This window comes from Schistocerca serialis, chromosome 1 (assembly GCF_023864345.2).
Source record: "Schistocerca serialis cubense isolate TAMUIC-IGC-003099 chromosome 1, iqSchSeri2.2, whole genome shotgun sequence".
NCBI lineage: Eukaryota > Metazoa > Arthropoda > Insecta > Orthoptera > Acrididae > Schistocerca > Schistocerca serialis.
This window is the reverse complement of record NC_064638.1, coordinates 1,023,849,436-1,023,921,524: the sequence shown is the minus strand read 5'-3', so window position 1 is coordinate 1,023,921,524 and position 72,089 is coordinate 1,023,849,436. Positions and strand designations below refer to the sequence as shown.

The 72,089-nt window shown below is 41.7% G+C and overlaps 1 protein-coding gene and 1 pseudogene across 1 annotated transcript; one reads left to right on the top strand and one right to left on the bottom strand.

Moving 5' to 3' along the window:
- Positions 1-29,537: 29,537 nt before the first annotated feature.
- On the bottom strand, positions 29,538-49,803 carry LOC126458724 (protein N-lysine methyltransferase METTL21D-like). Its single transcript, XM_050095816.1, has 3 exons — positions 49,455-49,803; positions 47,933-48,122; positions 29,538-29,869 (listed from the first exon to the last, which is right to left on the bottom strand). Exons 1-3 carry the CDS (start codon positions 49,709-49,711, stop codon positions 29,636-29,638), a joined length of 681 nt encoding a protein of 226 aa, XP_049951773.1. The 5' UTR covers positions 49,712-49,803; the 3' UTR covers positions 29,538-29,635.
- A 16,064-nt stretch (positions 49,804-65,867) lies between these two features.
- On the top strand, positions 65,868-65,985 carry LOC126428530 (5S ribosomal RNA; annotated as a pseudogene).
- The last annotated feature ends 6,104 nt before the right edge of the window (positions 65,986-72,089 follow it).

The following is a 72,089-nucleotide window of genomic DNA, read 5'->3' as shown; positions in this document are numbered from 1 at the left end:
CACCACCTATTTTTAAAATTTCTTGCTCCAAACCTTTAGCAACAACTGCCAGCTCCTTGCTGTTTTTCAGAGAGCAGCTGAAGATATTTCTAACTTTATCCATGAACATTTTAAAGTGATTAATTCCCACCATTTCTTCTATCGTGTCGTGTACGGTGAGTTCTAAAACGATGATTCAAACAATGCTAGATGAATAAGTTTGGGAACATTTCCATCACCTGCTCTGCGAGGTCAGACTTTTTTCCTTACATGCCAGAAGCTCCATCGCAAGTCAAAGCGATTAAATGGTCTTTCAAAAAGTCATAGCCTAGACCTAGTGATTCTAACTGCTTTAAAAGTTCTTTCAAGATACAAGATGCTGTTGTGTCATTTAGCTCAAAAAGCATCAAAACATTGTCATGGGGTTTTCCAATCCTTTTCACAAGGTTCTAAAGTATACAATCAAAGCGTTTTTGTTTGAAAGAGAAGTGGCTTCATCCAAAAGACGTGAAAATTTGGAGTCACTCTTTAATAAATTGTTTATTAGATCTGATGTCATGTGGTCAGAAATATGAAGCACTATATCAGAGCAAGCAACATTTGAATGTAGTATTCGGCTCATATCCAAACCATTTTTAATTTGGAGACCAATTTCTGTCTCAAACTCATAAAACGGTCTATTTAACTTTGCTTGCTTATAAGCTGTGCCAAATACACGCTCAGTAACAACTTCTTGTTCCTTTACCATGGAAGCAACTGAGTTCTGAAGGTGATGTTTTTCTGCGTTACTCTGGATTTTGTTCGCTAAACCGTGAGCTTGAGATGTGCGGTGATCAAATAGTTTTTTCCTAAGAGACGTTAGTCGATCTTTTTTGTTTGCCCCATATGAACTTACAGTTCCTAAAACCTATTGCTCACTCAGTTTTAACCCTTTCATTTTTTTCAGCACCTAGTGTAGATACACTTCTACAATGTTGGCAACCTAGCTTTTTTAAAAATAATTAACCACAGGTTTTTAGCCGTATAATCTGTACATTGTTCGATAGACCAACTATCTGGCTTTTCATCATCATTACAATTATCATTATTGTCTATAGATGTTTTATCCATATCCATATCCACCAACTTACAGAAATTTTCATTTAGCGACGACGACATAGGAGAAGGATCGTCTGCTTTGTTGTTTGCATCTTCTTCTACAGCCACGGTTGAAGTCGTGGATTCTACATCTAAACTGCAGTTTTCAGTGCTGTCACTAACTTTTTGTCTTGTAGATTTAAAGAAGTCACTAATTTTTGTAGAGGTATACATAACTATTAAACTCTCGTGTCCACTCAGTCACAATGTGTAAATAAACACTACGAACAAACCGAAACAATGCTGTCTGAGCAGAACAACAACTGAACTGCGAACGACTGACGTTGAATGTGAATTCCGAAAGTGCCTGTTGGATTGTTTGTTGGCTTCTCTGTGATGCAGCGATGGCTAACAAGGTAAACTGATTCAAACTGAAAAAGCCGTAGACACGACCTGTCTGAATCGTGGACTACAAAGACTTCGAGAACCACTTATGCGATTTACATGTTTCTTTCTTTAACTCACAGATATATTCATTTACTATCTATTAGTATGTATTTAGCTACTTTAGGTAGCACAAGAAATAAGCTGTGGCTATAATTGTAAGTCAAGTCGCAAGAAAGTGGGCTGCTGTTGCGCTCTCTTACAGTACGCTGCTTAAACTATTGGAGCAAAATCATTTGATTTCGTAATGAATTGTAGACCTCCAAAGAACCACAAAAGTCGGCGAGAGGATATGTTTGTCTTTCACAGTTGAGTCACAATCACACTCTTTCTGCTTTGTAGGTGCTGAAACAGGCGACTTCAGAACACAAAAATCATCATTATCGTTCAACCGTAATCTTTTATTTAGGACCGAGCGAGGTGGCGCAGTTGTTAGCACACTGGACTCGCATTCGGGAGGACGATGGATCAATTCCACGTCCGGCCATCCTGATTTAGGTTTTCCGTGATTTCCCTAAATCACTCCAGGCAAATGCCGGGATGGTTCCTTTGAAAGGGCACGGCCGACTTCCTTCCCCGTCCTTCCCTAATCCGATGAGACCGATGACCTCGCTGTTTGGTCTCTTCCCCCAAACAATCCAATCCAATCCAATCCTTTTATTTAGGTACATCTTTCTGAGCTCTACAGTCTGGTACTACACAACGTAATGTAGTTCTTATGGACTATGTAACGTATTTCAAGAGAGCACGCTAGCGGAAAAAATTTTTACTTCATATAGCTGATGAAATTTAAACAGCTGAACAGACTTTCAGAAATATAGCTGAGAACTGTCCCCCTTAAACCAGCTTTCAAATAAAAAAAACGGCTTTAAAATTGGAACTTTCGTTTGAGAACTATGTTGGGGCAGACAGAAAGACTGACTTACGGGTCAAACATATACACCTCCGTTCTGCATTGGGAGTTCAAATTTGCCCCCTGTGGGGGCTCCCCTCTACTGTATAGCGTCAACCATGTTCTAACCAGGGTGCGGGCAGACAAAGACTGAAAGGTCAAGAGTGCCGTGGACAAAGGGCGTATCGGCTTGAAAGGCTGCCAACTTGACATGCGTGCTCCACACGCACATTTGATTAGTAGCTATGACATAAATTACAACACGGAATAAAATGATTTTGTGAAAGCACATTATACAGACGTTCACATTCAAACAAGGCTTACGTTATTTATTTCACACTGACACACAGAACATGAGATGTCGCCTTGCTACTACATCACTGAGGTTGTCGACAGTCGTAAACAAAAGGCGATATGTGTGTACACACACACACACACACACACACACACACAGTACCTCCTGCCCGTCACATCACATTGGCGACCCTTTGTTACGATCACTTGTGCTAGTTATGTGGTGATTTAATACACGTGTACTATTTGAAATCTCCAATACTGAGCTGTAAAAATTGCCGGAACGTGTTCCGGCCGAAATTAAGCCCTGGACCTCGCAGGATACTTCAATTTCGCAAGATAAATTACTTCTAACAGCAACAAACAAGCCACTGCCAACTGTGTTTAGCCTATCCTTTAAGAGCACCATTAGGTTCTTCACAAAAATTTTGGCTGAACTTATCCCCAGCTTTACCCAGCTTCCAGTGGGGTTGGTTTGGGTTGTTTAGGGGGAAGAGACCAAACAGCGAGGTCATCGGTCTCATTGGATTAGGGAAGGACGGGGAAGGCAGTAGGCCGTGCCCTTTCACAGGAATCATCCCGGCATTTGCCTGGAGCGATTCAGGGAAATCACGTAAAACCTAAATCAGGATGGCCGGACGTAGGATTGAACAGTCGTCCTCCTGAATGCGAGTTCAGTGTGCTAACTACTGTGCCACCTTGCTTGGTAGCTTCCAGTGCCTGTAACGGTTTGAATGTCAGTGCTTTCTATTAGCACTTGGAGCTTTGATACTTTCCCAACACAGCTACGACAATTTAAACCTGTTATACCAATGGTTCCTGTGCCTATGTTCTTCCCATGTTCGGCCTGCACCCTTTGTGACTGGAGCCTTTTTTGGGTTTTCACAAGACCCTCAACCTAAAAAACCATCACTCCACACAGCCCGGCCACCTCCTGCATGTAGTGGACTCCTGACCCATTCAGCAGAACCTGAAACCCAACCACCCTATGGCATAAGTCAAGGAATCTGCAGCCTACATGGTCGTAGAATCATCTGCACCTCCGATTCAGACATTCCACTTGGCTCTGTACCAGAGGTCTGCAATCGATCCTGTCGACTATGCTGCAAATGGTCAGCTCTGCTTTCATCTCGCAAGCAAGACTGGCAGCCTTTACCACGTCTGTTAACTGCTCGAAACCAAAGAGAATCTTTCAGATCCAAAGTGACACACATCATTGGTAATGACGGGAGCCACCACCTGCTGCTCTCTGCACCCTGTGGTTTTCATAGTATCCGGAGGGACCCATCCCATGTCTGGAATGACTCCATGCACTCGGATTGCAGATTGGCTTTCTTCCCCTTCTTGGCAACCATGTCCCTAAGGAGCTCCATAATGCACCTAACATTGGAGCTCCCAACTAACAATAATCCCAACCTCTGTGGTTTCCAGGATCTTGCAGGCTGAGTGGTTTCCTCTGAAACAGGACAGGCAATGTCATCTGGCTGAGTGGGAGTGTCAGCCACAGACATCACCTGGAACCTTTTTGACAGACTAACCGGGGAGGCCTTACATGCAACTCCCTGGGAAGTCTTTCACCACCTGCTATGCCCCGGGATGACCTACCAGTTGACCACAGGTGAGGGGTCAGCCTCAGTGCATGTAGTAACTGGGCTGGCCACCGATGAGGACTGATCGGAAGACTTGGATGTGCTGGATGTCCTTTGGATCCCCACAGCCAGCCCACAGCAGTGGTGCTCATCTACTGCAGCTTCAAGCTGTGTAACCGAAGCCATCACAGCCTGGAGTTGAGAGCAAAGTGTCACCAACTCGGCTCGCATCCACACACAGCAATCACAGTCCCTGTCAATACTAAAGACTGTAGAAAACTAAACTACTCAGATAAACGGACTATCAGCACGTGTTGCGGAACCCTACTGTAGATGGAGACAAAACCACAGGAACTCTGTCTAATAAATTATATTAATACACAGAGATTCAGAAACCTAACTACTGAAGCACTCAGGTGAAACTAAATAATTCACCCCTGATTAGGAACTTGTAATATGTCAAAAATCGATTTTTTTCCGACATTTACTTTCTGACACAAATGAAAACATGAGAACTGCGGCTGTTAGATAATATGCAGAAACTCAAGAAACTAAACTATCTAAGCACACAGATGAAATTATACAATTTGCTCATGGTTAGGAACTCATTAAAAACACAAAATTGGTTACTTCTATGTTGCTGTGTCTGTCTCGGCCGCCTGCTGCTACCTGACTTCTAGCAGTAACACTCCTCCTTCCCTTACTTGCATAAATTTCCCAACTTCACCAGATAAGTGTGCACTGTGTAACTCCTAAATATTGCGTGTTTCTCAGCTACCGGTATTTTTACTGATATGTACAGCCACATGCTATCTGTTACTACATCCACTGCAGCACTATGGTAGTAAAATGGTACATTCCGACTACTAATTGTTGTTCCAGTGGCAACTCTTCTTGCACCTTTCTCAACCCCTCCAGAAATTGGTCGCCTGACATCAAGACAGGACTTAACTAACCAAGTAGCACCTGATGGACTGCCTCCTGCAAATGTTTTAGCTCAACCCTTGCATCGCAAATTCTATCTTCTAACGACTGCAATAACCTTGACGAGGTTAACCTTGCATCTTAACCCTGCATATGAGTCTATCAGTGCTATAGTGACCTAACCCACAGCACACTGGTTTGTGGGAATGGCCACTGGAAGATATTGACATGTGCAGAATTGATGTGTAAGGTAGTGATTGCAGTGTGTAGCAATGATTGGTGGTATACATAATGTGGTATGCTGTCCGGTAATTGGCTATACATGGAGTTAACAGTAGTGGTGTTTTTAGACCATTTTGTGTGTATGTTAGGCCACTATTGTTTCGGCACACTTGGCCGTAGTACATGAAACATGTGGGATAGGCCATTATTGCTGTACACACTATAGTCAAACATTGGACAAGATAAACATGAAGCGTTAATGTTCATCATCCATATCATCATTTACAGGGATGGTGTGGCCGCATGGCTGTGCAGATGTCTTCAAGTTACAGTAATAACCATGGTACATCAGAGGGTATGAACTCCAACAAGGTCATTAAATCTGTCTTTTTCAACACACTAATAGCGTGTCCATTGGGATATATTATGTCCAGGGCCTCAATGACTTTCGACCCTCGTTTAGCGAAACTGACTTCGATAAATGGGACAACTGGCTCATTGGAGTACTTATAAAACATGATATGGGGAGATGATGCTTTATACTGAAGCCACTAATATGGAACCATTGCACTCTAGTATTTTGTGTCGACACTTTATGGTTACACATCTTTCTCTCTAAACGTACTGTGGACATGAAATCATTCCTTGTCATCGGTATAGTGGTGAAGGGCTGCTATTTTCGTGCAGTGACAATGACATTCATCCAGTCAGAGGGTGTGTATATGTTCGGGTGAAATTTCCTGTCCTTCGTGAGGACACCGAAGTCCTGGTCACATGGTAGGTATGAATGCGCACTGACTAGGAATTTATGGTGGATTACTACCGGTGTGGAGTCTGCATGAACAACCATGAATTGACACAGTAAGGCCATTTTTACATTTTGATTTTGCCTGCCACATTGATCCGAGTACATAATCAGTCGCTTTGTTTGGACGTTATGTTTAATGTAATGCATGAGACGATCTTATTTCTTGTGGTCCTCGGGATGCTTTGCCCTCACTCAATACATACGCAGTAGCTTTCTTGGTACATAGGCCGTGTATTCCAAGGCAGTATGTCCACAATTGCTGCTTGTAGTAACAGATACCTGTCATAAGTACCGGTGCCAGTAAAGTCCTCATCATATCAAAGGCAATCATGGTCGTATTGTTGTCCTGACGCCTTCCTTCTGCTGCATCGCGACGCGTTCTCGTCCACGTGCTCTTGGACTTTCATTGATGTAACTCTCTTTCGTGTTCCCATTTAAACTTCTCTCCTGCGATGTGTCTGCTGCAGCATGTTTGATGTTATAGAAGTCTCATTTACAACAGGAATCACTTACAGGGGGATGAAAGGACAAATTAAATCTTGTATTAAATATCTGACCAAACATTTAGTACAAGAATGGATCATCATGCTCGGCTTTATATATATGGTATAACTTCCTCATGCTCAGGTCTGATGACAAATACTTCTGATCCACTGTTTCATTCATTCGTGCACAATGGCTCACATATGCTGGAAACGGTTTTATGAAGTTCTCTACCACAACCGTCCTTGCTACTGGTGTTTTGCTTATAGCAAGGCATGCACCTCGCTTATCGATGGGTGGGGTCTGGTGCTGCAGATTGTGTGAAAGAACCCTTGTAACCCTACCATCTGATATCAGCAAAATGTTCTTAAAGAACGTTTTGCACACCTTCACGTCCACTTCCTCTTCATTCTGGAAATGGTATAGGCATGTTGTTACTCGGCGCATCTCTGTAGTACCAGAGGCATTCTCGCGTGCTGTAAGGACTGCCTTCATCATAGCAGAAATGTATGCAGACTGCAAGTGGAAACTACCCAATGCATAGAACGAGTCAAATAGATGTTGCTGGTGTTCAGGTGAAAAAATGTTGACCACACTCCTTCTGACACATGCATCTAGTCTTCCCCTTTCGATTGCTTTTCTTTTTGAATGTTCAGTGCCCACAGGTGAGCATTCCAGGCCTGTTTTCTTTCTTGTTGCAGTGCAATTACGGTACCAGTACTACGATCCCCCCCTGATACGTCCGTGGTTGATGTAGTGGGTATGGTGGCCTTCATTGTACCGCTTAGATTGGACTCTGCTAACATGACAGGTAACTCATCCGCTGTAACACTTGCGCGCTGGTTGAATCGGCTAGGTGCACATTCCACATCTGAGGCATCGATAGTAGTGTCCAATCCAAATAGGTCTGAAATGGAAATGTTCCTTCATTCTGTAGTGCGTCTCTCTCTCTCTCTCTCTCTCTCTCTCTCTCTCTCTCTCTCTCACACACACACACACACACACACACACACACACACACACACTAATGACCGCTCAGTGGTGTATTGAGCACAACACTGTGAGTCTATGCTGCAGCTGTGTCCTCCACCAGCTGTCACGTGCTGTATGACATATGGTACACTGCCCCACTGGCCTACTCGCTATGCATATATGGTGCAATAGTGGCCTACGTGGCGTAGGCCGCTATTGCGCCCCATTGTGTACGGCACTGCACATTGCATAAACAACATCTGGTGCTGCCACATTGTCCATGGTGTCCGAATACATGTCTGACGATTATAGGACGTAATGGTAGGGCGTAAAGTCATGTTCTGTGTGAATATATCATTTTTTCCAAAAATGTGGGTTAGGCCACTATTGTGCTGATAGCCTCATATGTGCTTCCACTGCCTCCATATCCCTGTTCAGGATACTAGCCATGGTCCTGGCATAATCTGTGACTAAGGAAGTCAGCTGGCAGAGCATGCATACGTTGTTTAGCAGGCCACTCACCAAGTTCATAATTTGCATGCAATGCCACTCTACAGTCACCTTATTTGCTTCTGCAAACCCTCTTGTGGTTTCTGCCATTTCATTCAATTTGCTCACATTGCTCCCGTCTGCTGTCCCAAAGGTTGTTTTCAATATTCTACCCCAGCATCTGTCCATCCCCTTTTTACTCTCCTAAGCTTTTGTGGAACTACTTCAATCACCTCATGCATCTGAGCCTTTAATTGTGCATACTCCACGAGCAAGTTCCTGTATTCCTTTGAGACCTCTCTGTGCTTCCCACTACCAATTGCCAATTTATTTATTTACTCATCTAGTTCTGTAGGACCAAATTCCTGGGGCCATGGAATGTGTTAGTATATTAAATTACAGAATAAAAGTAATAACATATAAAATGAAATGTTTTTGAACCCAAAAAAAGTCCAGCCAAAAGTTTAAGTAAACACAATCAACAATGTAACACAAGTATCAGCTTAATTTTTCAAGGAACTCTTCAACAGAATATAAGGAGTGAGCCATGAGGAAACTCTTCAGTTTCAATTTAAAAGCACGTGGATTACTGCTATGATTTTTGAATTCCTGTGGTAGCTTACAAAAATGGATGCAGCAGTATACTGCACACCCTGCTGATCCAAATGCAGACTGGATTTTTGCCAAGTATTACCTGAGTGAAAGCTGCCAATTCTTGGGAATAAGCTGATACTGTTAACAAGAAACGACAGTACAGAATTTATATATTTAGAGGGCAATGTCAAAATAACCAGACTAGTTGACAGGAGGTTCGCGAACTTACACCACTTATTGCCTGAACTACCTATTTCTGAGCCAAAAATATCCATTCAGAATGGGAAGAGTTATCTCAAAATATAATATCATACGACATAAGCAAAAGAAAATAAGCAAAGCAGACTAATTTTCATGTCAAATGATCACTTATTTCAGATACTGTTTGAATAGCAAAAATGGCAGCATTAAGTCTTTCAGCAAGATCCTAAACATGGGCTTTCCACAACAGTTTACTATCTATCTGAACACCTAGAAATTTGAACTGTTCAGTTTCACTAATCATATGCCCATTCTGTGAAATTAAAATGTCAAGTTTTGTTGAATTGTGTGTTAGAACCTGAAAAACTGAGTCTTACTGTGATTTAGTGTTAGTTTATTTTCTACAAGCCATGAATTTGTGTCATGAACTGCACTATTTGAAACAGAGCCAATGTTGCACACCACATCCTTTACTACCAAGCTAGTGTCATCAGCAAACAGAAATATTTTAGAATGCTAGAGGGCATATCATTTATATAAATAAGGAACAGGAGTGCCCCTACACTGATCCCTGGGGCAACCCCTATTTGACCATATCCCACTCATATCCCACATCACAGCCATTCTCAACACTGAATAATGACCTTTTGCTGTCTGTTGTTGAAGTAAGAGGTCAACCAATTGTGAGCTACTCCCCATATTCATAACAGCCCAACTTCTGGGGCAATATTTTGTGATCAACACAATCAAACGCCTTAGTTAAATCAAAAAATATTCATAGCATTCGAAACAGTCTGTTTAATCCATCCAGTACCTCACGAGAAAAGAGAATATAGCATTTTCAGTTGTTAAACGACTTCTAAAGCTTAACTGTACAATTGATAGCAAATTATGTGATGTAAAATGATCAATTATCCTTACATACAGCCTTTTCAATAACTGATGGCATAGAAATAGGTCTAAAATTGCCTACAGTATCCCTTTCTCCCTTTTTATAAAGTGTCTTTATTACTGAATATTTTAATAGTTGAGGAAACTGATCATTCTCAAGGTAAAAATTACAAATATGGCTAAGTACAGGACTAACATGTGCAGCACAGTACTTTAATATTCTGCTAGGAACTCCATCATAACCACAAGAGTCCTTAGTCTTCAGTGATTTAATTATTGACTCAGTCTCCCCCATGTCAGTATCGCAGTATTTCAGACATCGATCTCGGAAAAGCATTTTCCAAGAGAGTTATACGATTCCCTGTCAAAACTAAGTTTTTATTCCCTGTCGAAACTAAGTTTATATTTAATTCAACAGCAACACCCAGAAAATGATTGTTAAATACTGTACACATATCTGATTTATCAGTAACATAAATATTTTTACAATGAACTGACCTTATGTCGTCGACCTTGTGCTGCTGACCAGACACATCTTTCACAACTGACCATATGGTTTTAATTTTATCCTGTGAATCAGCTATTCTATTTGCATATCACATATTCTTTGCCGTCCTAATAAGATTTTTATGCTCCTTACAGTACTCTTTGTAATTGGCTACTGTAGCTTGATTGTGACTACTTCTGACATTTTGATATAATTCCCACTTTGTTCTATGTGATATCCTTATCCCACTAGTCAGCCATTTAGAACATTCTAATGGAAAGCAACTCTCAAAGAGCATGAGAAATGTGTTAAGGAAAGCATTATATTCGCCATGTACGTTATCGGCACGATAAAAATCCTGCCACTCTTGTTCTGTAACGAGGTTTAAAAAACTCCCTATTGTCATTAGATTAGCTTTCCTACATAGTTTGTAATTATATGTGACATTTGTTTGAGTACAAAAACCTTTTAATGTTAAAATTTGTGCATCATGGTCTGAAAGGCCATGCACCCTTTTACTAATACAGTCACCATCTAGTAATGAAGAATGAATAAAAATATTGTCTATGGCTGTGCTACTGTTCCCTTGCACCCTAGTTGGAGAAAACACAGTCCGCGTCGGATCATGTGAGTTTAGGGGATCTACCAACGTCCTTTTTCTTGCACCACCACATAGCAAAATTAATACTGAAGTTACCACATATAACTCATTTCTGGTTCTTCCTATGAAATGAACCAAAAACCCTCTGTAGCTTGAGCAGAAATGCTCTGAAGTCAAAGTTAGAGGACTTATAAACAACAACAACTAGAAGTTTAGTTTCACTAAATTCAACTGCCCCTGCACCACAACATTCAAATATCTGATCAGTGCACTGCAGTGATAACTGTATGGACTCAAACGGAATACTGTATTTTACGTACATGGCCAATTGGCCACTTCACAAGGAACTCCTTGACAAACAGCCAGCTAATCTGTATCCTGGTAAAGGAAGCCTCTGAAGTGTCAAATTATTTATGTGGTGCTCCGATATACCAACAATGTCAAGAGTCAACATCTATAAGCAGTTCACTAACTTTATCTCTAATACCTCTTATATTTTGATGAAATATACTAATTCCTTCTCTACTTGGATACCTGACCTCCTCTGAAGGTGATTGCTTAGTTAGATGGCTTTCTTTAAGCAGGTATACCTATCAGCTAACTTCAATCTAAAAAAGGTACAGCTCTAACACCAACTACTAAATAATTTTTTCCATGAGTGATACCACCACCACCACCACCACCACCACCACCACCACCACCCACTACTCTGTCACCTGTAAGCTGTGCCCCTTCCCATACCGACTGAGGTTCAGGCCATGCCGTAATGAAACTCGATCTATTGATAGACTCAACTGGCACCACTGCAATGTGACCCAAGCCCTCTGTCATCAGTGCCTTCTCCAGTCCCATGTTAACACGCGTAACAGACGTATTAAGATGAGGCTGATCATGACGCTGACACAGCTGCACGAAACGTACATTAGTGCCACCAGTCTGAGAAACTTATTCTTGCACCCATGAAAATACTTCTTCTAGCCTCCTGATTTCATAACTGTCACACATTAATTACTAAACTTAAAGAGCATTTATAGCTAGAAAATACCACATCCAGTTGTCTGCCTGGAAAACAACACTCTACCATCAAAGTGACACAGTTGCTGTCCCATTATTCTACCCCGAGTGAAGAAGCACAGTACTGCCACATGTAGCATTCTTCTTCTCCTTCGCCTGGCAACCTAAGGACAGGGATCGATATCATCTCCCCTTCCTCAGGAAGCCTGCTGTCTCTAAACAGCAATCATCTTATTGTTCTATTTGTAAGACTAAACTAAACTCCGCCTGAACAGGCCACACAAACTCAATGGTACCGACTGGCCGCCGTGTCATCCTCAGCCCACAGGTGAATCTGGGTGTGGATGGATACACTGCTCTCCTGGCCCTATGTCAGGTTATGAGACCGGAGTCACTACTTCTCAGTCAAGTAGCTCCTCAGTTTGCTTTACAAGGACTGAGTGCACCCTGCTTCCCAAAAGTGCTCGGCAGACCGGACGGTCACCCACCCATGTGCAGCCCAGCCTGACAGCACTTAACTTTGGTGGTCTGATCGGAATTGGTGTTACCATCGGGGCAAAGCCGTTGGCCTCTACTAGTAAGACTACCACAAATAAATATATAGATCTATCCTTACTGTTATCAAACATTACGTCCTACACTACACAAACAAATGAACTGCACAAAACTGATACATGTAACTACTCTCTTGACAATGCATAACAAGTCTGAGGCGGACTTTCCTCTCCCATTGCTCATTGTTTCATTTTTTCCTCTTAATATCCTTTCTTGCCTTTACTAGCACTTCTCGTGGAATTGCCTGTAGTGTGTCCTTGAATGGTCGCAGACATCCCACATGCACAATTGTCGTCCTTGTTTGGCAAATGCAGCTTCACATTCACCAGTGACATAGTTTCAACAATACGGTACGGGCTCTGGTACTGTGTTAAAAACTTCTCTATCTTTCCCTTCAGTATATGGATTTGATCTCACCCATTGGCCCACCATATACCGTGGTGACATCCCCACATGCCTCACTGTCTCTTCCCGTTTCTCCAAAGCCTTCATATTTGCTCTTCGTACCCTGTTCCACACCACCTTTACTTTTCTTTCAAAATCATGGACTGCTTCTGTTTTGCCACTCTTCTGGTCAATTATATCGAAAGGTGAAGGCACGTTTTTGCCATACACTATCTCAAACAGTGACAGTATGTACTTTTAGAGTTATATGTGATAATGATAATGACAAAAGCCACATATGTATCCCAATTTGAATCCATCTAGTAACTACGTATTTTCCCAAATGTTCTACGAACAGTCTCTGTCCTTCCATTAGCTTGAGGATGTAGTGGTCTAATCCTCAACTTCTTCACTCTTAGCGACTGACACAATTCCTTTATCAGGTCTGATATGAAGTGGGTTCCCTGATCCATTATCATCATCTGTGGCTATTTGAACTACAGTGTCCACCTATTAACTGATACCAGTGTTCTGTTGAATGGCCCGAATGCGTCCGCCCCAATGAAACTTCAAGGTTCTATTTCTTCTGGCAATCTTTGTTACAATACCTGCTTCTGACTCAAATTGGCCCTCTGTGCGTAATCCACAGAATTCTTGAAGTACTGATCCACATCATCCTTTCTGTCAATGCTTCTCTGCCACCCTTCTATTCATTGTCCTGCATCCACCATGGCTGACAAAATGTAATCGTGCATCTCACTTAAGGCTTCCAATTTTAACTTGGCATGCACCACCGTTCGTGGTCATAATTTGTCTCTTTGTGCAATAATTCGTCTGTTGCTTCTTAAAACTGCCTACATTCATCGTTGGTGTTCTATACTGCTCGTTAATCCACAAAAATCATGACCCAGTGGGTGTATTACAACTATTTTTCTACTTAGTCCATCCACATTTGTGTGTTTCCTTCATAATCAAATTCATCTTGTTAAAGTTATAGATTGGTCTTTCGAGCCTAGTAACCATTTCAAAGTTGCATGGACCGTTATCACCTTAAACTTCCTCCCATACACATAACATCGAAAGTAAATTATTCTGTATACCAGACTAAGCACATTTATCTCTCTCTCTCTCTCTCTCTCTCTCTCTCTCTCTCTCTCTCTCTCTCTCTCTGCATTGTAATTTCTTTCTGTGGCATTCAATTGGCCTGATGCAAAGGCAACAGGATGTTCTTTACCATCAACCTCCTGGTTCAAAACACAGCCAAAGGCATAGTTTGATGCGTCACATGACAATATAAATTCTGTCTGGATACACCAAAAATGGACTGGATGTGAAAACCATCTTTAACTTGTCAAACGCTCCCTGACATTCCTCCGAACACACCAACATAACCCCTTTCTTCAGTTGCGTAAGCCTTCTTGCATCCCTGAACCTCTTATAACAATTTGCCGAGACCAAGGAAAGATTGTAACTCCGTAGTAGTTTGTGGTACTGGAAGATCTTGCTCTGCTTGCAGCAACCCTTAGACCAGTCATTACACCATTCTTACTTTGAAATGGCCCATGGAAAGTGACATTTTTCAGTGTTGAGTGTGAGACACGCTGCTCGTAATCTGCTGAATACTGCTTTTATATGTTGATGCCCCTGCATATCCCTTTAATGATGATTGTTATCAAGATATATTAAGCACTGGCGTGGTTTCAGTCCTCTCAGTACCCTGTCCAGCAGTAGTTGGAATGTTGCAGGCACATTTTTTAACCCAAAAGGCATCCTCCTATATTGGTAGGGTCTCCTATTTGCAGGAAAAGCTGTGTTTTGTCTATCTTCAGAAGCCACTTCTAACTGTTGGTATCTGCTCTCTACATCTGAGTCTATCTATTGTCCCTGTGATATTCAGAACGGGGTATACATTTGTTGTTCTCTTGCTATTCCAACAGTGATGTCGCAACAAAACGGGTACTTCTGCAAACCGTCCATAGACTTCTTAGGTACAATTAAAATTCCTATCCTCCCCCCATGCACTATTACTTTCTTCTATAATTCTGTCAGCTAATTGTCGATCTATGAATTCTTCTAGAACTGGCTGCAATGACCATGGTATTTCTTTGAAATACTGATGCTTAATTTCCTGTTGGTATCCTGTTTGTGTTACCAGCAGGGCAGGCAACAACTTTCTTGGACAAAACAGATTCTTGAATTCTAGCAACAGGTTCTCCAATTCTGCTCTTATCAAATGCTTCAACTTCTTATGAAATGCAGTCCTAACAGTGTCCTGTGCCCCCTTGCAGCTCACACCTTCTGCGTGCCAATCTTGTTCATCTGGAATCTCTAGTGTGGCTAGAGCAACCGAATGATGTGCTGCACAGATGGCACCCCCCCCCCCCCCCCCCCCACTGTTGATTGCTGCAATGTCGGCCCTCCTCACACCACTCTGTATGGACTACTCTGTAGTGGCACCTCTGTAAGGGTTGGTGCATGTGTGGTAATGCCATAGGGGGTAGGGAACCAGTGGAAATGCTGTGGACAATTTAACAATATGACCTTATTAAATCTTCAATTCTACATGAGGCAGGCACGCCTCTCCTTGTGAAGTCTGTACGGTGCAGCTGGCATCAGCTGCTAGAATGGCACCCAGCAGTGACCCACACCTCTCACACCTTGGACAGACGGTGGCTGGCATTGTGATGCAGAGTCCCTCCCTGGGCCTCAGTGTTGGCGCCAAGCTGCACAGACAGCAGACCAGTGGGGCTGTGGCACCAAGTCCCATGAAGGACCCAGTGCAGTGGCAGATGCACCCTCGTCTCGAAAAGAAGGCTGCTGCTGGCGCTGCAGTGTCATCTCACAGTCTGGTGTCATGGTGTAGCTACTCAGCAGTGACCAAGTCCCTGAACTGAATGATTTCGTGTCCTCAAATTCAGCCTCCGTTACTGCCCATTTGTTTCTCTAAAACCTGGTCTAGTCATGTCACCCATAACAAAGAGACTCACTCAAGTGTAGTGGCAACAACCCACTTACTACATTGTTCTTTGCTATGCAGGGAAGTTTACCACTGCACCCAACTATCCTCGTTTCACAACTCACTTGCACATTTGTTATTGTGCCCTGCGTGCCGACAAGGTGTGGCTGACACCCAGCACTGTTACCACATTACTCTGCAGCGGCCACCATGCTACTTTCAGCCACTTAAACTAAAGACATAATACTTTTACCTGAAATGCTGGGTAGTGCCACTACAGCCGCAATAATAGAAAGTCGCACAAGTAAACTCCCTGAAATGTGTGTGTCATGATCTCTGTTTTATTACGAGTTCTATTGTTGATAGTTTTCATTTTATTTTATTCCTGTCATGTTTTGTGGTCCGTAATAATGTATTCTGTACATTTTGGAACTACATGCCATCATTTATGTGGATGATTTATGGTTGTGGATGATTTATGAAGCTCCATAATTGGTGACCTAATCTAGAAGTTTTAGTAGCTTTCAGCGAACAGCATAAATTGTGAGAAGCTGAGTTTTGTATGAGATAATGAGTGAAGGTGGCAAGCATTTATATACCACTGAAGAGGAAATTAGTAGGCTTCGGAATGAAGTAAAGGCTTTGGAATTTGGCATTCGGAAAATACGAGCATGAAACCTGCAAAGAAGATGACATGAATTCAATAATGCACTTTCAGCAGACGTTTTTGGTGGAGTGCAAGACAATGTAAAACAGTATTTAAAGTACCTGCAGGCTCACGTAAAACATAGTGTACCACAACCAGGTGTAACAGCGAATGCTACAGTGCAGGCATGGTCACAGTTTGTAGCCACAAGATACGTACCTGTCAGTTTCAGTGGTTTACCCCCATGCCTCCTCAACTATACACACGATTTGTGGTGGTGGAAAATATTCTGGCACAAATGACCAACAACCACGAGCAATTCACCTTGGGGTTAAAGAACGCAGATGTGCAAAACACAACATTTATACCATACATTATAGAGCACCAACTAAGAAAAAGCTTACAACAAACTGGAAGAAGAGCTAATCTCCCACTGTACAAAAACTGTTGACCTCAAAGTTAGGTAGGTGCAATGTCAGGAGAAGCGAGGTGCAGGACACTGTCAGTGATCTAGTGGCACCTGCGCAATTTAGCAGATGGCTCAGCAGTGCGTGACAATTTGTTAGGCAGTAACAACTTCCGGCTCAAGTGCAGATGGCATTGACGGTATATGAAGAGATCAGCCAACAAGGTACTGCTTGCCGCCAATAGACTGTATGTGACACTTGAATCATCTGCAACAGATGCAATGGCAGTTTTGGATCTCTCAAAGAGGAAATTAGTAGGCTTCGGAATGAAGTAAAGGCTTTGGAATTTGGCATTCGGAAAATACGAGCATGAAACCTGCAAAGAAGATGACATGAATTCAATAATGCACTTTCAGCAGATGTTTTTGGTGGAGTGCAAGACAATGTAAAACAGTATTTAAAGTACCTGCAGGCTCACGTAAAACATAGTGTACCACAACCAGGTGTAACAGCGAATGCTACAGTGCAGGCATGGTCACAGTTTGTAGCCACAAGATACGTACCTGTCAGTTTCAGTGGTTTACCCCCATGCCTCCTCAACTATACACACGATTTGTGGTGGTGGAAAATATTCTGGCACAAATGACCAACAACCACGAGCAATTCACCTTGGGGTTAAAGAACGCAGATGTGCAAAACACAACATTTATACCATACATTATAGAGCACCAACTAAGAAAAAGCTTACAACAAACTGGAAGAAGAGCTAATCTCCCACTGTACAAAAACTGTTGACCTCAAAGTTAGGTAGGTGCAATGTCAGGAGAAGCGAGGTGCAGGACACTGTCAGTGATCTAGTGGCACCTGCGCAATTTAGCAGATGGCTCAGCAGTGCGTGACAATTTGTTAGGCAGTAACAACTTCCGGCTCAAGTGCAGATGGCATTGACGGTATATGAAGAGATCAGCCAACAAGGTACTGCTTGCCGCCAATAGACTGTATGTGACACTTGAATCATCTGCAACAGATGCAATGGCAGTTTTGGATCTCTCAAATGAAATCAACTGCAGTCTGTTGAACCCAAGTGAAACTGCAACTCTCAAATACAGCCATCACACCGCAACATCTATCGAGCATTTCAGATGATATCAGGGCCTCAAGAGCCACAGTGGAGACACAATGCTGTTGCACATGCGACAGCGACAACAAGATGCTAGTTATGGAAAGAAAGATACTTTCAAACTGGCGAAATCACCAAGTGAAACGTGATGTCAGCAGAAAGACTTATGCAAATTTTGCTGGTATCAGAAACGGCAAAGGTGTCTACAGTAATAGTGCCACCCCTGGGTGCAGATTTTACCACTTCGAAAAGACTGTATGTATCAAACAAAGATACTGACAAAGTACTCGGTAGACATTGGCTCCAACATCAGTATGTTCCCAGCCAATCATGCACCTCAGAACAAACAAGATGTTCATCCGTGGTTGGAGGCAATTAACAATTCATCAATAGACAACAGTGCAGTGTCAGGGACCAAAGGTCATCTGACTTGGAGTACTGCAAAGAACTGACAATATACCCCTCTCGAAGGAACGCAACACAGCTGAAACACAGAAGCCTTCAGATGACTGCATACAGTAATCAGCAAACGTGCCACAAGACCAGGTTCACCATACAGTACAGTACACTATATCCGCATGATGCCAGGACAGCTGGTCTTGCTATGTGCACACACAATCATGCCTGAAAGGCTGACACAGATGAAGAAAACTTTGATGAAATGTTACAGTCATAAGTTATTTGTCAATCAGACAACTCACCACCTTCCCCTACACCTGGTCCAGAAGAAAGATGGATCATGGAGACTACTGGGCTTTAAAAGCAAGAACAACCCCGGGTGGATAACTGATGCCCAACAAGAAGACCTCATGTGCACACTACCCAGCACTAAAGTTTTTAATGTCCCTGATTGTAAAAACACATCATCATATACCAGTAGCTACTAACAAAGTTCAAAAATAATGGTGATTACGCCATTTGGTTTATTCAAATGTTTATTCATGCCTTTTGGCCTCAAGAACGCAGCACAAATGTGGCAACATTTCATTGATGAGGTCCTCAAAGACTTCCATTCTGTTTCACTTAGACGATATTTTAGTGTTCTCTCCTAACACTCAAGTGCATGAACAATACCTATGCCAAGTACGCAAATGGATGTTTGACCATGAAAAACAAATGCCTCTTGGGAAAGATTCAAGTTATCATCTTGGTCTATATCATTCATCTGTTGGCAGAAAAAAGTTAGGACACAACAATCTCTGCCAAAACTGGAACATTACCAAAAGTAGAGGTATCTTTTGGAAATGGTTAGTTTTTAACTGACATCTTCCAGCAATGGTGGAAGCACAGAAAATGCTCATGGATGCATTCGTGGGATGCGTCCCTACAGGACGCAGACCTGTTAAATGGACACCAGGTAGGGACAAAGCATTCAGCAACTTCCAAGTGAGTAAACCAGACAGCATTATGTATTCACCCAGTTCCCTACATACAACTGGATATTGTAGTGTATGCAAAATCAGTCGGCAATTGATGCACAGCACTCCACCAACAAGTGGATGAGCACAATGGCAACAGCTGAAGTTTTTCTCTAAGAATTTGCAACTGGCTCAAACAGAAGGGAAGAACATGTAATAGGGAATTATTGACAATATAAGAAGAGTCATATACTGCCATCTGCAAATAGAAGCTCCACCAGTGACTATTTTATACAACATAAGCCCACCTTTGTGTTCAAAAATGCCATAAACAAATGCTCACCAAGACAGTTCCTATATATTGAATTCACAATGTAGTTTATGAGAGATGTTAACCAGGTAAAAAGGACAGAAAATTTAGTGGCTGATTACTTTTCTCATATTTGTGGGGTGTCAGTGATCATCATATCTGTGGAGTGTTTGAGTTACCGTATTTGAGATTATTGTATTTGTGAAGTGTCGGAAATTGTAGACTATAGAGAACTTTCTGTGGAGCAAGCCAATGACCCATAGTTATAACTGTTAAATGACTCATCTACAAGACAAACTCAAATTCCAGTACCCAACTCAAAGCCGAAGTTGTTGTGCGATGTTTCCAGGGACAAACCATGACAATGTTTTAGAGAAGTTCTGAAAGAGAGCCTTCAACAGCATACCAGACCTATCTTATCCTGGAGACTACTTTACAGATCATTTTGTGTGGACTGCTATGAAGAAAGATGCACAAGAGATGACAAGGTCCTGCATTCAATGCCAACAAGGTAAAGTGGGGTGTCACATATAGGCCGATAACTTTCAAAGTGCACCAGCTAGATTTGCCCACATTCGTGACAACCTCTTATGCTCTCTTCCACAATTGGATGGCTACATATACTTATTCACAGCCATAGACAGATGTACAAGGTGAGTGGAGGCAACACTGATAACACATATAGCAGCTGAAACTATCACAAATACGTTTACGAGTGTGTGGACTGCATGCTTCGGGTGCCCTCTCCATGTTACAACTGATGAAGTATGCCAGTTTGAGTCCATGCTGTTCCTGGAGCTAGACTCTGCAGATTCCGATGATACTACACAACCAGCAACCATCCAGCCAGTAATTGCATAGTAGAACATTGGCACAGAACCTTGAAAGCGTCACTAATGTGTCACCAACAAAAATGGACAGACGTGCTACCCTAGTGCTGTTGGGCCTTCAAATGGCATACAAGCCCTACATTAGGGCGACTGTGGCAGAAATGGTTTATGGTGGTCTATGCATTTCAGCACACTATTACTATTAAGTTCCAGCATTACTGCCACATACTTAGGAACTTCCACAGTTGACACAGCAGCTAAAGCACCACTCCACCAAAATAAATTGCTTGCCTCCTCCTCACTACGGAGACTATCAGGTGTTTGAACACAAATGTTCGAAGAGCTGCTCACATGTGATGGTGTGAACAGACTCCATTGACTCTTACCTAAGGCCACCGTACACTGGCCGTTTTCCAATGTTTAGAAGACGCATTCATGTCACAGACATGTTGTACAGTGACATGTTGTTGAAAATGTCAACTCAACATGTCAGACTGGTGGGCTTTATTTCCAACAGTCTCTGACACTTCACCAACATGTCATGCCATAAGTCGAAGGGAGATGAGACATGCTTCACAAACACCAACAGACTCCTCTACACAGCTGATGAACATACCAGTGCTGCAGCTGAAAGTGTCACCATTACCACAACACACAGCCCACACAAAAGCCAATCGGCAGATCACAAGTTCAAGTACAGACATCCCCAGTGCTCTGCACTGTTGGGAGGGGGTTCCTGTGTGGAAGTTATTGCTTCTTGTGTACTTGTTTTTCACCAGAATAACAAGTTACACAAGTAACATTTCTGTTACGTTAGTGCTGAAATCTCTGCCACTTTATTATGACTTCTATTGCTGATAGTTTTCAGTTCCTTTTCTTGTTATGAATCTATATCTTTTGTGATCAGTAATAAAGAATTCTGTACATTCTGGAAATATGTGCCATCATTTATGGCGATGATTTCTGAAACTACAGGTGTATGTTGTATATCAGGGCCGACAGCATGTTGATCACGATCTACTGATATATCTTGAGTGCTTATTTGGTACATCACATAGGAACCAAGAGTGTAAAACAAATACTGTTAAATAAAAATGTAAATTGGTTTTCATAGCACTGAAAATGCATGCTTGTTTGGCAGTTTGTTAAAAAGCACATACAACTGTTATTAATGTCAATCGTGAATCTCTAAAACCTTGTTAATCATGTTTCTCACATTAGTTCAATTAGCTGTTACCTGCACACCATTTGTTGAAGCATTACTTCATCTATCTTTGCACATGTAGGTGGGAGACGTTAGGCTCATCACAGTGATACTTCACTGTGATCTTACTATGAGATACCCGTATCATGTTTCGACTGTTGGGATACCTATTGACTTTCATGGTTGTATCGAGAGTTCAATTTTGCCATTTTAGGGGAAACCTATACTTGATAGGTTTCATATTATAACTTATGTCCTATAAATATATGCTGTTTCAAAACACCAGCACACTGACGATCTCTAGAAAACAAGTTGATGTAGGTACAGTTTGTTATAGTTAAATGTACAAGGGGCATTTGAAAAGTCTGTGCAAAAATAAAAACTACTTACGTGTTTGGGGTAAACCTTTTTTATTTTTTGACACAGTATCCTTTTAGACTTATACACTTTGTTCAAAACTGTTCTAATTTGTTGATCCCTTCCGAATAATAGGAATTGTCCAAGTCTGCAAAATAGCTATCAGTTGCTGCAATCACCTCCTCATTTGAATAAAATCTTTGTCCTGCCAGCCATTTCTTCAAAAGGGGGAATAAATAGTAGTCCGAGGGAGCCACGTCTGGAGAATAGGGGGGGGGGATGTGAAACAAGTTGGAATCCTATTTCCATTAATTTTGTGACCACAACTGCTGAGGTGTGTGCTGGTGCAGTGTCGTGATGGAAAAGGACTTTTTTGCGGTCCAATCGCGGTGTTTTTCTTGCAGCTCGATTTTCAAATGATCCAATAATGATGAATAATATTCACCTGTAATAGTTTTACCCTTTTCCAGATAGTCTATGAGGATTATCCCTTGCAAATCCCAAAAGACAGTCGCCATTAACCTTTCCTGACGAAGGAATGGTCTTCACCTTTTTTGGTGTAGATTCTCCCTTGTTAACCCAGTGTTTAGATTGTTGTTTGGTCTCAGGAATATAGTAATGTATCCATGTTTCATCCACAGTGACAAAACGATGCTTGAAGTCCTGAGGATTCTTCCTGAACAGCTGTGAACCATCCTTGCAACACTTCACACGATATTCAGTTTTTGGTCAAGTGTGAGCAATTGCAGAACCCTGTCTTGCGGATAGCTTTCTCATGTCCAAATGTTTATGCAAAATATTACATACCCATTCATTTGAGATGCCCACAGAACTAGCAATCTCATGCACCTTAACTCTTCTGTCATTCATCCCAATATCATGGATTTTATCAATGATTTCCGGAGTTGTAACCTCCACAGGGCGTCCAGAAAGTTCACTCTGAAAATTTTGAAACCATTTAAAAACTGTTCTAATCGAAGGTGCAGACTCACTGTAATGTTTATCAAGCTTCTCTTTAGTCTCCAGAGGCGTTTTGCCTGTCATAAAGTAATGTTTAATCACTACATGAAATTCTTTTTCATCCATTTTTTGACAATTACTAGACTGCCTTGATTCACACGAATGCCAAACACAAAGAAATAAACCAATACGGCTGGAACTTGGTGTGCATTCTTTCCAAAGATGCTACTAACTAAACATGATCTCGATACGCGCCAGTGGTGCCACCTCTTGGACTTTTCAAACACCCCTCGTAAAGTAATGACAGGCCAGCACTGAAAGCTTCAGGAGATGTAAGTTAATGAAAATGGTGTCAATAAACTTCTTTTAAAGGTCCTGGCACTTATTAACTTAATAAAATGCTAAGAGTTCCCACTCCCAGGAGTGAGTTGTCACTGTCAAAATTTACAAATTAAGCATGAAACATGCAAATGCCAATAAGTATTCAAAATTACAGAGTAAAATGCATAGTAAAGACTAGGACGCTTAAAAATGAATTAAAAGGTAGCTTAGTTTCATCTGTCTATAAAGTATAAAAGAAAATATACAGGCTTGTTATTTTAGGACACTCCTTTTCCAAACAAGAACATCGTCAATTACATTACATATGCAGACGAAAAGTATTCTGGCACTGATACAAGAATTTTCCTGCTGCTGGTTTTTCTCACTGTTTCAGTTACTTTCTAGTTCAAAACATGTTTGTATTTTTCTTGCAGTGAATTTTAATTTTTGCTCTATTTGGAACACACACACACACACACACACACACACACACACACACACACACACACAGACTTCCACCATTGGGGGAGCTTCCTGTTAAGCGCCGATAGCTTTTGAAATATATATGTAAATGAGTATGATGTTTACAAAGTTCTCACTTTCTAAGAAAAGCAGCAATTGTTTCCAAAATTCCAGTTAATGTAACAACTGAAGATATGATGAGTTGCAGCTTTAGTTTGTTTGCAAGAATCACCACGATGATACTTTACACTTACAATCTTTTTAGGGTTTCTGAAGAGTGTTACAGTAAAACTACATTTATCATTCTGGTGGATAATTTTGTTTATATAAACAGACAACATTATGTTATGTATATGGTCCTCAAATGAATAAAAAGATCAATTAAAACAAAATCATTATTTCACATTGATAAAAATGTTCCCTAAGTTTTGGCACTGTGCCAACACGTGAAATCAGGAGACGCCTGCTGACCGGAATGATGCCTCTCTGTGTAGAAAGCTGTGTTTCCACATGGAACAAAGATGATGCCACTACTCGAGTGGTGTCACCGGACTTTCATGTGGGAACACAAAAACTCTTGTGGTGCCACTCGACTGATGTCACTTTTAGCCATTACACAAAAGACAAACAGAAGGGGCAGTCTTCTTTGAAGCTAACGTGCTATATTTTATAGTTTTCATATTTATTCTGATGTATTATGAAAATATGTAGTTTCAATGATATATATATATATATATATATATGACATTACAGATCTCTGCAAAAATATGTTTTGATTTTGGTTTATTATGCTACAGTGATAGATTGTGCGACTTCGGTATATGAAGGTTTTGCCATTGTGATTGTAAGATAATAACAGTTAATTTACATGATGAAAGTATATGATGTTTCTACTATATGTTGCACAAATAAAATTTGTGTGCGAGTAAGCAAGTATTATGTAGTTAGTTCAATGTGATTTGTGGTTTCACAGCAGCTCACTTTATTCCACAAATGATGAAAATTAATGCAAGACTGGCAGTACATTCAGTTTGCAGTATTGGAAACTTCAATGCTCTTTAAATATAGTACTTAACTAGTGGATTGGAGAAACGATGTAACAAGGTTTCTGGTGGCAGCATTATTTTCAATTGTGTGTAGCTTTTAATAAAGGAAATCAGCTATAATATAGTGCCCTTTAGTGCATTTGGACGAAGCATAGCTCCAATATTTGGCATAGGAAAAATGTCATATTTTGTTGTATTTATCTAATAAGGTGCAAGAGTGGAAATACATCTTTAAGGCATTGAAAATGGCATCCAACATAACATACAAAAACTCTGAAATTGTGAATTCTCCATCAGGGTTTCAACCATTCCTTGTTGTGCCCTGGAATGGGAATATCCTGCTCACTTTGCCTCCCACCAAACCTATGCAATATCCTTGTCCATCTCTACTCCACCTCTGCTTCCAGCCCCTTGCCTCATGGCTCACATTCTTGCAATAGATGTAGATGAAAGACCAGTCCCATACACCCTCCTCCCACCACCACCACCACCACCACCACCACCACCACCTACTACTCCAGTCCGGTCACAGGCATCACCTGTCCCACCAAAGGCAGGGCTACCTGTGAAAGCAGTCATGTGATCTACAAACTAAGCTGCAACCAGTGTGCTGCTTTCTATGTTGGCATGAGAGCCAATAAGCTTGATGCCTGCATGAATGACTGACTGACAAACTGGCCAACACACAAATTGACCATCCAGTTGCTGAACATGCTGCCCAATACAACATGCTTCATTCACTTCAATGAATACTTCCCATTCTGCACCATTTAGAACCTTCCTGCCAGTACCAGTTCCAGCTTTTCAGGTCATCGCCTGCAGCTCAACATAGAATATTAAGTGAAGAAGAAAATGCACTTTAATGATTGTAATAGCCGGATAGACTAATAACCAACTCATTCAAATTAATGGAGGAATCCATTTGAAGGACTGAATAAAGGATTCTGTATATGTCCACTGCTGGTCTGTCTGTCACTTTCCCACATCTCACCTGCCTCCCAAACCATCTGAGAACCCTATTACGCCCACAGGATGACTCTCACTGATCCTGACAAGCCAGAACTGCTCATGTTCAGTTAAGTTTTCTCCGCAGCTACACCAGTTTTTCTACATTAAAAACCAAATTTTATACGTTTTTTCTGTATTTTTTTTTGAGTAATTTATTCAGAAGTGTCAGTTTCAACTACTAGTTTTAGTTCCCAAAGATTAGTAATCCTCCTTTGTGTGATAAGTTTTGAAACAGGGCACATACACAGAATGGTACACTGTAAATTTTGCTTTGGTATCTGGTTCCTCAGTGCACTGTTTCACAATAACCATTCATGTGCATTCTTTGAACATTTGCTCACGATAACATCTGTAAACCCTTTTTTTTTGTAAATTGTAGAGGATTCTCGTCATCAGGGTGCCTTCTCCTACCAGCTTGTTCTCATTCTGTTGCACATTTTTCTACAACTTAACTAATGAGAGAGAATTGGAACTCTGCAAGTGTCATTTTTTTTACCCTGCAGCTGATCTGTGAGCAGAATGAGCATTTAAATGCACAAACCTAGAACATGAGAAAAGTATTTCTTGTCCCATTTCACAGTCTTATGCACTGATCCTACTGAGCACAGTAGGAAGTCAGAACAGTCAGTTGTGCCTATACTTGAGAACACTGGAGTCTATTTTTTGCCAGTAATTCTGTCAGTATTCACTGTTTCAACCATTCGTGGTGTGTTACATGCAAACACCACCCACATATCTCTTATTGCACCATTTGATAGCAATTGTCTCATGAATTGACTAAAGTCAGTTTCTCCTCATTTTAATTTATTCTACAGTTTTGGCATGTTGTGCCTATTCTTATGAACAGTGGGGATGTTCCACGGTTGTGACGCCTGAGACACAATCTTGGATTGAATACCAGTTGTCAACATACATAGTATGTTCCCATTCCAAATATGATATCGTAAGCAGTGCCACTACGTTGTCACTTTTTCCTAAATTGTGGGACCTAATTTTGTGCCTGTATATGCAGTGAAATATAAGATGTACCTTGTCTGACAGTCGCACAGCATGAATGTCTTTGTTCCGAATCTACCACACTTGGACGGAATAAATTGTTTACAGGATAACTAATCTTTCAACAATAAGGGACTTTTGTCATTGCAAAGCTTCTGATGTTGACTATATGCACTGTGAAAAATCTTATGAACATATGAACTTTATCCAAATATTTATAATTTTAAACAAATTGTTGCCTCCAATACTCACAGACTTACCACTGAAGTGCAGCATTCTCAAAAGTTAAATAAAATGGTCTGCGATATAATTTTTCTGGAAACTGGAGTGTTTTAAGCTATATCTCCAGACCAGTAATCACTTCAGTTTTTTAACTTGAGCCCTTAGCAGACAAACAGCAACAAAACAAAGTTTCTCAAATCAAGTATCTTTCCACTTTGACAGTTGTGAAAGCACAGATTCCTGATTATTTGCCTTCGTGCATTACATAAAATTGATTCGTTTTATCTGCTATAAAATGAAACAGATCTTTTGATGAGTATATTATGAAAACTGACAGAATGCTTGAGCCATTAAGCAGCTGACATTTGTGCTGGAAGAGGACTCATTAAATACAGGCTGTAATGGATGGAAATCTGTTTCCAATCTAAAGTGGAACTAAGGCATGCACTTTTCAAAAGTGGTTCGTTACTGTTTTGTAATTCTTCAGATTCTGAATATCTGCTGACTGCACATCTCCTAGAAACACCAAACTAATGTGCTGTGCCAGCTGATGTACAAGGCTGAAGACTTACTTCTAGATCCCACTGAAGACTCATCACTGCTTTGGCCATTGAAGAATTTATACTCCCTGTCACTCCTAGAGAGTATCTCCAGGATCTCCCTGTCTGTGAAATGTTGGTGATGTGACATTCTCTTGTAGAACAGAACTATTAAATTAATACTGACAAAATGCACCACGCAAGATCAAAATCTGCAATAAGTGTAGATGCACACTAACTATGCAGCTGGAACTCAAACACTCTGGAAGAACAGTATACAAATTCAGCACTCAATCTAGATGACGCAGGCACTCTAGACTCGGTGCACTTAATCCTGTCAGAGTGCCGGCAGAATGTGGCACATACACACCAGCTTAAGGAAAACCCAGAGACCACACTCAAATGGATGCACAGCACCTGGGGAGCAGTGTAGCATGATGTGTTAACTTGCTCACAGCAAGTCAAAGGGTTAATAGGTGAAACTAGCTGTCAAAAATATATATTAAACTTCTTCACACTGTAAATTATCTCTGAAGCCTCTTTCTCAATATGGGAATCCCATAGTTATGATACCAATAATATTTTTGAAACATACACAATTGGCCTTTTGAAGCTGCTCTGCATTTTATGAGATAATTGTTCCAACATTACAGTGTCACAGATCTCCTGCAAGCGTCAACCTCAAGCTGTGCATACATGGTATCAAGCATTGTGCTGTTTTTAGATGCTGCTTGATGTGTCAAATACCATGCAGATATGACACCACCTAAACCTTTAATGCCATTTGCATATACACTGTATACAATTCCTTTATTTTGGCACTGACAACAATCTTTACTTCTGCCGGATGTAACACCTTCTATGTTATATAAATGCTGTAAGTCATAATTATATGAGCTTGTACACTAACTAAATTCACCAAGCACTGTAAACATTGGATAAGGCCAGGCTGTAATACTGTTTCACCCAAAATAAATAAAAAGCTTAAAGTGCATTTAACAATAATATGAAAAGGATTGTTGCTACTCACCATAGAGCGAAGATGCTGAGACAGATATGCACAACAAAAGGACTGTCAGAAATTGAGCTTTTGGCCAACAAGACCTTCATCTCCTGTTGGAAAGACACACACACACACACACACACACACACACACACACACACACACACACACACACACACACACACACAATCGTATCATCTTAATTTTAAATTTAAACATAAATGAGATTGTAAGGAATATGGATGTTTCCTGATGCAACAGTCAACATCTGAAAATGTTTTGCAATTCCAAAATCAGTCACATAATCAAGTACAAATGTGGATAATTTTACTACTTCAAACATAGGTAAGAATCTTTAAAATGGACAACTGTAAGGTTATATGGTTTTGTAGGCTGTGACATAGTGGTCTTAATATCAGGGATGGATAGTTTATTTCTTTATTCCAGTGTGTCCTTCATTCATGCTAGTGTATTCTTTCCAAAAATCCTCAAGAAAAGCATGGTTATGGTAGTATTTACTGCCTTTAAGCTACACTGTATCATCATCTGAAATAAGCAGTTATAACAAATGTCCACTTGTATTGCAATTTAGCAATAATCCTTGATTACTACTGATCTAAAATAAGATCTGACAGACTACATAGTTTCCTAATAGTATATGCTTATATCCCCCACCCTACAGTATTACACAACATTTTGACTGAGTTAATGACAACAATGAATATAAGTGCATAGCACAATGAACTCAAAGACAATGTCACCAAATATTAATTAATGCCACCAGTTGTGGTATGAGGAATTATTTTTTCTTCAAAACTACAGAGTGAGGTTTTTTATTGAAAGAGAACACCACAAATACATTAAACAAGTTACCTGATACAATGACATTGACTGTAGCAAGACTTCTTATATTCCTACAATCCAAATTACATTGTGAGACATTTAAATTGAAAGACAGAGGTATTTCAATTTAGAATATTTTCTCAGTACCTATTGTGAGACAGATTTTCTCTTTCCTCTGAGAATACATATATCGAAACTGTGAAACTCTGGATGCTGTTCTGACTCTTTGATATGCACCATCTGAAACTTTTCTTCTAGAAACTGCATAAATTTCTTCCATAGCTGAATCTGAAGCTCAGAACTTCTTAACTCTTGACAAATAATAATTTCAGTTTCATGTCCTGCTAGTGCATTGATCGTTTCAAATAGTGGTTCTACCGACTGAAAAACAAAAGTGTACTGTTAATCCATTTCCATTTATTCAACCAAAAATACACGATTTCTATTAGAAAGACATGTATCTGTGAATGAGTTTTACGGGAATGTTAATAACACAACTGATGACAGTTACAATATAGCTTCCATAGTGTTTTTGATAATTTGTGAGCAGTATATAATGTTCAAAATATGCATTAAAATGCTTGAGATTTCTATATTACATAATGTATCTGGAGACACATTTACTACCAATGTAGTAAGCTTGTTGCATTTCCAGAAGCACAATTTCTCAGTTTTCATATGAAATGTTAGCTATTATTTACATTATCCTAAAAATACATTTGACAGTAAGGTTCTTATCTCAACAGTTATGCTTTATTTGTATTCTTAGTCACAAGTCTAAAACATCGATGATGCAGTAAAACTGTTCCTGTAATCAATTCTTACCTTTTTGTGGAACCAGCCAGTAAGAAGCCTATTGGGTTTGCATGGGATTTATTTTAGGTCAAGAGTAGCTTTAAATCTCTGAAGGCAAATAAATTTTCTATTTCTTGTAATATTTACATCTTTGGCTAAAAAGAAAGGTTGAAATCAAAATACCTTTACAATATTGAAATTTCCGCAGTAATGGGAACCTCAGCAAGTTCATACTCTAAATCATAATACTTTCTGAATATACTGCATTATTTGCCTTTTAATATTATTCAGTAGTTAAAGGGAATTTCTGAAGTAACCCAGTATCATTTACAGTAACATGACATATTCAAAAATTATTATAATTTATAATAGAATTCACCCTAGCAATACCAAGGCATGATTCCATAATATGCATTACTGGGGGGAGGGAGGGGGAGAGTATTACTTTAACTGTTAATTGTTGTTGAATCCTATTATCAATGTATATTTTAAAGAGGTGCTGATGTGCAAGTAGTGTCCAGAATCTGAAAATAACTTTTAGCATATTCTCGGCAATTTCAATGCACTTTCAATAACGTGTACAACTGCCTTTATGACCATCACAAAAAATTAAAAAATGCAAAATTGGTTCAATGTTGTTAATTTCTACTCTCAACATACTTTACAAAAGAGATACTGATGTGTGTAAGGCACTGAATCTGGAAATACTGAATATGTCATTCATAGGGTAAGTGACATCTACTACTGAGACACATTTGGATTAACTTTAAATGAAAAAAATTGAAATATACAAGGAATTAGCTAAAAGGGCTCATTAAACAATAAATATTTTTTCAGAATTTTAAAATGTAAATTAACTGACTAGATTACACTATTTTCAAAAGATGTGCATAAAGTATACCCCCCACCCCCCCATATTACAAGGGTTAAAGGCAATAATCAGATTTGTATCACACACTTTCAGAGCATTATATCTCTTTAGAAAGCATTTGTTTACATAGTTGAGGACAAAGCTCATTTATGACTATTACACTGACTATTCATGCAGACAACCAAACATATCAAGACCTGTGTCTTGAAATGAACAAATGCAGAATACGAGTAGATCCACTTAGTGGCATTGCTGTAGCTGTTGGGTGATAGCAGGGGAAGGGGCATGTGGTCATAAGTTAAAGATGTTTTTAACTCTTATGACTGAGTCAGTAGATTCTTTCCAGACAACAGTTGGCTAGTAGGTGCAATGGTGAGGAAAGCATGTGCAAGTTTTTGTTGCCTACAGAAGTGTGACATAACAAATGGTTCCTGAAGAGGAGCAGAAGCCTTTTCAGTAGATGGAAATGCAATTGTCTGAATGGTTGACTGCTCTGATCTTGAAATGTTACTCAACATGGTCTCCTCCTGAGTTGGTACTGCAGCACAGCAGAAAGAATGTGGAAACAACTGTTATATTTCCCCAAAAAATGGAGTTCTCTTGAATGGTTCAATCACAATGGTATTATCCTGCCAAAATATTCCAAATGTTCTCTGGCTGCGAATTACTCAAGAGAATATTGTCGTCACAAAGAACAAATGGAATGTCAGATCCATTAATCAAGTGAGTAGTTATGACACGCTGGTTGGTTGGTTGGTTGGTTGGTTGGTTGGCTGGTTGTCGGAGTTACAGGGACCAAACTGCGAGGTCATCTATCCCTTCATCTTATATGTATCGAACCAGGAATAACCCTCAGAAGGATACAAAAAGCAAATCCTGAGAAACCCGATTGTAAGCAAGATAGAACAATACAGATACAAAATTACGGAGAAATACGAGGGAAGTTAGAGGGCATAAGGTGTGTGGGTCACTCTGCCCAGAATTAGTTGGAGATCCCCGGAGCATGGTATGCGGTGTGTGAGGACCCTCTGTTCCCACCAACACAACCTTACTGTACATTACCCCAAAGAAACGAGCAACACAGCCAAGATGATAAAAGTTTAGAAAAGATAAAACATTAAAAATGGCAAACATAAAAGAACATGGAGAGTAAAGAGGTGGGTAAGGAAGGGGCCAGGCCAGACTGTGAGCAAGGGCTGCCATCATCAGACCACTGGGCCAGAGCAGGCAAGGGTTACTGCTCCAACACATCATGCAGTCAATGAGGCCAAAGTGCCCCACCTCACAGAGATGAGCACAAACCACCTTAAGGGGTGAAACATAAAACCACATCACATGAATTCGTAGTTACAAACAATGAGTACTATCAACTGTGGAATGGAATGACGACAATGAAAATTCATGCCGGACCAGAACACGAACCCGGATTTCCCACTTATCGCAAGCGGTTGCCTTACCATTTGGCTATCCGTGGATGACTCACGGTCAGACCCAAGCTTCCGTATGTCGTCAACCCTGGATCTGACCGCGAGTCGTGCATGGATAACCAAATGGAAAGGTGACTGTTCACGACGAGTGGGAAATCCGGGTTCGTGTCCTGGTCAGCCAGAAATTTTCATTGTCATTCCATTCTACAGCTGACAGTAGTCATTGTTCACAATTGCGAATTCATCTGATGTATTTAGTAATGGCTGTGGTCACCACAGTGCTTTGTTATCGGGATAACACCAGCACTGCAATATTGTATAAAACCAGATCTTTCACTCTGGCGTCATCCGCTAGCACCAGAGGTAGTGGGTCAGGAAGTATAAGATATTCCCATAAAGCACCCAAATTTGGGCCACTGTCAGGTGGGCACTACATCGGCAGTAAGGTGAGTCCTCAAGTCAGAGAATGTGGCTGTGGGTCAGCCAAGTGTGGCCAACAAAGGATAGTGGATTCCCTGTGAGAAGTGCAAAGGGAAGACTGTCACATATGGTCGTCATCTCCTTTATTGTCCTCGGTTTGTTTGGAGAGTCCAGGCAAACCATTCTGAGTTTCGGAAATCCAACAACTGGTGATGTAAAGCCAACTGAAGATTCAGTTCTGGGACCCTCCTTTCCAAAATCGCCATCCTGATAGCCAACTTTGCCAAGCTGTCAGCATGTTCACTTCCTGGAATCCCAACACTTCCAGGGGTCAGAGAAATGATGACCGGCCATCCAGGTTGACAGAGGTCAGAAGATCCCAGATAGTCATGACTAATGGGTGATGAGGGTAGCACTGGTCTATAACCTGAAGGCTGCTCAGGGAGTCACTTCAGATAGAAGCATATTGTCAGTGCAAGAACGAGCATGGCTAAGAGATTGTTTGAAGGCTACCACTCACCAGTGAAGACACTGCATCCATGCAGCCAGGAGCGTAGTTCACTGCACCTTGCATGTGCATATGCAATATCGTTTCGTGCATTGTACTTTGAGGCATCAGTGTATCCTCTGACGAACCTGGAAATGCCTCAAGGACAGCCAGGTACAGGTGGCAAAACACCATGGAGTCAACTGCCACCTGTACCTGGCTGTCCTCAAATCTTTCGGTCCAAAGGATAAATCGAGACAGATCTGAGGTCAGTGTATGAGTTCAGAGCACAGACACTTATCAAACTGAAATTGAGACCCCTGTTCTGGATCTCTGTTGAGGGAGGTGAACCTCCCTACAAGGAAAAAGGAGATGGTGGTTTGGATGCTAAGGGGAGTTGCGAACATGTATAGCATAATTGAGTAGCCGTTGTTGACAATTTATCCTTAGTGGAGGGACCCTACCCTCCACAAGCAGGATGCTCACAGGGCTAGTTCAAAATGCTCCTGTTCAAAGTCGGATCGCACAGTGATGTATCGGGTCCAGTGACTGTGATGCTGAGGGCGAGGCCAAACCACAGACCAGGCTCCCACAATCAAGACATGACAGGATCAGGGTTTTGGAAAGCTGCAGAACGATAGTGAGGTCTGCACCCCAGCTAGTGTTACTGAGGCACTGAAATGTATTAAGGTGTAGCCATCATCATTGCTTAAGTTGGCAAAGATGGGAAGCCACATCAGCTGGGCATCAAGGACCAGTCCCAAAAAGCAATAATTCTCCACCAATTATGAAAAGAGTAGGGGGTCATAGTAGAAGTGTTCCCAATCATGATTCCCATCGAGTCTGATATCATTCCGCCAATCATGATGTCATACGAGCTACATTGGATCTACATATCGTAAAAGCAAATTAGCTCTCTTTATAGCCTACAATAATTATTTCGCTCAACACTGAAGGAGCAATTCCAGTCACCGAACAAGATTTAATCATAGAAATCTGCAGAACTAAGAGTTGCAAAATCCTTTATCTACAGGAGACCCATAGGGGTCCCTATAAATTATCCTCTGACGAACCTGGAAATGCCTCAAGGACAGCCACATATGTGGCTGGTAAATGAGAGATTACATGAGAAGCGAGGAAGTGCCTTTTTTATAAGAGAAGGTCTGAAACTATCAGGAAGTTGTACCATTCATCACAGTTAACACTGAACCAATAGTTGGGGAAATAGACAAGGCCGAAATAATCTCTGTACACAAACCCCCACACAATCTTTTTAGCACTAATATTTCTCTTGTGTCACAAACACAGAAAATAGTAAGCACAGGGTCATTTTAGGGGACCTTAATTGGCACAGTGCACAATGAGGCTATAGTGAAGCTAAAGAACATGGCAACTTACTTGAGCAATGGGCAGAGGATAACCATATGTTTTTCACCCATGACCCCAAGCAACTACCATCCTTTAATACCGGACAATGGAGAAAGTGTTACAATCTTGATCTGAGTTTTGTAAGCAAAGATCTCGGCACTTTACTTCACAAACAAGTTTTGAATCCTATAATCCTTTTCACAGATCATAAAACAGACCAATTAAACTGGAAACAAGACACCACCATACGTCCATCCTGTATGGCGTAGATGTGAACTTTAGTCACTCCACAAGCATCCCCCAAGCCAGTAGAGAAACAAATATCAACCCACACAGAGTCCCGCATGTCTGAGCAAGCTTTATACAACTGGGAGTGACAAGTGCCTCAGATGCTGCCCACTACAGAATGTTTTACCTGAATAGCCATTCACCCTATCACACCATAGCAAATCTTGAGGCTGAGGTGTGTGTGTGTGTGTGTGTGTGTGTGTGTGTGTGTGTGTGTGTGTGTGTTATACTCATTGTCCAGCCCCTTTCACTGAGGCATGTCCAAATTGTGTAACCCAGCCAGTAGCTACGCTACCACCAAAGTCCTCTGCGTCACTGAGGCATGCAGATCCTCCCACCCGGCACTGGAGGTGCCTACGATAATGTGATATTCCACGGGACAATAAGACAACAGAAGATGAATGGATAGCTTTGAAAGATGAAATAATGAAGGGAGCAGAGCAACAACTAGGTAGAAACATAATGCTCAATAGGATTTCTGGTAAAAATTGTATAGTGGACCTCTGTCTCATTTTTTGTAGATTATGTACTATATTTATATATAAAATGCACCAAAACACTCGTACATAATTTACACTGCAATTGTATTTCTACCAAAAAGTGAGTTAAATATGGTGCAAAAGTAGACATGAGGCTACACTACAGATCAATGCATTACCACAACCTTTACTTCACATTCCCATCCATTGGCTCTCTCAACAGAACTGTCACCTTTGTATCTAATGCGGACCTCCGGCTACACTACACATCAGTCTGTCACTGGATAACAAACATCATATTAAATGCATCTGGTGAAACAAAATATAAAACAAAGCAAGAAAAAGGAAAAACAGACCTCTAAAAACTAAAACAGACAAAAGGTGCAAAATGGCAAAGTAAGAATGGCTAGAGGAGAAATGCAAAACAGTATATGGGTACATGACTATAGGAAAGGTAGATGTTGCATATAAGAACATTAAGAAATCTTTTGAGGAAAAAAGAGCAGCTGTTTGAACATTAATTTGGACGGTCAGCTAGTACTCAGTAAAGAAGGGACAGGTGGAAGGAGTGGGGAATGAAGATGAGATGAGAAACGTGATAGTGAACGAGGAATTTGACAAAACACCGAAAGGCCTAGGTCAAAACACAATACCTGCTATAGATGATCTCTCAGAATTATTAAGATCTTTGGTAGAACCAACCGCAACAAATTGGCTTCTGCTGGCATGCAAAAATGAGACAAGTGAAATATTCTCAGACTTCAAGAAAATGTAATAATTACAATACCAAAGGAAGCAGATAAGAGTTGAGAGTACCACCCAACAATCAGTTTAGCAATAATGGAAATTCAAGGGTGGAACAGTATGTAAAACAAGGGAAAGGCAACTACTCAATATAGCAGACTGGTGTCTGTTATATAGAGAGATAACTGAAATCAGTTTTTACTAGCTTTTGAGTACTGCATCTTTTTCTAGTACAAAGTAAACATATTCACATTGAAATATGGGTGGACAAGGATATTCTGTAGGTTGGATGGGCAGCAGAACACTACTTTGGGTAAAATGTGTAAGATATCCCTTGTCTCAGGGCACAATGAGAGTAGTTGATTCAATGGTGAAAGATGTGTTTGAGAGTTTCAAGGAAGGACAGCCAGTAGGAAGACCTGTGGGGGTTGACTGTGTTGAGTTTGGGGAGTAGGTAAATGGTAGGTGTGCAGGGTTTGCTGGTGTGTGGAGGGACATGGTTTCAGGTGTCAGGTTTTGTGATTAACCTAAGATCTTGGAGTGCTCCTGGAGGCAATGTTAGACTTCTCTGATGATTGTAAGGTTTGTATGTATGGAAGTCAGGAGTTTGGTGGAGACCCTCAACCAAACAATCAGAATCGCAGTGGTGCAAACTTTGTCCATAGAAAGGATGATAATGTCTGGATTGGTTGCCAGGTTAGAGATAACTGTGTGTTCACAGGAGTGGTGTTTGACTCACCAGGGAGAGGATTGGGAAAGGAAGGTGAAGTCATGTTAGAAGTGACGAATCTCCAACTTCAATGGTCTCCCTACTAGTTACAGTGCTCCCACACTATTGTCTGTAAGCTCCCATCCTACATTCAAGACACTGTTCACTTCATTCACAACCTTTCCACTGTTTCTGTCCTGCTGCCAATAGACTCCTTGGAGGTCAAATCTTTGTACAAATCATTGGTACTGCAATGGATACTCTCATGGCACCATCCTACACCAACTTATTTATGGACCATCAGGAGGAATCTTCCCTATCTGATCAACACCTAAAACCCCATGTCTCCTCATTCACTGATGACATTTTCATAAACTGGACTCATCGCACAATCTACACTCTTTCTCCTATAACCTCAACATTGCTTCACTCGCTCCTTCAGCTGAATGGGCCATTGATGTCGATCTCCACCTCTCAGATCGTTCCATTATTACATCTATTCATATCAAGAGCAGAAACCACCAACATTATCTCCACTTCAAAAGCTGTCACCCATTCCATGTCAAAAAATCTCTGCCTCAGAGCCCACCCTCCCCTCCCCCACCAAGAACGCCGCACCTGCAGTAGAAAGCAGGCTTTTTTTTGGGGGGGGGGGGGGGGGGGGTTTAAGGGCGCTCAACTACTGAGGTCATTAGTGCCCAGTCACAATTGGTAGAGCACATAGAATCTAGTAAAACTCAGGGGGGGGGGGGGGGGACGACGACGACACCAGAAAGTTCTTACAAAGATGCAGATAAAATAAGTGAAGGAGTTAGATGTCTTTGGACAATCCAGTCAAAGTAATGAAACGAAGAACATGAGCAGCTGCTCGAGCGTCATCAGTTAAAATATCCTGTAGAGTAGATGGCAGAGACAGGACAACACGAGATTGACTAAAACGGGGACACGACAATAAAACATGGCGCACTGTTAATGCATGACCACAAGGGCACTGCGGGGATGGGTCACCTGAGAGCAGGTAGCGGTGGCTAAATCGGCAATGCCCAATCCGCAACCTGGTCAGAAGGACCTCTTCTCGCCGAGATGGCCGGGAGGAGGTTGTCCAAGCAGTTGGGAACGGTTTTACTGCCCGGAGCTTGTTTCCTTGAAGTGATGACCAAGTATCCCACCACAAAGACACAAGCCTCCTACAAACAACCCCACTAATGTCAGATGACGGGACACAATGGGAGGCTGGCCGAGGCAGGAGGACTGCAGCCTTGGCTGCAGCATCAGCAGCCTCATTCCCAAGCACTCCTACATGGCCGCGAACCCACAGAAAGCTGACAGGAGAGCCATCAGCAGCAGAAGAATGGAGGGACTGCTGGATCCGTTGCACCAAGGGATGGACCGGATATGGAGCTCCAAGGCTCTGAAGAGCACTGAGTGAATCAGAGCAGAGTACATATGATGAATGGCAGTGGCGGCGGGCATACTGAACGGCCTGATGGAGAGCAAAAAGCTCGGCCGTAAAGCTGGAACACTGGTCGAGGAGCCGGTATTTAAAGGTGCCGGCCCCGACGACAAAGGCACAGCCGACACCACTGTCAGTTTTGGAGCCATCAGTGTAAATAAAGGTGTGACTGGCAAGTTGCGCACGAAGTTCGACAAACTGTGAGCAATACACTGCAGCCGGAGTACCCTCCTTCGGGAGCGAGCTGAGGTCGAGATAAATATGAACCGGAGCCTGGAGCCACGGTGGTGTCGGACTCTCACCCTCTCTGAAGGTGGTAGGGAGGGCAAAATCCAATTGTCGAAGCAGGCGACGAAAGCGGACTCCAGGGGCCAGCAGGGCAGACACATACAACCCATACTGACGGTCGAGAGAATCGGCGAAGAAGGACTGATAAGAGGGGTGGTCGGGCATTGACAACAGCCGGCAGGCATACCGACAAAGCAGTAAGTCGTGCCAGTAGGTCAATGGTAATTCGGCAGCTTCAGCATAAAGACTCTCGACGGGACTAGTGTAGAATGCTCCGGTCGCAAGACGTAACCCCCAATGGTGGATGGAGTTGAGACGGCGTAAGAGGGATGGCCGAGCAGACGAGTAGACGAGGCTCCCATAATCCAGCTTTGATCGGACTATGGACCGATACAAGCGAAGCAGGACAGTGCGATCCGCTCTCCAAGAGGAACCACTAAGAACTCTGAGGACATTAAGGGAACGTGTACAACGGGCAGCCAAATAAGAGACGTGCGGAGACCAACAAAGTTTCCTGTCCAGTGTGAGCCCTAGAAACTTAGTTGTTTCCACGAATGGGAGAACAACGGGACCGAGATGTAAGGATGGCGGAAGGAACGCTTTATATCACCAAAAGTTGATGCAAACCGTCTTCTCTTCAGAGAACCGGAAGCCATTTGCCACACTCCATGAGTATAGGTTGTCTAGACAACACTGAAGTCAGCAATCCAGGAGGCATGTTCTCTGGGCACTGCAGTAGATCGCAAAGTCGTCAACAAAAAGAGAGCCTGAGACATTAGGTGGAATGCAATCCATAATTGGATTGATTGCTATGGCAAAAAGGGCTACGGAGCCCTGAGGCACTCCGTTCTCCTGGAGGAAGACGTCGGACAATACGGAACCCACACGTACCCTAAACTTTCGATCTGTCAAAAAGGAATCAATAAAAAGGGGCAGGCGACCGCATAGACCCCACCTGTGCATAGTGCAGAGGATACCTCCTCTCCAACAGGTATCATAAGCCTTCTCCAAATCGAAGAACACGGTTACCGTTTGGCGCTTTCGCAAAAAGTTGTTCACGATGAATGTCGACAAGGTCACAAGGTGGTCAACAGCGGAGCGGCGGTGACGAAAGCCGCATTGAACATTGGTAAGTAGCCGTCGAGATTCAAGAATCCAAACTAACCGAGCGTTAACCATGCGCTCCATCACCTTACAGACACAGCTTGTAAGAGAAATGGGGCGGTAACTAGAAGGAAGGTGTCTATCCTTCCCGGGTTTGGGTATAGGAACAACGACGGCATCACGCCAACGCATGGGGACTTGACCTTCGGTCCAGACGCGATTGTAGGTACGAAGAAGGAAGCTTTTGCTTGCCGGAGAAAGGTGGGCCAGCATCTGAACGTGAATGGAATCTGGCCCTGGAGCAGACGACCGGGACAGTGCAAGTGCACGTTCGAGTTCCCACATAGTAAAGGGGGCATTATAATGTTCCAGATTCAGCGAGTGGAAGGAAGGTCGCCGAGCCTCTTCTGCCTCTTTCCTGGGAAGGAAGGCAGGGTGGTAATGGGCGGAGCTTGAAACATCCGCGAAAAAGCGGCCAAAGGTGTTGGAGACATCCACAGGATCAACAAGGACCTCATTACCTGAAGTCAGGCCAGGTACCGAGGAGTGGGCCTTAATGCCCGACAGCCGGTGCAGGCCACCCGACGACAGAAGAGGGAGTAAAACTCTTAAAGGAGCTGGTGAAAGAAGCCCAACAAGCTTTTTTGCTGTCTTTGATGACTCTACGGCATTGTGCTCGGAGTCGTTTGTATCCAATACAATTCGCCAACGTAGGATGGCGGTGAAAGGTGCGTAAAGCACGTCGTCGAGCACGGATAGCGTCTCTACAAGCCTCATTCCACCAGGGGACGGAAACGCGACGCGAAGAAAAGGTAGTACGAGGAATGGAAGGATCGGCAGCATTGATAACAGCCGTGAGGTATTCGACCTGACTGTCACAACTGAGAAAATCGTGGTCCGGAAAGGTCGCCAGGGAGGAGTAAAGTCCCCAGTCAGCTTTCGGTATGTTCCAGCTCGAAGGACATGGGGATGGGGTGTGGTGCAGGAGACGAACGACACAGAGTCGCTCGAATAGGTGTCAGAAAGGACATACCACTCGAACCGACGGGCAAGAGTGGTAGAACAGATCGAGAGGTCCAAGTGGGAGTAGGTATGAGTAGAGTCTGAGAGGAAAGTCGGGGCACCAGTATTGAGGCAGACAAGATTGAGATGGTTGAAGACATCCGCCAAGAGGGAGCCTCTCCGACAGGATGCAGGAGAGCCCGAAAGGGGATGATGGGCATTGAAGTCGCCAAACAATAAAAACGGCGGAGGAAGCTGAACAATCAGGTGCATCATGTCAGCCCGACTAACTGCGGATGACGATGGAGTGTAGATGGTACAAACGGAAAAAGTAAAGGCAGAAAGAGTAATACGGACAGCTATTGCTTGGAGTGGGGTGGTCAATGGAATGGGATGGTAATAGACATCATCCCGAATGAGCAACATGACCCCACTATGAGCTGGAATACCGGCCACAGGGGTGAGGTCAGACCGCTCCGAGGTATAGTGGGTAAAAGCAAGACGGTCAGTTGGGCGCAACTTGGTTTCCTGGAGACCAAGGACGAGCGGACAGTGCAGGCGGAGGAGCAGTTGTAATTCCTCCCGATTAGATCGAATATCTCTTATGTTCCAATGTAACAAAGCCATCGCTAGTCAGAAAAAAGGGGGAACAAAACGGGTGAAGAGCTGGTCACCTCGACGGCCGCGGAGGGCCAGGTTTCGAGGGAACAACGCTACAACCGGCGGGAGGCGGATCCTGTTCCATCGAGTCGTCGCCAGCTGCGGCCGCTTTCCCAGGTTGCGTAGAAGGGGCAGCATTATTCGTCGACGAGAGGCCAGCTGAGCGCCTGGCAGCAGAGCGTCCCGGCGAAACTGAGGACGGCCGGGAGCAGTGACTCACGGATGGAGCGTCAGACGAAACGCGCCGGGGTGGAGAGGGGGATAAAGACTTCTTCTTGGAGGCCTTCTGGGAAGTCCGATGAGGCATGGGGATGGTGGGCTGGACCCAAAGAAGGTCCACACACGCGGGGTCCGTTTGGAACGCCGGACCTCGGAAGCCGGGGTCCGGAACGTTTCCCCGATGGACACCTGAGAAGAGGATCCCTTCTCAGGCGGCGGAGGGGGAGGAGGAGGAGGAAGGGTGGCCCCTGGGGCAGAGGGGGCAGGGGCCGCGAGGGAGGAGGATTTGGAAGGCAGGGATTTGGGAGGCGGAGGCATAGACCCCGGATGGGGTGAGGAGGTGGAGGGGGGACAGGATAGGGGTGAGGATACTGTGGAAGGAGTGGACACGACTGAGGCAAACGAAGTTGTCAACGTCACGGGATGGAGGCGGTCATACTTTTTCCTGGCCTCAGAATAAGAGAGGCGATCCAAAGTTTTTAATTCTTGGATCTTGTTCTCCATCTGATACGCGGGGCAGTCTAAAGATCTAGGCGAGTGGATGCCAGGACAATTGACGCACCGAGGTGGTGGGGTGCATGTATGTTCATCACGAAGAGGACGTCCACAATCGCCACAAAGGGGCTTAGCCTCACACCGTGACGACATGTGCCCAAATCGCAAACACCGAAAGCAGCCCATAGGAGGCGGGACGTAAGGTCGCACCGGTAGCACATCACCTTTACCTTCTCCGGGAGAACGTCCCCCTCGAAGGTGAGGATAAAGGCCCCAGTGTCGATGCGACGGTCTTTGGGGCTGCGCTGGACTCGCCGGACGAAATGCACGCCTCGGCGCTCCAGGTTGGCCCTGAGCTCCTCATCAGATTGCAACAGGAGGTCCCGATGAAAAATAACCCCCTGCGTCCTATTCAGTGCCAGATGCGGGACAATGGACACTGGGATGTCCCCTAGTCAGTCGCACGCCTGGAGCGCCGCCGACTGAGTGGCAGAGGTGGTCTTTATAAGAACGGACCCCGAACGCATTTTACTGAGAGCCTCGATTTCCCCGAAGATGTCCTCGATGTGCTGGACAAAGAACATGGTCTTGGAGGCGGCGAACGACCCCCCATCGGTCCGAGAACAGACTAAATAGCGGGGGAAGTACTTCGCCCCAAGCCGGCGGGCCTGTCCTTCCTCCCAGGGAGTGGCCAAGGGGGAAGGGGCAGGAGAACCAGAACCAGAGACAGTACCTTTCTTTTTAAAAGACTCTGCTGCAGAGCGACCCGATACATGTTGACGTTTCATCTGCGAAACGTCCACCCCGATACCACCCACTCCGACCAGGGGCTCTCCCCACGGGCGCCACCCAGCCTCAGCAAGGGCCACCTGGCAGGATGACTGTTGCCGGGAGTCCTGATGCCCCAAGGAGACGGGCGTCTACTCCTTGGCCGATGTGGGGATGGTGCAGCTCAGGTATCGGCAGTACGATCCCTGTGTTGTCAGGGGGCTACAACCTAGAGGGTACATGATGACCCCACCACAACGGGCTGGCTACCGTGCTGGATTTCGGGTGCCATGGAAAGTCCATCATGAGCGTAGGTGCAGATGGGGACGCACTATGGGCATAACTTGTGCAACCCATCAGGCGTTTAGGCCCAATTTGAGGAATAGCGGGTGTGGTTACAACGCCGTTACAATGCTGAGTGCCAAGGTCTTAGTGCACTGAGGACCAGTGAGACACCACGTAAGGCGTCCTTCCCCAAAAGGCTCGTACTTCTGTAGAATTTTGAAAAATGGAGGTCAAACCCCAAGGGGGACCATCACACGGAAGGCCGAAATGGTTGAAACTCCTTTTAGTCGCCTCTTACGACAGGCAGGAATACCACGGGCCTATTCTTACCCCCGAACACGCAGGGGGTAAGCAGGCATTGTCAAAATATACCTATAACCTTACCACAGCTTTATTGACATCCATAAACAGATCTCCCATACTATCTGCTCATCTTACACCAGCACACCTGTCAAACCAGCACTCTGACCAACACTCCTCTGATCACCCTGGCCTTGAAAAGCTCAACCACACCCTTCACCAGGACTCTCACTACCTCTCGCCTTGTTCAGAGATGAGGAATATTCTACCAATGGCACCAAAAGCAGTGTTCTGCTGTTCACCTAATCTAGAGAATATCCCTGTCCATCCCTATTCCAATCCTGCTCCCCATGTGTTATTCCGTTGAGTATGACCCAGGTGCAAGATCTGTCCCATGTACACACCCACCACCTTCTGCCACTATCATATTACCATCATTTCCTGTCCTTTAAAATGAAGTGCCATGTGTGAAAGCAGCTATGTTATATACAATCTATGCTGCAACCAGTGGCAGCTGGTGCTCACTTTTGTTCATCTACATCTACATGATTACTCTGCAATTCACATTTAAGTGCTTGGCAGAGGGTTCATCGAACCATAATCATACTATCTCCCTACCATTCCACTCCCGAACAGCGCGCGGGAAAAACGAACACCTAAACCTTTCCATTCGAGCTCTGATTTCTCTTATTTTATTTTGATGATCATTCCTACCTATGTAGGTTGGGCTCAACAAAATATTTTCGCATTCTGAAGAGAAAGTTGGTGACTGAAATTTTGTAAATAGATCTCGCCGCGACGAAAAAGTCTTTGCTTTAATGACTTCCATCCCAACTCGCGTATCATATCTGCCACACTCTCTCCCCTATTGTTGGTGGGGACCAGATAAAAAGTTAGTAAACTTTATAACCAAATTGATCTGAAGTGTTCATTATATAACCTTCATGTATGTCATACTGCTTAAACACATTCTAAAGACCACCACCTTCACTGGTTTTTCCATGTCTTTTTTTTAGGTGTGTGGGACAATGCTGTGGTGAAACATTTTATTGAATAACTTCTAGGGTTTGGAGCTGTTTGGATTCAATCTGAAGTTCGCCAGCTTATATTTTGCTGATGTCCACTCTTATTCTAGTTGTGTTTCTGTAGTCCGAACGTGGTGTTAAATGCAAAATGATATAACTGTGGGAGGAAGCATGTAACTTCTCAACTGGGAATGCATCATAGAGCAAATATAGAGCCCCTCCTGGCTTCTGCCTTATGGCCAAGGGCAAAAGCTCTTGGGAAAACCTCAGCTAGAAGTGGTTTCATGTGTATCTTACCAAACTAGCATGTTAACTAATGGAGGTTACTATCCTGGCAGGTTACTTACACAGTAGCTGTGCAGGCCAGTTCTTCTGACTGGGAAACAAATCAATTACGCTGTTGTTAAAGTTTGAAATTTCACCGATTTTCTCCATATGAATGGAACAGCCAGAGTGTTCAAACTTTCATGACCCATACGATTCCTGAGGAAGTTTTTAATTCTTTTTAAAGTGCTGAAACTGTACTCTGCTTCTACTGTTTAAAGAGGTGTAGTTAGTACAATTTGCAATGTTTTGTGCACTTCAGTGAATAGTTCTTCAATGCAACGTTCCACCAGAAAGGTGACCAGCTCACAAATTGAAGTAATGCCTTTAAACATATCATTGTGACAAATGACTGACAGTTATTTTTCACTTAATCATGGAAAATAAAGAGAGTGTAACTTAATGACAAAGTATCGAGTAAAGTGGATGGGAAATGATCATTGAAAGACGCAAACTTTTTTGGATCAATAATTTCAAAGCTACTAAAGACACGAGAGTTTTTGAATCTTCCTTTGAGTTCGTTGATCACAGTGTCATACACTTCTTTGGCATATGCTGTCAGATTAGGTCCAGTGCTATACTTGGAATGTTTTCTTGAAGGAGAAAAACAGTTATCTTCAGGAATTCAGTACCTGTCAGTGTTCCCTCTTATTTCAGAAACAGCTGACTCAAAATGATGTAATGCATTGCCTCTAGTCATGGCATCTGCATTCTGCATCCAAACTGTGTTATAAAAAATATCAAAAGGTTTCATAATCTTGTAGAAAAAAAATTAGAAGGAACAAAAAGTCTGAATTAGGAGGAAAATTTCTTAAAGCAAATACTTCTCTTACTGTAATATAATCCCCACAATAATCTTGCTTAATCTTATCAAAATATTCCAATAAGTGTAATTTGTGTTCTTGAACATTAGTTACTATGCGAGACTGGAAATCCATCTTGTTGAAGAGACTGAAGGAATTCTCTAGAGGCAGAGTGTCAATGACAAATCACTTTGCTTAGGTGATTAGGAGAAAGACGACGTAAATCCAGAAATATTTGTGAAGAACAACCTGTAATACCACAACACTTTAGGATTCTATATCCTTTTACCAGTCTCATCCCCACTCTTCTGAAGAAGGCATATGTATAATATCAGTATGCTACTTTGATTTGGTCTTCTCTAGTTACCTGGATTTGAATACACTGAAGATTTTCTTTTGCAGCAAATTAATAATTTGCATTAATTTAAACTATTGTTTTGACATTGTTTACATTGGGCTTCACCAATATGCAGAATGAGGGAAACATGTTGGGTTAAAAGCTGATGTACCATCACAATTTGTACATTATACTAACTTCACCCACATGGTAGGAATAAAATTACTGTTGTAATTATGAAATAATTAACGATTAAAGTCCTGATATTTTTAGTCATTGAAGACAGCTATTTTTATGTTTTCAAACTAAAAAACAAACTGTATCTGTATTGGAAATATGACAGTACACAGGAACTAGAAGACACTGTCTGTGATTTAAGAGAAGAGTCTAAAATTACTTCAGTGTGTGAATAATTTTTCTTAGGTCTGGAAATTGACCAACAAGAATGTGGAACTGTACGTGTAAGTCAAACTCATTACACACAGAAAATACTAGAGTGTTTCAACATGAAGAACTGCAAGGCTGTAACTACACCCATTATAAAGGACAATGATATAGAAGAAAGACCTTGCAACTCTTAATTTCTGTACAGGCAAGCTGTTGGAGCACTGATGTTTCTGATATGTGGGGCATGTCCTGAAATTGCATATGCTGTCAGTGTTGTATCAAGACATCTTGAAAAACCAACAGATCGTGATGTAGTGGAAGTTAAAAGAATCTTACGATACCCGAGAGGCACAACAAATTATGGACTTTATATAAAAACAATTCTAAGAATCAGGTTTTACTGTTGTAGTGATGCTGACCATGGTGGTGATCTTGGCTCTGGGCGCTCAATGTCAGGTTTTCTTTGCCTGTATTCTGGGGCACCTGTCACCTGGATTAGTCAGAGGCAATCTTATGTTGCCATGTCCACAACTGAAGCTGAGGTTGTGGCTGCCAGTGAAGCTGCTCGGGAAACTGTCTTGATCAAGAAGCTTCTGAGAGAATTGGACAAATTGTAGGCAACACCAGTTCTGCAGGTTGACAACGAAGCTGCTATCCAGCTTGCCCAGAATCCAGAGTTTCACCGAAGTACGAAGCATATTCGTATAAGGAATTTCTTTGTTCGTGAACTAGTTAGTGCTGGTGATATCACAGTTTCAAAAGTAGACACTGAAGAACAACTTGCTGATATACTAACAAAGCCACTGTTTTACCATTAGATATCAGTATTTATGTAACATGACTGGACTCTGCAAGTTATTAAATAAGTTAGTGTGTCAATATATTTTACATCTTTGGTGTTCTTTAATAACTAATGTCAGTATTTTATGTTCAGTGGTTGGTAATATGCACCTGTGTGTAGTTTCTCTGTACGATGTTGTTGTACATGCTTTCTGTTGAACTGGTACGTAATAAACCATGTGTATTTCAAAGTATGCAAATATTCATTTTCTAACATATCTCAGCAGTGGAGAGCTGCATAAAAATGCATCTTTGCATTGAAGACAGCATGAAGAACAACCACCACCCCACCAACAATTTCAACTTGCTTTGGTGCAAATACGTAATGAAATCTCAATTATACTAAAACACATTTTAGAATTATTTGTTTTCAGCTTATTAGAAAATTAGCTCAAGATCAATGTCAGACGTTGTTACACAAAATTTGTCAGAAATGTGCATATCAAAAGTGTTTTTCAATGTAAGCATAGAAGATTTTACTTGGACATTACTATTTTTAAGCTGAAAGGGAACAAGTCTTAAAAAATATTACCAATTCATTTAGAATTATTGATTTGTGCACATACCTCTTCATAGTAAACACAATCTGCTAGGAGTAACAAACTGATTTCCTTGACCTCACTGACTTCTTCACCCCAACACAAAATTTCAGCAGTAGCGCTGCCACCACTTTGTGTCCAGAGGTGTCTGTTGACATCTATATTATGCCTCATTAATGGCATAATCTCAGGAAGGTCAGTGATAGTTACATGAGCACTGGAACATATGTTATACAGCCTGAATAATAACAAATAATAATAATTTAACAGTACTAGAATAGTGTAACAGTGGCGGTGGTAGTAGTAGTAGTAGTAGTAGTAGTAGTAGTAGTAGTAGTAGTAGTAGTAGTACCACCACCACCACCACCACCACCACCACCACCACATTTTGTTTTGACTAGTACTAAATCATTAAATGACAAGAAGTTCAGCAACATGCTAACAGTCTGTTGTTTACAGGAGGAAGAAAATGTTTCTTTTACCATACTTCAATAAAATTTAAGATACATTGTTTCACTGTCTTATAGTAAATTGAAAACAATGAAGTGGACTCATACTGACAGTAATGATGTCCGGAGCACGATTCAATTACTTTATCTGGCTAGTTAAAAACAGCTATTTCAAAAAGCAAAGTAAGTTGGATTAGAGGTAAATGACGAGGAAAGAGGGTAGAAAGAATTAACACAAAAAAGCAGAAAAACCATACAGATTGATGATCACATATTTGGTTGGAGTAAACAACAAAAATGACGGGAAACCGGCAATTGAGTTGAGGATAATAGCGGCGCCAGAGAGCATCATATTCAGTAAACAAACTACAGTCATACAAAATTTTATCAATAAGAACCAGAACAGGGGTATATGCGAAACTAATCAGACATCTATTACTACACGAGGCATAAGTATGGTGAATAGATAATTATACAGAGAATAAAATCCTGCGGAAGATATCTGGACCATTTTGTGATTGAGGAGAATGGTGAAGAAGAAAACACAGTGAGGTTTGTAACGCCACGACAGTAAGTAAATAAGTAATTAAAATGTTGATTCAGTGGTCTGTAAGTAACGATGGAGAATTCTGCGGAATGAATTCATGCTAAATTGTAACACAGTTGACAATTATGGATAACAAAACACACAGAGTTCAAAGTTAATATAATTTACAGGTACCAAATATGGCACTTTTCCAATGATACGCAGGTAGAAAGCATGACCAAGCCACAGGCAAAAAAAAAGTAGTTTATAAAAAGTTGACAGCAACATATATCATTACATACAGTCTAAGGGGGGCGAGAGTGACTCATTTTTTCGAATGTGTCAAGTTGTGCACACAAAGCTTATAACTTCCATATACACATAACAGGTGAAATACAAACAGCTATATACGTAAGTTAGTAACCAAGACACGTACCGTAAATTAGTAAGCCCTGAAGATTCTATATCCTCAGCTGTTAAACTATGACACAATCATACCCCATTGAGTTTGTAGGGGCAAGCATCGGTAGAACCTTTTTTCCCTTGAAACATGCTTATTGTTCCAATATCTTACCCGAGACATGAAGCAGTTAGCCCTACGCATCCTAGACCTGCACCAAGTTCTACAACTGAACTACCTTTAAGCCACGACTTATTCCGCGAATTTTCTACTTCTAAATATTTCGCGAGTACTATCGCCGCGTCCCATACTACACAGCTAACATTGCCGACTTCTTTCTGGTACAGAGTCAGAGGTGATATCAATCCAATATCTAACTTTCTGACAAAAAATCCACTTTCTCCGGTTTTGTTTTCTGGAACTTCTGCCATTTAAATTTCAAAAATAATTTAATGGTTCCACAAAGCGACAAAATGATTTTCGAATGGGAACCAGTTTTCCCACTCTCGTGGACACGTGGCTACGGTAGTATCGCTACCAACATTACGCCGTCAAACAAATGCTAATTTGAGAAGCCACATCTTGTAATTTTTAAGGCGAAAATGTAGTTCGGATCATAAGGTGTATAAAATCAACTTTAAAAGTTAATTGGAACAATCGAAATAAAATGTATTATTTTTAAACATGATGTATTTGGTACCGGCATTTCTTTTTCCAGCACAGAAGTGTTTTCTTTCACTATACCAATGATGGATTTGTGCGTATGGGAACTCACTGCGAGTTATATGTTTGTTTGCATGGCTTTCTTCCACAGCAGCTGTTAATATCAGTTTCTCCTTCTCAAGCTAAATGCAATTAAAAGAGCTTAAATTAAAGATTATAACATCGGTATACAAACAGCACTGAAGTAAGATATCTGTCCAGTGACGATGAATGAGCAATAGCGATTTACATCTACATGGCTACCCTGCAGTTTACAATTAAGTGCCTGACAGAGGGTTCATCGAACCACTTCCAAACTATTTCTTTACGGTTTCACTCGCTAAAAGCGCGAGGGAAAAAAAAGAACACTTGGTCTTCCCATGCGGGCTCTGATTTACCTTATCTTATTACAGTGATTACTTCTCCCCACATCTATGGGTGCCAACAAACTAATTTTACATTCGAAGGAGAAAATCTAGAGATTACTTCGTTAACTGTAGACAACACCCTCGCGCCGTGACGATCAGCTGAATTTCGTGACAGCGAATTGTAGAGATGTTTATGCTCAAATGTTGTGCTTATTTGCAGTAGTTAGTATGAAATTAATTAAATGAAGGCTGCTGTACAACAATGACTCAAAGAGTACCCCCCCACTGTTAGACTGCGTAGGTTGACAATAGTTCCTGTGATGACAATTTCTTACTTCTACCAAGTTTCGACTAGCGGCGACACACTACAGTTGAACACCTCTTCAGCAAATAAAAATAAATATGACACATCAAGTTACTCTAAATTAGTATCTGACAGTTGTTAACCGATATTTGAAATTTTAAGCAGTAAGCTTTTGTCGAGTGTGTTTTGTCGTACAGCTGTTTTGTTACACCAATAGCCATTTGAGATTTATGAAAAAGTGTACATGTGTTGACGTGGGAACTGGGAGAATGGCTTTTTTCTTCCCAAGGAAAGAAACATATGCAAGACGGAACTCTCAACATGGATATTCTTCTTAATGGGAGAAGTATGTAACGCGTAACTGGATTAAGAACGTAGAAGATCCACTGTTGTTTCAGAACAATATTCGGAAAATATTGAGGCAGCAGATTGTTGCATTATAGGTTCAAAAAAGGACATAGAAATGTTGACAGATAAAAAATTAGAGGAAAAAGCGCGATGCACGAAGCACACAGACACATCCACCATCATGCATACCTTGCTAACGAAAGAGCTTGCCCAGAACCCGAGAAAATTATGGTTCTACATACAATTAGTAAGTGCGTCGAAGCCTTCTATCCAGCCTCTCTTGTGGCAGTAGAAGTCAGCAAAACGGAGGCAGAAGTTTAAAATTTCACGTTTAGAAAATGATACACGCTGGAGGATCGTTTGACCGTGACAGAGACACTGGTGTTGAGAGGCAGCTGGAGTTGAAAACGAATGTCTTCAGGTCTGTGTGGAATCCCAGTGCGGTTTTACCGAGTAATCTGCGGTATTGACCCTTCTTGAGCTTGTATTTATCGCTTATCTCTTGCCAAGCACAATGTCCAATTGCTCCTGTATATTAGAAGGGTAAGGAAAGGATACTCAACATCACAGACCAATATCCTTAACATTGCTTTGCTGCAGAACATATTCTGTGTTAGAATGTAGTAAATTTCCTTGATACAGAAAAGCGTCTGTCCACAGATCAGCACGAATTTAGAAAGCGTCCCTTGTGAGAAACTCAGCTTACCTTTTTCTCATACGATGTACTGCGAACTGGGGATGATGGGTGTGGCCTTCTATCTGTCGGGAAGTGGATATTCAGTATTCTTGTAATGTCTGTCTACATTCACACTGCTGAGACTGAGTGCTTCTGAATCCATTTAAGTTCTAGGGACAGGAGAGAAATTCATCAACAGGGACCTAATATTGAAAACTCCTTGAAATCACAATGGTTCATTAGATTAGAGGCTCTTTTTATCTATCTGAATACGTATCAAATAAATTTCATCAAACGATATGCTATAAAAGTTTCAGTTCTCTAAGAATAATTACAATTTACAAAGAATAAATGTTCTGCACTGCTCATACTTATTTCTCCACAATGAAATAAGTTTTTTTTCCAGTCTACTAAACTTCATTTCAAAAGCATACACCCTTCAATAACTCCGATATACAAATCAGAACAAAAAACTGGTATATTCTGAAAAAGCCGGCCAGAGTGGCCGTGTGGTTCTGGGCGTTACAGTCTGGAGCCGAGCGACTGCAACGGTCGCAGGTTCGAATCCTGCCTCGGGCATGGATGTTTGTGATGTCCTTAGGTTAGTTAGGTTTAATTAGTTCTAAGGTCCAGGCGACTGATGACCTTAGAAGTTAAGTCGCATAGTGCTCAGAGCCATTTGAACCATTTTTTTATTCTGAAAACACATATTAAAAGGAGTGCACTGTGATTTCTCCCTGTCTATCTTGACTACCAATATTCCAGATTTAATTATCATTAAGCATAATAAGAGTCTTGGCCTGGCATAAAATGAATGAATCACACCTGTCAGACAAGAGTACACTGCAACGACTTACCACACATAATGAATTCCATGGTTCTTGCTCAGCAGCAGTGGAACCTCAACACTCCATGGCTGCCAGACAGTTGTCAACCTGCTGTCATTTTTTACGTAATCTAGGCCAGGTAATTTCATCTTCCCAAGAACCTCTGGATACTGCGTGGTTTTGTTGCAGAATGTCCTTCTATGACAATTTTATACACACACAAGTGCAAGGTAAACTTTCTACATGTAGTTTCTCCTGGCTGCTCAGCAATATTGTTTAACTCATTCTCCTATCTGAATAAATCGTACGAGGACTATAATTATGTATTAACGGTTGTCACTGGTGGTCCATAACAAGGGAAACAACATGGTTCCATACTCCTATATTTCTGGAAAGCTTTGTTCCAGGAGGAATGGTCAATATTCGTGGATATGACATGAATGCTCATTCAAAGCAAAAATAGTCTAGTAAACATGGTCTGTAAAATACATACATTGTCAGCTATTAGCATTTCTTCGTCTACTATACTGTGAAACAAATCTCTTCCACTGCAAGCTCTTTGTTTTCCATATTTTGTAAGGTGGTAGCACGGACCAAAGCAATAATAAACGTTCAGTAAACATGGCTTCTAAAGTGCATAGCTTAAGAGCTAGGGGCGCTTGTTCACGTTCGCTACTGAGGAACACATCTCTTCTACTGAGCAAGTGCTCTTAGGTTTTAAGGTATGAGTATTAAAGCCCTCATTTACTAGACAATTTCGCTTTGAATTGTCGTTCCTGTCATATCCCTAAATATTGACCACTCCTCCAGGGACACACAGAATGCATAAACAATTAAAGGGATAGGTTGAGCAGTAATCTACGACTGTTTGCTGATGATGCTGTAGCACTATAGAAAAGTGTTTTTTAGTGACCGTAAGAGAATGCAAGGTGACTTACCTTACATGGTATTCATCTTTGGTATGACTTATGGCAGCTTTCTCCGTATTTAGAAAAAATGTAAGTTTCTGCACATGAATAGGAAAAACAGTCCTACATTGTTCGAATATAATGTTAATGGTGTGCTGCTTGACATAGTTACGCCAGTAAAATATCTAGGCTTAACAATGCAAAGCGATATGAAACGAAACGAGCACATAAGATCACTAGTAGGGAAGGCGAATGTTCGGCTTCTGTTTATTAGGACAGTCTTAGGAATGAGTAGTTTATCTATATGGGAGACAGCTTGAAGAATACTAGAGTGGCCCATTCTTGAGTACTGCTCGAGTGTTTGGGACCCCCACCAGGTCGGATTAAAGCAATTTGTCGAAGCAATTCGGAGGTGTGTTGCTAGACTAGTTAACAGAAGGTTAGATCAACATGCAAGTGTTACAGATATGCTTCATGAATTCTAATGCGAATTACTGGAGGGAAGACGACCTCTTTTTCGTAAAACACTACTCGAAAATATAGAAACCAGCATTTGCAGCTGATGGCAGAATGAGTCTACTGCTGCAAAGGTACATTTTATGTAAGGACCGCAAGGACAGCTTAAGACAGACAGTAGATTTTCCCTTCCTTTTTTTAAGAGTGGTACAGGAAAGGGAATGGCTAGTAGTGGTACAAGGTAACTTCTGCTGTGCACAGCATGGTGGCTTGTGGGTTATGTATGTAGACGTAGATGTAGACTGCCTACATACATAGTAGTTTCATCACTCCGTTCATTGGCAGCTTTATTTCATTTTATTACAGTTTATGTCATGCCCAGAGTTTTTTGACAAGTAATCTTTTTTACCTGTGATCCATGCATTGCTTACAAGGACTAAAATACCATATATTCAGGCTGTAGATATGTGAATTTATTTTGCATCTTTGGTCATGTAGGTAGTGTATGTCATTTAATTTTTCAAGGATGATGTGATTTTTAAGATTTTAATTAATTTTTCACGTGATTGTATTTAACATCCATATGCTAGTAGGAAAAATTCAACAATATTGCTCAAAACTGTATTTGTTGCATGTTGAATATAAGCCGATGGTTCATCTGCTTACTGTGATTGTCACATCACTTACTGTTGTCAAGATTAGGACACCAGTGTAGATTCTGGCAAATACAGCTTTACCAACCGTCCAGTTTTTTCCAGAAATATCCGTCCTTTTGATGTCTTTTTAAATGTCCTGCCCAGCATTTTTGTTTCATTAGGAATTGTCTAGCTTTATGGTGATGAAGTTCAATTTCATCATCTAATGAATTTCAGCGCAGCGTAATTGGATTGAATTATAAGCTCCACATTTCAGTGAAAAACAGATTTGAGAATAAATTCATCCCTCTCAAAGTCAAAAAAGCTTTAAACACCGTTTCAGAAGCTGGCGTAGAAAAGAGTGCCCGGTATAAGTGGAAATTGTATCTTCTTGAATGGAAGTTGTGCTCAGTATCTAGAAAAACGGATGCAGCTACTGAAAAAAATTCAAGTGCTTTGAATGGCTTAAACTCAAAGACTTAAAAGACCTTTGATATGAGGGCATTCTTCCATATCTTCAGTAATTACAAACCAAAGGTATGAAAGTTGGCGGTTCATAATTGCAACATCAAGAACTGTGCTAGATCTACAAAGTTGGACGAAAACCCTACACTTTTGTTAATAATAGTTCTCTTCGTTTAAAAAGTGTCAAAATGTCGAAACATTTTCAGAAATTTTGAAAATTTACCCATTTTCCTTGTGATTTTTACTAGCAATGCATCTACTGAATGTGTATTTTCTCTCATTATCTACTCAGTGGACAAACGAACAGAATAGTTTGTTGATGGACACAGTCAAAGGAATTTTCTGGTTAAGCTCAGTTTCAAGGATATGTCTTGTGAGAAATTTTATTGCTACATTCGTCAAGATAACAATTCAGTTATTCTCTCAGCAGTACATTCTGTTGAAAAATACACTTGGAAAGGTAACACCACAGGAAAAAACGGCCAAATACATCACAGCCATTCCACTGTATCTGTAACAATTAAATACCATTCTTTAATACTATAGCAGATTTTGGATGTATTATTATCTGCTCATATTGAGATTAGAGCACATGTATTACTCCACTGTATAAAATACAAACAATTTATTGATTTTAAAATAAATAGTCAAGCTTCTCAAAAATGTTCTCCTTTACATGAAACACTGCCCTGCTTTTGATAATTTTGAACTAATAGCCATACACACATATCTTACTTAAAATAAGAGGGTATTAGGTTACACATATGGTGTCAGGTTATCCACTTGGGCGACTTATATTCAAGGTCACCTTCACTCTCCCTGCCTTGGGGAACCACTGGGAAGTGATCAAAATCACACAGGGGAAACGTCCCTCCCCTCTCCTTCACAAATCTTAGGAAATTGTGCTAAGTTATATTCAAGGTCATGATGTTACTCAATGCCGGTTACATTATGTTACGCACACACCTTATGCAGGTGGACTTGATGCTGATCATATGATGGAAAATTGGCGAGAAACACACATACACACACACACATGTAAATATAAATAATATTTCTCTCATTTAATTGTTGCAGCTGATACATAAACCAGTGCAAGATTTGAGATAAAAATACAGTCTTGATTGTGGGGTCTTTTATTTTCAAATTTTAATGATGCATTTCGCATGTGATAGGCATCTTCAGATTATCTACAATGAAAAAAATTACAAAAATCACAAAAATAGGTACAAGGAACATTGTGATCCCATCTTGTCCAAGAACATACTCTAGGGGAAAAGTTTTTATACAAACCTATAGAAACATGTCACAGTTCACGCTGTCAATAAAAATGACTACATGGTTCAAAATCATCAGCAAATCTAATCTCATTTTTGAGGATGTGTTCTCATTGTGTAGTCATTTTTATGGATGGCGTGTGTCGTGACCAGTTTCTATAAGTTTGCACACCCCTGAGCGCCTTACTGGACCCCATTCCCTGCCTCTCTTCATATATGGCCCAATATGATGCTTTCCATAAAAGTTCTGAACCACTGTGCAATCGCCTCACCCTGTGATCTCACACGCATAGTCTGCCCCCCCCCCCCCTCCCACAAATTTTGGAAAATGCTCCTCTCTTCAATACAACTGCCTCCTTTTGGGGTTTGCACCACTCCAGAGTACAGAAGTGCCCTGCACTTAATGGCAGAATAATGCAGGTCATTGATGTATCCAGTCAACTCCCTTTCCAGAACTGTACTTCAAGCATTAAGGAAAGTGGCAGGGTCTCAGTAGCTCACATCTCAATTATCAATGCAGGTAGATGAGATCCTGTCCTGAAATCCACCAGCGATCTCTGAATAGTCCAATGTGGCCACAAGACTTACTTGGTGGTCTTCAATAAAGCAGATGTGTGTTTTGCTTCTGCTAGATCTGACGCTGTGTCTCAATGATCTCAGGTGAATGTGACACTCGGGAGGTGTGCTGTGGCATGGAGAGCACTGCCAAGACTGTGGCAAATAGGCCGTGTCACAGGCCGGCCTAGGACGCCAATGGCCTGCAGTGTACCACAGATATCGGTGGAGCCAAATGCTGCTGCTTCACCACCAGCTGCTGCTGCTGCTTTGCTGGCTGCTAGTATGTCATGAACAGTGGTAGGTATGTCATGGACAGCTGCTGCTGCATGCCTGGCAGCTATTATGTCAAGGATGGCAGTGGGTACAGCCATGAAGTAGGGTGCTACTGCTGCATTGCTGGCTGTGCGTACATCCATCTACCAGACTGTTGCTGCATGGCCAGGTGTGATTACGTCCACATGCTGGGCTGCTGCTGCACAGCTGGCTGTGGGTAAATTTATGGAGTTTGCTATATCATCTCTATCATAATCATAATCATCGTCATCATGGGCAGCTGAAGAGCAGCTGCATCATTGTGGATGATCAGACTGTATCATCATGGATGGAGCAGTTGCTGCTGCTGCAAGCACACATGTGGCACCCACCATCTCCTCTATATCACCTGCACAGACAGAAGGAGGAACAATAATATGTATGATGCATAACTTTAAAAATAAGTATATATTTTTGAGTGTATAGTATTTCTACTTATGTTTGAAATTAGCAGCATCTGAATAAGTCAACAAGCTGGGTATCATCATCATCATCATCACCATCATTATCATCATCATCATCATCATGGATAGCTGAGTGGACTGCTGGAACACAGATGGGCGCAGGGCTGCTGCAAATCTAGCCATGGCTACAACACCGTCTGCAGGCCTGCTGCTGCTGCTACTTTTGCTACAGATCCAAGTCCGCCACCCAGCATCTTCTCCTTATCACCTTCGCAGGCAGAAGGACAAATATTAAGCATGAAGCACAATTTTTAAAATAAAGATATATGTACACATCTAAAGTGTTTCTACTGATGTTCAAAATTAACAGCCACTGAATGAGTCAATGAGATTTTATTGGCCACTACCTCCAGCAATAGTTGATGGAGCTCGATCTGTGCATTGAGTGCATCTAGAAACAAACATCACATTAGTAATCCATGCATGCAATTGTGCTGGTAGTCAGTATTGTTAGAAGAAGGTGGAGAACCACTCATGTATTCTTTCCTTTATGACTGGTGTCATTCTCTACGAACAAATGCTGGAGGAAGAGGTCAACACATTCAATTGTGACTCATTATCAAATGCACCTACAAGCAGACACAAACACAAAACGTTAGTAATGCAAGCACACATTTGTGTGTGTTTGTGTATGTTTTTTGTGCATTAGGAGAATAGAAAGAACTACTATTTATGTATGTGCTCCTCAAAAACTGCAACCATCCCTCATGAGCTTGCTGTAGAGATTGGGGTTGGCTCAATGGAAATCTCCTGCACATCAACATCATCGTCATCATCATTATCATCATCATCATTAGCACTAATGATAATGGTATACTTGTGTCGCCATTGCATTGATTGGTATTGGACTTGACTGTGGCACCAGATCCTTGAACTTATTGAAGAATTCTACAACAGACAGAAACAAAAAGGGTAACGCTAGATAATTGCACACACACATATGGAGAAGGAGAGAAACAGATGCTTACTTTCACATGAATCAGAAGTTATCCTCTGGAGCACCCAGAATAATGTATCAAGGCATTTCTATTTGAATAGCCATCTTAATCAAACCGCTATATTTTGCAGTAGTCAGTAGAGCTGGATGCTCATAGAGTTCCCACAAATGGAAACTTAATGGTAGTTGAAATAGAAGCTCAGTACATGTAAAAGCTTTAGGCAGGTGTCATCTGATACAGAAATATGCGGTTCTTTCTACACTAATTTATTCGAAACTGTTATATTTTCCACTGTTTATGCTTTTGAAATGTATGCATTATTATCTGTTGCACTTCTAACCAGAATCAGTTCCTGCTTAGAATTCAAAATGGTCCTCCTATTGTCCTCAAAGAACCCCCATAAGCATTTTGAGAGGGATGCACATATTAAAGTGATTTCTTATTGGTCCATCAATGAACCAATCTGCGTTTTGTAGAACATTCTGGTCTGAATTTGGTGTGGATTTATGAGTGTCGATGTAGTTCCATTGTTTCTTGTTCGGTCGAGCTCAGCGTGTCAAGTTCGTAGCATATCTCTGAAAACAGGAAGGCAAACAGATAATGAATAAGTCTCGATGTTCCCGCTAGAGCGCTTTCATCATTCTCCATAAAAGTGCCTTCCAAGTATAGGAAACCACTGCTGGAATTGTAAACTGAACTTGATGCTTAATTAGTATTCGTATGTCGTTCTTATTACTGAAGGTCGCTGAAGAAAATGGTTTGTGAGAGACATATTCCTGATGAATGATTTATTCATCGTATTGAACTGGTGTTGTTATTTCGAGCAGCATCATTGCAAGATTTCAATCCAATCGACACTAGGAGCTCATAATTTTGCCGGGTTATCATCTTGTCCTTCTATTGCAGATTGGCATATAGACTGGTGTCTGGTTTTTTAAAATACTTTAATCCCATGATGCTGTTTTAAATGAGGATGTATCACGATTTCCTTTCCTCAAAAATCAACCAATTTCCAGTCATGGTCAACGATGTTCAACTCGAGACAGTCTAATGTCTGAACAGTCATAGGGGGATGTTGAATTACTGGAGCCTCAATGAGTTTGTATGCTGGTCCACTGTAGGAAAGAACCCGTAGATTGCATACATTAATCGCTCACTGATGTATGAATTCGTAGAAATATTACATTCGACACGATCGTGATAACGACAGGAATATCCACTGGTTAATCCAACTCTAAAATTTTCTCAGTATTATTAGTCAAAACTTGACTCCTCGAGAAGCCGAGTATTGATCCCATTGAACCCTTCCAACTAAAGTCTACTGTATATTTCGTCATTTTTATCCCCTTTTTTCAAACATATTAACGTTTGCACCTAAACTAAATCCTTTTACAGATCGATTTTAACTGCATTAGGATTGCCAGTATTGTATGAGTCAGGGGAATCCCCACAACCTTGGTGCTCACTAGGTGAAGTTTATTGTTTTTTTCGGTAATGTTCGGAGTGCTGTTAGAGGTTCGAGACCAGTCACTGCTATACTCCATTAACCCTTGCTTGGATGTGTTGGGGGAGGGGAAATAATTTACGCTTAATACAGACAACGGTGTTTTAGATTCAGAGTGTGCTACATGACATCTCAGTCTGAACTGACGTGTTGATGTGCTTGCTGCTTCTTTTTATGCTTTCGTTACAAGAAACATTAGACAGAAATGCCCACAGAGGTATGAATCCAACTCTTGACAGCGTCGAAAATTGTGAAGCGCATGACTGTTGGCGAAATATCGTCGCAATTTTTCCGGCATCTGGAAATCGCCTTATGAGTAAAAGTACAGTACGTTGTACTGTTTCTATTAACATACGCAACCCAGTGTGTTGCAGATTCTCCTCTGACGTCTAAAGTTACGATTACACTTTCCTTGTATTTCCAAATCTTCTTAAAAAAAATCTTGGGAATTCGAGTTTCTTGTCGAATTTAAGCAGATCAGCGCTGGAAAGTGGTCTATTAGGTAGTATAGTTAGGAGCCTTTTTAAAAAATAAACTGTCCATCACGTTTCTTTTGCGGTTTTAAATATAGGCCTTTACCGACAGCAGCGTTCACCATCATCCTATTAAGCCTTTTAGATTTCTGTAGTTGCTCCTGAGAGTTTTGTGCATTCTTCACTGCGTGGGCTATGGTGGCAGCACCTTTTGCCAATGATCCAACTGCCAATTGGTCCGTTAACGCTGGAATTAGAAACGGGGTAATTCCACCAGGTGTGTTATGTATTGGCAGGATCCTAGGCACAACTTCTTCTTACTCATTTCTGCTTCTTCTTTATGACGCCTTTTGCCGCTACTACCACTGATTGGATACAATCTTTTAAACACCAAGTAAATTTTGGTCTTCTTCAGTTTGTGATGAGCTACATTCATCATTTATTTCATGTTTATTAAAGCATCCAATTTAAGTTTGGTATGCATTGTTTTTGAACTACAAATGCCGCAAAATATTGTCCTGTGCCTACACCTCTTCTGCGACGTATTTGCTACGCCTTATCGGCTCCTTGCATGCTTCATCAAGCAGATTAATCCGCTTAATACCACGAGCCAAGCGATTTTTCAATTTCGGTTATAATGACTCTAGTCCTATTGGAACTTTTGCCCGATTACAAAACCGTTCAATATCACCTAAATTTTAGGCAGACTTGAGCTGATTTTCTGACATTGGCAGTTGGACTTCTTATCTGTGGATGTTTACAGAGATTTCCGACTGTCAAGTACAATTTTTCCTTAAATATGTATTTTTCTACTTGTATTTCGATATATTACCAGGTATCGATCTTGCACCAAGAAAATTAGTAGTCACAATTTTAAAAGTATATGATCTCAAAAGAAATCTACATTAGATACAATAATTTCAGTGTCCTATGCAGACAAAATATCTCCAGTTAAGATTTTATTAATTTTACTGTCAGTAATAAAATCGATTTTATAAAATAATGGGAGGTTTCTACTTCTAATGCTTCCAAAATCTGTGATCTTTGATTAACCATTAGGCCTATAAATCTACACTTAAATAATTATTTTCAGAAAGCAAACTTTGAACCGCCTAAGGAAAGGTGTCGGCAGATGCAAGCAACTAATGAAGAAATGGGGCCTGTCAGACAACCCTGAATGTGAGTGTGATGAAATCCAAACAATGGACCATTTACTCGCGTGTGAAGTGTACCGTTATGATGGTGATTTGAAAGACATACATACAATCAGTGACTCGGCCTTAAAGTGACTCGAGAGAATTTGTAATGTTGTATAGTATTATAAGAGCATCTTTAAAGAGTTTCGTTACCATAATTGTACAAGTATATTGTAATTAATGTAAGAATGATTGCCTTTGTATATTCCGAACGAATAAAAAATAAATACGCAAATTAAAACTGATAAACAATTTAAATTACAAAAGCCATCTTAATGTTAATTTTATTTACCTCAAAGGCTCTATACATATGGTAGCATTGGACCGGCAAAATTAAAGGTAACACCCATCACCTCTTTCTATAGAATAATATATAGCAGGAGCAGAAACCTAGACACTGAAGCTATTTTGAAAAGATAAATACAACTTCTCAAGTTAATGTAATACAAACTACCTTCAATCTAAGAAATCATCGTTACAACATGAGAGACATTCGTAGCAACATTATTATGAAGAAGTAGTACAATACATTTACTGTGGAACATATGATGTTGGGTCATTACAGTTATGGATGTCAGCTTTGTCAATTAGTAACATTGAAGGCTCCAGGAGCATGGAAATAGTATCCAGGAAGATGAAGCTTGACTGGCGGTTTATCGAGAATGCCACCAGCACCTCTGCTGATGCGGTTCCTAGTACTCATGTTATGCTACTGCACTGTCTGAGGTTTGCACACCATGTTACATAGCAAATTGCAAGCGTTCACCCACTGACACGTCAAGCTATTTCACTAATGATCTGTTCCCACAACACCTTATGACAAGCTCTTTGAGAAAGAAGTTCAGTTCAGAATTTTCTGTAATTCCTCTTTGTAAAAAACTTCCTGCGATTTCTGCACTGTTGCTGTCCTTTAAGATGTAAGTTCTTGTGTGTTTTGTCTACTTTGAACGCTATGAAAATCTCCACTGACCAATTAGGACGGTAAGACTTGTCAGACGCACTTTTGTATTTCGAAATTTGCACATCAACTACTTTGAACTTCTGCTTGAGTGGATCCACCATCGTAATACGATTTATACTGTATTCAGAAGTCCATTGCTATGTACATCGATTGGTCTCTTCCTAATCGTGCAATGTTCAGTTCGAGTATACTCCCCAATAATTTGTTGGAAAATACCTAGCCATGTGTATGGGCCACTATAGTGTTCCTTTTGAAATAGTCAAGCCGATATATTTGAAGCAAATAATAAAATGACTCTGAATAATATTATATGGACATTAACGACAAATTAATTATGAAAATGTATTAAATTAGCTTCAAAGAAAGACTATATCGATTGCAATGTAATAAAAGACATTATTTATATGAGATCGTAGTGCATAACGTTCTCGAAACTAACAGTATTATCTTTGTCATTATATATAAGAGAAAAAAGATATTTAAAATCACTTCGAGTCAAATCATTTCTTCTGCTGTATGTAAGGTATGCTTGCTATTGTAAATCGGTAGCTTTTGTTCTATTATTTCAGGTACATAGCGAATAATTCAAGCGTGTAGTCTGTGCTTTGTGGAAATATATTTACAAAAAGTGAGTGCATTGTGTTACTTAAAGAACCCATGCAAACAATTCTTCCTGAACTGCAAGATGTTATGTAGCATTTTTTCAGTCTCTGCGAAGCGAGCAGCGGTGATCTTTGACTGGCAACAATTGGCCGCCATTACGCGGCGTATTTAAATTTATTTTTCTGTGTAACATATCACCACAGCCGGAGCAGAAAGAATCATTTCAAGTTATTCAATTAACTAAAGTGCAAAGCTTCACTAATTCTATTTCTTCAAAAAATGTATACTTTCAAAGACACGATTTATTCTAGGTCAGTGAACTTAGCCTGCATTAGATTTTGCGGAAAGCATTTGAAATAATTTGTAGGGAGCCTGGCGCTCATTTGAAACATAATTTAATACTTATCTTTGGCCTCCTACAAATCAATATATATATCTTTCTTGTGTTTCACTTAATAATAATAATAATTAATAACCACAGAAAGGAAGGGATAATGTACCACGAAGAGTAAGCTACATCCGCATATTGTTCTTAATGGTTTGTTCAGACGGTCCACAGTACTAGGTTTCATGATGAATAGAGGTTTATTTCATATTGTTCCATAACTGACTTGACATTCTTAGTGTAAAATTCACCTCCGTGGTCAGCCTGTATGTTGCCAGGGCACCAGTTCATACCAGTTCTTCAGCAATATTTCGAACACCTGCGTCACGCCCCCCCCCCCCCCCCCCCAGTCTTTGCTTTCACAAGAAGAACCCAGGGGTATTTGGAATACGTATCTGCGATCATTAAGATAGATCTGAACCCTTTATTCGATCATGAGTATTCTGTCCTCTCCACGAGATTGGGTTGCCATAAATCATCCAGATTACATATTATGACCCGTCTGCACCGGAACATTCTGCAAGCAGATCTGTGTAGTTCACGAACCACTGTCTACATTGTTATTCAATAATGCGTCTTTCTCGAAGCTCTGCGATGATTGATATTATTTCATTCGTATGCACTGTATTCCCCGCTGCAGCTGATGCTGTCAGTAGTTGTAGTGAGCCTATGATTTCGTTAGGGTCATCGTAATATAGGTAGTGTGTTCAGCTTTATATGTTGAATGTCAAAGCTATAGCGTTCGCTAAGTTCACCACTTAACGTGGTCTAATAATATATTTCCTATTGTCTGTACATTCTAATCGTCCTTTTAGAGTGTTGTCTCGCCTACGTATGTTAGTCATACGTAATATTTCAGTGCATGATCTCATCTCTTTCGGGAAATACTTTCGAGAGTTCGTTGTTTTTGGTAATATTAGCTCTACTAAACCAGGAGTCCACTCAAACTCCCTGTCTCCAAGGTGGATGGTGCCCTTCGTTAAGACTATAGACAGCTTTCCCAGCATACACAGCTGATCTCTCTGATCCATGTATCGTATCTAATTCGCTAGCACTTCTCTTCTTCTCCGAGTCCACCACTCTTTGTGAGAGCTATGGGTCTAAACGTTTCAGCAGTGATTGAGCTGTTCCAGTTTTAACATCGCAGTATGCAATGAATGGCTTTCCGCGTCTCTAAAAAAATTGCGTTTGGTAGACAGTGTGTCGCATACTGATCACATTTTGAGACAGTACACATCTTATATATTCAGCGGGTGATGAGTTAGTCTCCTTCTTAACTCTTTTATCTCAGATCCATGTCAACGGACTCTTTCATTCGTATCGCCCATCATGGATTCGTGCATGTTAATTTTCATAGCTATTCCCTTGATAAACCCATCCAGTTGCGTTAATTGCTCACTGACTCACTGACTGTTTCAATTTTTTCCACACTATATGACTCATGTCGCTATTTTCTCTCATTCAACTCATAGGCTCTTGTAGCTGCTACGTTAATAGTGCTTTCCAATGCCGCTAACTTCGTGCTAATTGCTTGCTCGCTTCGCTCGGTTCTGTCATTCAGCTGAGATTCACCGTTCGTAGCTCCTGCATTGGTAAGACTTTCCAGTTTCGTTAACCTCTTGTTAACTGCTGCTTACTTCACTGGATTGTATCATTCAGGTGAGATTCACCTCTCGCAGCCGCTGCCTTGTCGCAGCTATCCAAATCCGTTAATCTTGCATTGATTGTCTCGATTTTTCTGCTGACGTATAAACGTATGTCTGGCTTATTCTTCATCCTATTGAGCTGAGCAAACTTCACGCTTGCGAATTTGTCCATTGCCTGCAATATACCTGACAGGGTTACGTTTTGGTACACTGCCATTTACACAGAATCTCATCGAAGTTTCGTCTCTATCGAGCCTCATTCAGTCTCTTCGTTTTATCGATAACCCGAAAAACAATAACGAATCATTCCAATAAGTCCAGCATATGGTGACGAATTTGTTGAATGACATGACGGTGCACACATGAGCTTGGCATATATGCTTTAAATTCGAATTGTCCTACTTGAAAGCTATAAAAAAGATTCGATTATCCCAGATCAATTGCTTTAGGATCGTTGAGTAAGTCTGGCTACAATAAAATGTATCAACAAGCATGTGGCGAGTAAAGCAGAAAATATCTCCGTATCTGATCCTGGTCTTCAACCGCATCGTCGTAAAATATGAATACACTTGTTGGGTTCGGGCAACGGCCTTGCCGCAGTGGATACACCGGTTCCCGTGAGGTCACCGAAGTTAAGCGCTGTCGGGCGTGGACGGCACTGGGATGGGTCACCATCCAGGCCGCCATGTGCTGTTGCCATTTTTCGGGGTGCACTCAGCCTCGTGATGCCAATTGAGGATCTACTCGGCCGAATAGTAGCGGCTCCGGTCAACGAAAACCATCATAACGACCGGGAGAGCGGTGTGCTGACCACACGCCCCTCCTATCCGCATTCTCAACCGAGGATGACACGGCGGTCGGATGGTCCTGATGGGCCGCTTGTGGCCAGACGACGGAGCGCTGCTGCTGCTTTTGGGTTCACTTTCTCAGGCTGTGAAACAGCGCTGCTTTCACTGAACGTCTGCTGCATTACCCCCTCAATGTTATGCAGTATCTCCTGCAATAGCTGATATTTTGGCTAAAACAGGGTTTTTGAAAAAAATATATACATCCTCGAAGCGTATTCTCTCAGGATGTATTAATAAATTTAGAACTAAATAAGTTTTTTCGTATACTGAAAACTCCACAATTAAAACACGTATGTCTTCGGGAAGCAATGAGCCATTCGTCTTCTTCATTCTCAGTTTTGCAGCATCACCATGGCAGGACTCTTGTGAAGGGGATGTTCTGTCCACAACGCCATGACGACAACTAGATACCCACAGTGGAATACAGGATATTTTATAGGGAACATGCAATAAAGCTTAATAAACACTTATGTATTGCACAATATATGAACAGACTCAAATACGAATGGAATATCTCTTTCCTTAAGCCTTTGCCCCTCACTGTCGCAGGGTCGGCATTGTTATGGTTTGATTTGGCAAGGTTAATTGAAGGGGTGGTCGCATGCCCTTCCTGTCGCCACCCCGGCGGATGAGATGAGGATGAAGACAACACAACACGATGACGAGGACAACACAACACCCAGTCCCTGAGGGGAAAAAGATCCCCGTCCCAGCCGGGAATCTAACCCGGGCCCCTTTGCGCGGCATTCCGGCGCGCTGGCCACTCAGCTATCGGGGCGGACTAAATTCGAATGGAATACTGTACGTATTATACTTAGCACACTTGGATCATACATTTCCATCTCCATTCCAGCGCAATATGAAGCATACAATCGAGCTATGGTTTCTTGGAAGAAACACAGAGTTCGGCGAATAGACTTCAACAGCTTACTTCACAATGTCGCATAGAATTGGAGGTCATACGATTGTCACGCTGGTCATCTGTCTAAAACATACTTTATTCTATGACTTGTGTACATTAGATCCTTAAAGATAAGTGCCTGTAGACGTATGCACTCCCTGCAGTTAAATGTTTAATTGTTCTAGAGATGTCTCCTACTGTGACAGCATTATCATCCAGCATTATTTTTGGCGAATGAACGTTGCTATGGATCAATGTGGAAATACGCATTGGGTATCACATAGTCTACACCATTCATCCGTGGATAATATCACGTTAACATCACAAAATCTTGGATTTTCAAATAGGCCATCGGACTGAACTTTCGGTCCTATATCGTACCGACACTGACACATTTACAGCCTGTGTTGTTTAAACTGTGGCTAATGTTGAATAACATGATTACCACACAATTTAGCTTTTTCACTTTACCTGCTGCTGCTATCCACCTCGACATCTTCGCGCTTTGCGGGTTTTTACATGACTGCGTGAGCTATTCATCGATCAACAGTGACTACACAAGTTTGGTGTATTCAAGAAGATGACTTAACCTAGACGTTCCGGATATTCCCGATTACGTTACAATGATTGAACTGTAGGATTATGGATTCGAAGAGGACGATGAGCAATTTACGGCTGCCTATTCCATGTTCGAGTGTCTGAAATCAGAAAACATTTTTAAAGTTCTTTTGGACATTTATAAGAAACTTATTGCACGATGTAACAGTTTAAATGCTGTAGAATATCACCTGTTTCCTACAAAGTTTATACCTCGTCTATGTGACATTTCACATAGATTTAAGTTACTACTAAGCGTTTAAAAATGATGAACTTATTTATATGTATGAGCCCTGCTGTAAACATTGTGACGTGAATGCTCGATGGCACATTGATGGGCCTCCATCCATTAAACATGTTTGTTGTACAATGGAAAATAGTAAATGATTTTCCCCTACTGATTGTGTTTATTTTAATAATATGTGCTAAGGTTTACACAGCCACAACTCGTTGGACACGCTTGCTCTGTCCATTATGGACAGATATATGAACTGCTCACACAGCATGGGTCGTTTATCAGGAGCCTGATAAATGGCTCACATTATGGGCTTGTCGTATCTGACACTCATTCAGTACTGATTGACTCAGTGACAGCAGATGGTCCAGAGGCAACATCATACTGAGGGGCAGTGCTGACACATCCGGGGGCGGTGCCAGGGTGCAGTCCGGATGCAGTGGAGGCAGCCCTCTCACTACCCATATCAAGAAACTATGTATTCCTTTAATATGTTATCGGATAGGACAAGGGTGGGTAGGGGCGGTGACTGAAACAACAACACCTCTTTAAACACACTATGGTTTATTCACTTTAGGAATATTGCATTGTGGTATTACAGAATTTTGAAAATAGCTGCTGTATGTAAACCTTAAACTCAGGCTGTATGGCGTTCAAACCAATAGACTGCATTTCCCACAAAGGAATTCCATCTGTGAATTTCCAGTGAACAGTCTTTACAGGTTTAGAGTTGCGAACTTTGGTACAGGAAGTATACAGGAATTTACACACTGCTCCACTTGGTCCATTGTAATACTGTTTTTGCTTAAATAGTCTACAAACTCACAATAAGCAGCTCTTGCATAAGGCTGCCAACGACGCAGTCTTTCTGCGGCGATCGTTATTGCGCAGTACATATCATATAATTTCACAACACTTCCATACTTTAAATATACAGGGTGGCGCACGAATTCACAATTTACGACTCACATTAGATATCCCACTGGGATCTCTACAGCAGTACCAGCAGAGCTTGGAAAAACAAATGAGTTACGAAATGACGTGTAATTCACGATACTGCCGCTAGAAGACTAGTAAGCAGCAATGGCTGACAATGGAAGACTGACGACACAGCAACGATCGGCAACTGTGTTACTTTTTCGTGAAACGAAAAGCCTTTTTGTGACTCAGAGGCGTTTTCGACAATAGTTTAACACACGATGGGTCCCTTGCAAGAAGACCATCCTCAGGTTGTGCGATAAATTTGTGCAGGAAGGAAAAGTATTGGAAGCAAAGTGACCTCGGCCTAAGCCTGTTTGTTCGCCGGAGAATATTGAAGTGGTAAGAGTTGCTGTATAGAGAAGTCCCGGGAAATCGTGTGGAAAGGCATCAGTGCAACTAGGAATATCCAGCGTTCCGTTCAACGCATTCTTAAAAGTGACCTCCAAATGTACCCATACAAGATAATATATGCACAGAAGCTCACTGAAGAACACAAGCAGCAGAGACTACTGTTTGCTCAGTGGGCGGAGGATAGGGAAGAAACTCTTAACAACGTTTGGTTTTCAGACGAGGCGAATTTCATATAGACGGTGTGGTTAAAAAACAAAATGTACGCTTTTGGGCCACTGAAAACTCACAAGTGCTTCATGAACGACAACATTATGCTGGCAGTGAAATTACGGAAGACATATGCGATAGGGTAATCACTAACTTCAGTGTTCGTTTGAAGGAAGTTAGGAAACGAAATGGTGGACATATTGAGCATGTGCTGCGTTAGAACATATCTCCATGGACGGCTCTTCATTCTAGTATATGTTCCTTTCAGATTGTAGTGACAATAAAGTTTATATTCAAAAACAAAATGGTAACACATTTCGTGCGCCACCCTGTATATTCGGACTCTACGACATTAATTGTAACATTGCCTCACTGTGCATATCAACCATGGTGACTTGAGAGCTTACATGTGTTATTTATATCACCCGTCGTGCTGTTCGTATTTTCCCATTTGTACCATGAATATTGATCTTTGGAATCAATGTGGTGCGTGTTTTCAATTTCAGTAACCACAGAAAAGTCATTTTCCGGATCCAAGCCCACATTTACTCATTTAGATCCACATGCAGCGATTTTATACACTCCTGGAAATGGAAAAAAGAACACATTGACACCGGTGTGTCAGACCCACCATACTTGCTCCGGACACTGCGAGAGGGCTGTACAAGCAATGATCACACGCACGGCACAGCGGACACACCAGGAACCGCGGTGTTGGCCGTCGAATGGCGCTAGCTGCGCAGCATTTGTGCACCGCCGCCGTCAGTGTCAGCCAGTTTGCCGTGGCATACGGAGCTCCATCGCAGTCTTTAACACTGGTAGCATGCCGCGACAGCGTGGACGTGAACCGTATGTGCAGTTGACGGACTTTGAGCGAGGGCGTATAGTGGGCATGCGGGAGGCCGGGTGGACGTAACGCCGAATTGCTCAACACGTGGGGCGTGAGGTCTCCACAGTACATCGATGTTGTCGCCAGTGGTCGGCGGAAGGTGCACGTGCCCGTCGACCTGGAACCGGACCGCAGCGACGCACGGATGCACGCCAAGACCGTAGGATCCTACGCAGTGCCGTAGGGGACCGCACCGCCACTTCCCAGCAAATTAGGGACACTGTTGCTCCTGAGGCATCGGCGAGGACCATTCGCAACCGTCTCCATGAAGCTGGGCTACGGTCCCGCACACCGTTAGGCCGTCTTCCGCTCACGCCCCAACATCGTGCAGCCCGCCTCCAGTGGTGTCGCGACAGGCATGAATGGAGGGACGAATGGAGACGTGTCGTCTTCAGCAATGAGAGTCGCTTCTGCCTTGGTGCCAATGATGGTCGTATGCGTGTTTGGCGCCGTACAGGTGAGCGCCACAATCAGGACTGCATACGACCGAGGCACACAGGGCCAACACCCGGCATCATGGTGTGGGGAGCGATCTCCTACACTGGCCGTACACCACTGGTGATCGTCGAGGGGACACTGAATAGTGCACGGTACATCCGAACCGTCATCGAACCCATCGTTCTACCATTCCTAGACCGGCAAGGGAACTTGCTGTTCCAACAGGACAATGCACGTCCGCATGTATCCCGTGCCACCCAACGTGCTCTAGAAGGTGTAAGTCAACTACCCTGGCCAGCAAGATCTCCGGATCTGTCCCCCATTGAGCATGTTTGGGACTGGATGAAGCGTCGTCTCACGCGGTCTGCACGTCCAGCACGAACGCTGGTCCAACTGAGGCGCCAGGTGGAAATGGCATGGCAAGCCGTTCCACAGGACTACATCCAGCATCTCTACGATCGTCTCCATGGGAGAATAGCAGCCTGCATTGCTGCGAAAGGTGGATATACACTGTACTAGTGCCGACATTGTGCATGCTCTGTTGCCTGTGTCTATGTGCCTGTGGTTCTGTCAGTGTGATCATGTGATGTATCTGACCCCAGGAATGTGTCAATAAAGTTTCCCCTTCCTGGGACAATGAATTCACGGTGTTCTTATTTCAATTTCCAGGAGTGTATATGCTTGCGAACAGTAGTACTCTTGATGGTGACTTGCCTGCTGTTCTGCGAGGTGTGGCAATTTCAGTGGTGGTGGTAGCCACCGCTGCTGAGGCTATGGAGGCGGTGGTACAGTATAGCTGTATGAATTGATGTGGGAGCGGTACAGTATAGTTGAAAGGCACCAAGACCGATAAATTGGAAAGCCCGTCGGTGAGCCGCTGTTGTGGCAATGTGGCTTGTAGTATGTGGATGTGCTCAACCAGCAGGTCTGCTGCTAGATTTCGGAAATTTGTTATGCTGCTGGAACAATAAAAACGTAAGTATATATTCCAATGCATATTTGTTAATAACAGTAATAATAATTATATTATTATTAGGTACTTAATTTCAAAACTAACAGTATTATTCCTGTTTTATCTGTTGGCGCTGGCTGGTCCCTGCTGATGCTGCTGGCGCTTCATTATCCTCTCACTCTGAAGTTCAGTCCAGGAATGATGACCTTTACCTTGGAGAGCTGTTATGCATTGCAACAGCTCTAAAATGGTTATACAACAATTTTCGCACAACTCGCAAGAATGAAATTTCTTGAAGAAAAACATAGCGATTCTAAATTAAGTAAATTTTTTTGTAATTTCAGATCCTATCTCCTATAAAGTTTTTCATTACTATAGTTCATTTTATATATAACTTAACAAGA

Coding starts and splice junctions, on each gene's coding strand:
- LOC126458724 (XM_050095816.1), bottom strand. CDS start 49,711: ATGGCAGAAGTTCCAGAAAACAAAACCGGAGAAAGTGGATTTTTTGTC. Junction 48,123..49,454: donor CTAACTGCTTCATGTCTCGG/GTAAGATATTGG, acceptor CATATGTTCCAG/TGCTCATGTAACTATCACTG. Junction 29,870..47,932: donor ATTGTGTTTACTATGAAGAG/GTATGTGCACAA, acceptor TTTGTTTTTCAG/TCGGTAGAACCACTATTTGA.